This window comes from Nicotiana tomentosiformis, chromosome 12, assembly GCF_000390325.3.
Source record: "Nicotiana tomentosiformis chromosome 12, ASM39032v3, whole genome shotgun sequence".
Lineage (NCBI taxonomy): Eukaryota > Viridiplantae > Streptophyta > Magnoliopsida > Solanales > Solanaceae > Nicotiana > Nicotiana tomentosiformis.
Genome location: NC_090823.1, coordinates 107,120,145 through 107,192,233, shown reverse-complemented (window position 1 = coordinate 107,192,233; position 72,089 = coordinate 107,120,145). Strand labels below are relative to the sequence as shown.

General features: G+C 40.8%; 3 protein-coding genes, 1 long non-coding RNA gene and 1 pseudogene across 4 annotated transcripts; 3 read left to right on the top strand and 2 right to left on the bottom strand.

Moving 5' to 3' along the window:
* Nucleotides 1–8: 8 nt before the first annotated feature.
* On the top strand, nt 9–1,404 carry LOC104092062 (uncharacterized). The gene is made up of 3 exons (XR_011413095.1): nt 9–162; nt 799–911; nt 1,016–1,404. It is a non-coding gene; the product is annotated as an uncharacterized lncRNA (long non-coding RNA).
* A 12,129-nt stretch (nt 1,405–13,533) lies between these two features.
* Nucleotides 13,534–15,565, top strand: LOC104092063 (senescence-specific cysteine protease SAG39-like; annotated as a pseudogene).
* A 27,032-nt stretch (nt 15,566–42,597) lies between these two features.
* On the bottom strand, nt 42,598–43,164 carry LOC138903188 (uncharacterized). Its single transcript, XM_070191118.1, has one exon. The coding sequence runs from the start codon at nt 43,162–43,164 to the stop codon at nt 42,598–42,600; it is 567 nt and encodes a 188-aa protein (XP_070047219.1).
* A 2,084-nt stretch (nt 43,165–45,248) lies between these two features.
* On the bottom strand, nt 45,249–46,975 carry LOC138903187 (uncharacterized). The gene is made up of 4 exons (XM_070191117.1): nt 46,800–46,975; nt 46,486–46,678; nt 46,202–46,330; nt 45,249–45,959 (listed from the first exon to the last, which is right to left on the bottom strand). The coding sequence occupies exons 1-4, from the start codon at nt 46,973–46,975 to the stop codon at nt 45,249–45,251; spliced, it is 1,209 nt and encodes a 402-aa protein (XP_070047218.1).
* Nucleotides 46,976–49,685: 2,710 nt separating this feature from the next.
* On the top strand, nt 49,686–50,126 carry LOC117275745 (uncharacterized). Its single transcript, XM_033655054.1, has one exon. The coding sequence runs from the start codon at nt 49,686–49,688 to the stop codon at nt 50,124–50,126; it is 441 nt and encodes a 146-aa protein (XP_033510945.1).
* Nucleotides 50,127–72,089: the final 21,963 nt, after the last annotated feature.

Genomic DNA, 72,089 nt, shown 5'->3' with positions numbered 1-72,089 from the left:
TTCAAGTCCATAGCGAAAATAGCGCAGAAAATAGCTTAACGACGTTGAACGTTTCCAGTGTCCGCCGTGCAACTACTTCTCAAAAGTTTCACCATATTCAACGAAGAAGAAGATCATTATTGTTGGGACTTCTCCTCTATTCTGATTAATCACTTCATCGCAGTAAGTTGCCCCTTAACCCCTCCTTCTTCTGTTATCTATATGTTACTACTATATATGCATGGAAACATAAGAGCAGGATGTTCATTTGAGGAAATATGAATAGTTGGCATGCAAGTTATTTGCTTCTTTTCAGCGAGGGCGATTTACTTGACGAGTTTAACCTTTAATATTCTTAGCACTAAACTCATTATATTTTTGAAATTATAGGTTTGGGTTTAATAATTGTCAAAATTTTAATAAATTTTCACATACATATCTATAATCCCTGGTTCGGTTGAGCTCAAATTGTGCAAAAACTCCATCAGCCACAGCTTTTCACAACGTTAGTTATGGCTACTTTGTACTCGTTTCTTCATGATGTGTTGTAGATCTTATTAGTACTGTGTTTAATTTGCTAAAGCTGCTTAAAGTTCATTTTTGGTCTTAAATAAATGGTGCAAAATAGATTTATAAAGGATCTATACTATAGTCCCCAATTATACCTAGCCAATGGCGGAGCTAGGATTTTGATAAGGGGATTTTTAGAAAATCTAAAAATGTTAATGGTATTCAAAATTGTATATATGTTTAAAACAAAATTAATTTTACCTTATTAAGCCGTGTAACTTTCTCTTATTGGTGTTTTGGTTATGTTAGCAGTTGTTGGAGTTTGACAATGGCACTGAAGTACATTGTTGGTTCTGTGGTTGCATCATTTGCATTTGCATACGTTTGTGACACTGCTACTTCTGACCATAAGTTGTTTGGAGGCAAGTTTCTATTCCTCTGTTTAGCTTTGGATTGAGACATACACTATAGATATTTTGTTCTTCTTTTCTGCTTAAAGTCACTTGTGGCATTTAATTTAAAACAGGTACTACTCCAAAGACAGTTGCTACCGATGAATGGTGGAAAGAGACGGACAAAAAATTCCAGGCGTGGCCTCGTACAGCTGGTCCTCCGGTGGTTATGAACCCCATCAGACGCCAAAATTATATTGTCAAGTCTTGACTCAGAAATTAAAGTTCATTTAACCTCATGTCTTTGTTCTGCTACATTTGTTTCGAATTGTACCAGTTTTCTAGTCTGAGCCAGGATATGATCTGCTGCCGAATTTCTACTTCTTTGCCGTTTCCCATTAAGATAAAAAATTGTCATCGTTGGATTGTAATAATGTTTCTTCAGTTTGTTTCCCATGGGTACAAACATCATCTGCTGGGCTAATATGAGTAATTGCTTATGTTTTGGCTTTTTCTATTAAAACTTTTTGGCTCTCTGCTCAACTTAGCGTCAGTATATATCTTGATATATTACAATCTTTATTAAAGGTTTTTGTTCGCCTGCTTCCTCAATCATACTCGAGTAGTAGCTTAGTGGTTGAGTTCAAGACAAAACATCCTTCTGACCTATGTGTAGCTATCGATATATATTAGACATTGCTCAAGAGAAAAGAAGTCCAAGCTGAAACTGTTGACTGTTAGATCTTCATCTACCCGAGAGATTAACACATAAAACAAGAATCGACTAGCGATTAAGCAGAACAAATTATGAATCTTTTACAGTTGGAGTAAAATTACTAAACAAACCAGCATCTACGGCAAAAGAACTAGCTAGTCCAAATCACAATATTTGGCACGGCAATCTGAGAAAAACTACTGCTATTTTCATACCAATACATCTGATGGAAGATCATTCAACTTTAGGCAAATGCAAATTCAAGAATCTATATATACAAGTATCTCCAAAGGAATATATACACCATTACCTACAACTTGCAATTATCTTCTTTATAAATGAATGGGCCAAAATCTTTCTTTAGAATATTTAAGCCAAGATAATACTAAGGGAAGAGTTCCCAAGTCGTCGTTTGTCAAGATGGCCCAAGAAGCAGCAAAGTCTGTGATCGAAGAGTCAACGAGAGCCGTAGTCGAGGTGTCAACAAGGGACGGGGTCGAGGTCGAGTACCGTTGACAAAGCTGTAATGACTAGTTTTCAAAATAGGATATTAAAGAAAATATTCTAGTGGATATTTTCTGCACTTGTACTATTAGGGTTTTTTAGGAACATGTCTCATATAAAGAGAAGAAGAGACAATGATAGGGGCATGTGAAACTCATTTGTAAAAGCACATACTTTGACTTGAGAAAGAATATCAGATCTCATTTGTTAAGATACAAACATCAGCTTTTCACTAAGATTCTTGTTTATGCTTTTCCAACCGATCCAAAAATAATTCGAATATTCAAGGAATTGTCTATCACTCTTCTTTGTCAAAAAGAAGATCCACTTATTCCATCCTTTATTGGGTGAATCATCCCTCCTATTTACTTAAATGTCATTTATTGTTGTTCATTATTATTGAATGCTACATTATTGCTCATGATTTCTAGAACATTTATTATATGTTATTGTCACTGTCTATCCAGACCCACACGATATTTATTGCTTCTTTAAAAACCTCATCTAAGGATATTATTGTTATCTAAGATTAACCCTTATTTACATAAATTTAATTATTTGAACCAAGATCTATATTTTTTGGTCAAACAATTTGGCGTCGTTTGTGGGAATTGCTTAGTTAAATTTTTAGTTTCCTCCAGATCTATAAATAACACAGGTCACTAACATAAAAAAAAATCCCAAGATCTCCTTTCTTTGTGTACACAAAATCTTACATGGCAGGTAACCAAGGAGAAAGGACGAGAATAACAAGTGACTTCCCAACTAACCTCATAAATGTCATCAACGAAAGCTGTGAGACAATACGCGAGAATACGACGCTCAGTGTGTCCCCTAGGCAAGAACGGTCAGCGCCTCCACACTGCAGCATAACAAAACCCAGTGGTAAATGGGCCTCCACGTCTACAGAGGAAGGGACACCCTCTGCTGTGAAAAAACTCCTTGAAGCATGGCTAACTGACACTCTAACAAGCGTCCTCAACAAACCCGCTCTAGGCACGACTGCAGAAACCGCAAGGACTTGCACGATGCACCAAACAGACGAGCAGTACAACCAACCCCTCCCTCCAACGACAGTTATAAATTACAATATTACTGATAGTGCAGGTGATAACGCACTCGCTGCTATTCTAAAAAGAATGGAAGAAATGGAGAATGAAAACAAGGCTCTTCGAGACCAGATGAAAGAACACCAAGACCGAATTGATAAGATACCAGGCGCTCCTAAGCTTCTACCAAAAAGGGACGCCGGTAGGTTCAAAGAACAACCGTACAGCGATGGCTCAGCCCTGCACGCCATACCGAAGACCTTCAAAATGCTGCCCTACCTAAAGATATACGAAGGAATGACTGATCCGGAAGATCACATGATTCACTACGTCACCGCCGTGAAAGGCAACGACCTCGCCAAAGAAAAAGTCTCCTCCATTCTGCTGAAGAAGTTTGGCGAAACCCTCACATGAGGGGCATTAACATGGTATTTGCAGCTACCAGCCTACTCCATAGAAACTTTCAAAGAAATGGCCGATAAGTTCGTAACCACCAATGCTAGAGCTAAGAAGGCCGAGGCAAGAGTAAACGACATATTTGCTATCAGGCAATCCTTGGGTGAGGGACTAAGGGACTTCCTCGCCCAGTTCAACTGAGTAAGGATGACTCTGCCAAATATATCCAAAGGGATGGCAGTCGCAGCCTTTTAGAACGGGCTGAGCAGAGATGGTTCAAGAGCAACTAGAAAACTGTTGAGCTGATTGATAAAGTATCCTCCAACTATTTGGGACGAAATCCATAATGCTTATTGCGCCGAGGTCCGAGCAGATAAGGACGAACTCAACGGGCCGACTCACCGACTAACCTCAGTACAAGCTGAATCTAGAAAAGATCAAAGAGACCGCACCAGAAGAGATCATCCAATTCCGTGACCTAATAGGGAACGACATTAACCATATATTAGGACGACCGTTGCACCCTCCCTCTGCTACGAAGAAGGCCCGTCCAGGCCAAGGACGAGAACTCATCAGAACAAAAGAGGTATGCCTCGCTTATTATCTACTCACAATTTTTGTGTGTCACCTACATAGATCGTCTATGCTCTGGAGAAACTCGGACTGAAAGTAAAGTGGCCGCCAAAGATGAGATCAGACCCGAACACTAGGAAGTCTGACGCCCTCTATGAGCTCCACCAGGAACGCGGGCACAAAATCAAAGATTGCATCACCCTTAGACAGGAAGTCATAAACATGTTATGACAAGGGCACCTCAAAGAATTGTTAAGCAAGAAGGGGAGGACCAACTTCGCCAAAGGACGTGAACATCATAGCCCGCCAAAGCCACCATCACCAGATCGTACCATCAATATGATCATCGGCGGCAGCGACGATGCCTCTGTCAATGGCGTGAAGTTCACCACCACTCACAAACTCAAGTGGTCTCACCCGCGAACGGTATTACGGACTCGAAGAGAGTATCATCTTCGACGAGTCAGATGCCGACAGCTTGACTTTCCCTTATAATGATGCCCTTGTTATTACTTTACGCATTTTTGATATCGATGTCAAACGCATCATGGTGGATGATGGAAGTGGTGCATGTATTATCCATCCCCGAGTCCCTACCCAAATAAGGCTCGAGGATAAGATAGTGTCGCATTGCATCATATTAACCGATTTTAGCAATGCAGTTGAGCCAACATCCGGGGAAATTACGCTCCCCGTCTTGGCCAACGACGTAACTCTAGATACAACATTCCACATCATGGACCAGGCCACCGCATACAATGCCATAGTGGGTCTACCACAGATACATCCCATGAGAGTCGTCTCCTCCAGCTTATACCAAGTAATTAAATTCCCAACCCCATGGGTAATATTCAGTATACGCGGAGAACAACGCATATCCCGGGAATGCTACCGCATTGCCTTAGACAACATGGCCACCCAACAAAGAAAAAGAGGAATAGCAATCAGCAGGGTCGAGGCCGGAGCACGATAAGACCAGGGACGACATCAAAGACCCTACATGGTCGAGGCTACAAGATCGACCATAGAAGACCTCGACCCCGTTCAATTGGACCCCAACGACCATAGCAAGAAGGCCTATATCGGTTGCAAACTTCAGGATCCAGGTAAATTCAGTTAATTCTTACTAGCTAACGCAGATTTATTTGCTTTCAGCCATGCAGATATGCCAGGCATCCCAAAGGAAATCGCTACGCACAAATTAAACGTCGATCCACTCTACCCCTAGTCAGACAGGTCAGGCATAAATTTAACTCCACAATTAATAACGCAGTGCGCGAGGAGGTGGAAAAACTGTTAGAGAACGACTCCATCAGGGAGTCTAAGTACCCCAAGTGGATCGCCATTGTAGTAATGGTCAAAAAGCAAAATGGGAAATAGCGGATGTGTGTGGACTTGACAGATCTGAACAAAGCATGTTCGAAGGATTCATTCTCGTTACCTCATATCGACCAACTCATCGACGCAACGACCGGGAACGAATTATTAAGTTTTTTGGATGCTTACTCGGGTCATAACCAGATCCTGATGGAAGAAGAAGATCAGGAAAAGACCACATTCATCACCCACCAAGGAACGTATTGTTAAAGGGTCATGCCGTTTCGGCTAAAGAAAGCGGGGGCTACGTATCAAAGATTGGTAATGAGGATGTTCAAAGACCAGCTCGGCAAAACCATGGAGGTATACATAGACAATGTGCTGGTAAAATCCAAAAGGGAAGAGGATCACATCGATCATTTGAAAGAAACTTTCGACATATTCAAAAGATATGGAATGAAGCTGAACCCAGAGAAATGCGTGTTTGGCGTAGCCTCGGGAAAATTCTTGGGTTTCCTGGTATCGCAGCGAGGGATCGAGGTCAACCCCGACCAAATTAAAGCTATCGAGGGGATACCAGAACTCTTGACCACCAAAGAATAAGCCCAGAGATTGACTGGTCGCATCGCCGCCCCATCAAGGTTCATATCGCGGTCATCGAATATGTGCCATAAATTCTTTGGCGTACTCAAGAAAGACAACGACCTCGAATGGACTTCTGAGTGCATCCAGCCTCTACAAGAACTAAAGGCATACCTTTCATCATTGCCCTTGCTTTCGAAACTCGAACCTGGGGAGCAGCTCCTCGTCTATCTAGCCGTATCCGAAGTAGCAGTAAGCGCATACTTGATCCACGAAAACAAAGGTACGCAATCTCCCATCTATTACACTAGCAAAACACTCATCGATGCCGAGACGAGGTACCCATACCTCGAAAAATTGGCTCTGGCCATGGTCGTAGCTTCACGGAAGCTTAGACCATATTTTCAATGTCACCCCATCTCGGTCGTCACAACCTTCCCCCTAAGGAGCATTTTGCATAAACCCGAGCTGTCAGGAAGGCTGGCCAAATGGGCCATCAAGCTAAGTGAGCATGATATCACGTACCAGCCACGAACAGTGATAAAGTCACAAGTGCTCGCCGACTTCAACGAAAATATAATGCCTGAAATCGAAACGGAAGCCGTCCAAAATTCTCTCCAAACACAAGACCTCTGGGTCCTATACACCGATGGCGCATCCAATACGTTAGGGTCCAGACTAGGACTCGTACTCGAGGTCCCAACAAGTGAAGTGATTCGCCAGTCCATAAGGTGCCTGGATATGACTAACAATGAAACCAAGTATGAGGTCGTAATTGCATGTTTAAGGCTAGCACTCAAATATGGTGCGAAACGGTTGAAACTGTGCTGTGACTCCTAGCTCATAGTCAACCAAGTCACATGGACTTTCCAAATCAAAGAACAAAGATTGCAAAAATACCAGACCGAAATCTGTAAACTACTGCCTGAGTTCGACGAATATCAACTCGATCAAATCGTACGAGCACAGAATGCCGAGGCAGCTACCAAAAGCATCATGACCGGAGACAAAAACGTGGTCCATCTCCTCAACTCATCACTAGATCAAGTCGAGGTAAGAACCATAAAATTAACTTTGGGACAGACGTAATCGTATTGTCGCATACTTGCAGGACGACACACTCCCTGGCGACAAAACAAAGGTAAAGAAACTAAGAATACAAGCGTCTAGGTACAATATCCTCCACAGCGATCTATACAAGAGGACTTACGGCGGCCCTCTGGTGAAGTGCTTGGGCCCGAACCAAACTTAGCGCGTCCTTCAAAAAGTCCATGAAGGCCATTGCAGGGCTCACTCCGGCAACGGGGCACTGGTCAGATGCCTCATAAGGGCAGGATATTACTGGCCCACCATGAAAAAGGATGTCGCAGACTTCGTAAGGAGATGCGAGCAGTGCCAAAAGTACGCCCCAATGATTTACCAAGTAGGCGAACATCTCCACTCGGTCACATCCCTTTGGTCGTTCATCAAATGGGAAATGGACATCGTGGGCCCCCTCCCAGTAGGGCGAGATAATGTACGATTCCTTTTGGTTTTAACTAACTATTTCTCTAAGTGGGTGGAAGTAGGAGCATTCTCCCAAATACCGAAACAAGAGGTAATCACCTTTATATGGAGAAACATCATATGCCGGTTCGGCCTTCCCAAAGAAATCAGTCGTGACAATGGACCCCAGTTCACAGGAAAGAAAACCGCTGAATTCTTTGAGAAACGACATATCAAGAGGATACTCTCGACCCCATATCACCCTGCAGGTAACGGGAAAGAAGATTCCTCCAACAAGTCAATACTAAACATCATGAAGAAGAAGCTCAAAGACGCCAAGGGACTGTGGCCGAAAATACTACTAGAAGTATTATGAGCCTATCGAACAACTCTGAAAATGAGCACAAGAGAGATGGCCTACTCTTTGGTCTACGGGACCGAGTCAATAATACCAGTCGAGGTCGGAGAACCCATCCTAAGGTACTCCTATGAGAGCGGCACAAGTCTCGACGAGAGCAGAAGGTAGGAGCTCGGCGAAGTCGACGAACGAAGAGATATGGCCAACATAAGAATGGTCACCCAAAAACAACAAGCAAAATGCTATTACAACACGAATGCAAAGGTCAAGCCGCTCAACGTCGGGGACTACGTACTGAAAGCTAAAACTCAAGCAAGCAAAGATCATAGGGAAGGCAAGCCGAGAACAAATTGGGATGGTCCGTATAAAATCACAACCGAAGCAAACAAGGGTTCGTTCCAATTAAATACAATGGAAGTAAAGCTACTACCAAATAATTAGAATATCAGCCACCTCAAATACTTCAAATTCTGAGAGAAAAAGTGCCCCAAGCCTTACTCTTTTTTCCCTCCTTTGAGTTTTGTCCCATTTGGGTTTTCTCAAAGAGGTTTTTAATGAGGCGGCGAAGGGAGTGCTTTGAGTCAAAGTATGCGAAGGTAGGGCCGTGGTTACTATTTCATCGCTCGACCTCTCAAATTTCTCTAGATCAACCAATGAAGGGACAAGATAAACTGGGACTGGGACTGGAACGCCAGTCAACACCCAAAAATCTGTAAATTTCTCTAATTATGCAATAATGTCAAAGCAATAAAATTTACACTTATCAACACACCTCTTTCTCTTTAAGGTTATGCTCGATTACGATCAAATAAACACCTACCAGCCCTCAGACGCGATTTAATGAAAGGTTATGTTCGACCCCGCTCGAACAAATAACTACCGGCCCTCGACCGCGATTTAATGAAAGGTTATGTTTGACCCGCTCGAACAAACACCTACCAACCCTTGGCCGTGATTTAATGAAAGATTTGAGACCGCTCAAAAAAACACCTACCGGCCCTCGACCGCGATATAACGAAAGGTTATGTTCGACCCCGCCTGAACAAACACCTACCGGCCCTTGGTCGCAATTCAATGAAAAGTCATGTTTGACCCCGCCCGAACAAACACCTATCGGTCCTCTTGCGCGATTCAATTAAAAGTCATGTTCGACCCTACTCGAACAAACAACTACCGGCCCTCGGCCGCGATTCAATGAAAATTTATGTTTGACCTCGCTCAAACAAGCACTTATCGGCCCTCGACCACGATTCAATGAAAATTCATGTTCGACCCTGCTCGAAAAATACCTACTGTCCCTCGGCCGCGATTCAATGAAAAGTTATGTTCGACCTCGCTCAAACAAACACCTATTGGCTCTCGGCCGTATGCCAACAAAGAAACAAAAATATACACAAGTACATAAAATAAACCGCAGGAAGAAAAGAAGATGCAAGGAACAACTCTAATATTTAATATACTTAAAAACTATTTACAATAGGCTCGTGAAGACGGCGACAAACAAACCATACAAAAAATCAAAAATAAAGAAAACTACTGGCCACCACCATCACGGCCTTCAACATCCCCGCCGACTTGGCCCTCAACAGCACCACCACCTTGACCATCAACACCCTTGCCGTCATCACCTTCGCCCTCAGGATATGCAGTATCATACCGGGCATTCTCCTCGAGCCGGTCCACACCCTCGTCCCCCTCGTCCTCACCGGCCTCAAGCGTAGAGGGATCATACCCACAAGCAACTTGAGCTTCTCGAGCCTTAACACTAGCATCCTTAAGGGCAACCTCAGAAACAGATCCCGGCGCATGTAAGTCCCGAAACACATCTAACTGGGCCTCGGCATGAATCCACTCCTCATACAACTCCTGAGGAACATAAAAAAATATGAAGTACGGGAAGAGGATGGTTTCACCAGTAATCGGGCCTTCTCAGCCTCAAGAGCAGCAACTCGATCGTAGAGGCCAGAAGTCTCTCTCTCCAATTCTCCAATTCTCTCATCGGGCCGCTCTTCTTTAAGCTTTGTCGTTTCTAAGTCATTTGATCACTCAGAACGTAGAGTCAAGATCACCACCTCAAGAGAATCCGCCTTCCTTAAAGCCTCCAACCGAGCGGACTCCGCCTTCTCTAAATTCTCTGCCTTCTCGGCGACCTCGCCACTTAGAGCCTCTGCCCTGAATTGGCACTCCTCAAGCTGGGCACATAGCACAACCACCTGAGCTTGGGGATTGCTACATTAGTCTTCGATCCCCTTGATGAGTTCAAGCTCTTCTTCCTTGCTCCTAAACGTCCCCTCCAGGACGCTGCACTTCCCCACCATCCGCACCAGCTCCTCGTCCCTGGCCTTCAAATCCTCCCTCAATTGGCACAGATTGCCTCCCTCACGAAGCTGACGCCAAAGCTCTTGGTACTTCTCAAGAACTCTAAAGTACTTATCCTTTAACTTCACATAGATGTCTTTATGCCTTTGCTCCCTACGAGCACTCCTAATTTCTAAGACGAACGTCTACAAAATGAATAAAAGAAGTTAGAGACTGTGAAAAAACAAAACCAAAGGAAAAACAACTAACAACGAATGTATTTACCCGAAGGGCATGGCCAGCAATGTTATTTGACAGGTCGCTATCGTTCATATCCTTGAGGGTCATGCCCTCAACTTCAGAACTGAGAGGGACAAGGGAGGGGATAATTTGCTCAGTATTCACAAGAAGATTACGGTCCATCGGGATCGTAATCGTCCTCGAACCCCCCCTCCAACCTTACTTCAAGTTGAGTAAGCCCCTCGTCGATCATCCTCAACTCATATGCATCCATGTCGGAATCAGATCCAACATCCTCCTCAGCAACAATCTTACTTCTATCATCAGTCGAAGAAGGTACATCCACTGCAACGCCGGAAGATGAGGCCTCTTCACGTCTTGGAAGTGTGGGGCCGTCACCTGCCATGCCTTCAACCGCAACCCCCTTAGGTTGTACACTTGTAACCTACAAGCAAATTGTCTCGAGACTAGCCTTTGGGCTCTCCCTGATATGCATTATGGCTGTCTCCTGAAGGACAAATCTACAGTCTCCCACATCGGTGGCCGCTGACCTCTCCCTCATGACGTCTACTGCCCTCCTCATATGAGGCATTAAATCCCCATCACCAGGCAAAGGCTCCTCATCCTCATCGATAAGAGGGAACAACTGAGGAGCCGAGGTTTTCACGGCCAAAGAAGGGACAGACTCAAAAATAGCCGCCGTCGGAGGAGGTACCAGGGCACAAACAGAAGCATCCACCGTCGATGAAAGAACTGGGGCACGAACAGAAGCAACCGTACTTGAAGAAGGGGAGGGAGCCGAGGACGTAGGGGCTTTTCTCTTTCGAAATGCGGGTGCGGGAGCTTTCGACCTCCTCAAAGATCCCCTGGCCGAAGCTAGAAAAAACACAAGGAAAGGGAAAGGTCAACAAAAATAAACCAAAAGAAAAAGAACCAAGACACCGGTAATAAAAGGAACTTACCAGTCGAAGGGAGAGCATGCCCAAACTTCTTGAAGAAACCGGACCACTCACAGATCCCTATAATGTGAGGGAGGAGCCGACCAACCCAGTCAGAAATGTCTTCGACCAAAGGAAAAGGTGAGGTCTTGGTTGCATGAGAAAAAGAAAAGAGGTCAAAGCCCCAAGCAAGGGAGAAAAATTAGATACCTACATACAAGGAAATTAGGTACTTACGAGTACAATTCCAAGCCTCAGAAAAACCATCGACGTTGGCCGCCACGTCCTCGGTTCTAATGAAGAAGAAGTTGAACTAGAATGGGCGGTTAGCTTTGTCATCCATCTTCACTACCAGGCACTTGCCTCCTCGGTGGCGAAGGTTCAACATCGTCCCCCTATAAAAGCTGGGAGCGTACATATGTATTAAATACCTAAGAGTCAGGTCGACCTCGGTTAGCTCGAAAAATTTGGTTAGCATACTTATAATCTTATAAAAGTACGGTGCAAGCTGAGCTTGGCAAACGGGGTAATAACGACAGAACTCCTCTACCAACGAAAGAAGAGGGAGAGTTTCGCTGACTTAGAAGGGATAGGCGTAGAAGGCGCGTAGCCTGGACGGTGGACCTGCACCGTATCCCATCCGGACGAGATCAATTTGACGTGATCGAGAAGGCCGGACTTAGCCTTAGGTTCTCCCAATTCCTTCTCTGTCATCACTGACCGAAAGGCTCCAGTGTCAGCATCGAATAAATTGGAGAAGTCAAACCTAGTATCAGGGTTGCGAGGAACTATCTCCTCCACCAACGGGAAACTTCCATCATCGACGGCGACAAAAATATTTTCCTGGGGGGGGGGAGGGTAGGAACACCATAGCCAAATGGATCGCATCACTTTCCTCACTAGACTCAGAAGGCATGTTAGACATGTTTTGACGAAAGAAAGAGAAGTATCGAACAATGAAGAACTTAGAACGAATGCAAGTCATTGGAATAGAAAGAAGAGGTTTAGAGCAAGGAAAGAGCAAGAGAATAATGTAGGGTTTCGAAATAGAAAACTTGAAACTTCAAAATAATACCCTAACATCCCTATTTATAAGGATCTTGGCTCCAGTACCAAAATCGGTTCATCATTACCTGACACCGGAACCGAAGCGGCAAGTTCAATCAGGGGTCACACGCAAAGCGAAGCAACGCATCGGGAATATGCGTTCATCCTAATTCGTGGACAACATAACTCCAACAAACCAACCGGAAAAATCGAAGCATTTGAAATAAGTGGCCCATGTAGGGCCATGTTGCTATTTCGCCGTAACCACCACGACCTGCATAGCTCACTCGATTGTTTCGACCACAACGAACAAAATTCGCTCATCGAGCCCGCAGGAAGCTGGCCTCAATAAGCGGAGGGACTAACTGTATGGGTCAAAATATGTCTTTAGAATATTTATGCCAAGATAATACTAAGGGAAGAGTTCCCAAGTAGTCGTTTATCAAGATGGCCTAAGAAGCAGCAAAGTCTGTGGTCGAAGAGTCAACGAGAGCCGTAGTCGAGGTGTCAATAAGAGACGAGGTCGAAGTGGAGTACCGTTGACAAAGCTGTAACGGCTAGTTTTCAAGATAGGATATTAAGGAGAATATTCTAGTAGATATTCTCTGCACTTGTACTATTAGGGTTTGTTAGGAACATGTCTCATATAAAGAGAAGAAGAGACAATGACAGGGGCATGTGAAACTCATTTGTAAAAGCACACACTTTGACTTGAGAAAGAATATCAAATCTCATTTGTTAAGATACAAACATTACCTTTTCACTAAGATTCTCATTTATGCTTTTCCACCCGATCCAAGAATAATTCGAATATTCAAGGGATTGTCTATCACTCTTCTTTGTGAGAAAGAAGATCCACTTATTCCATCCTTTATTGCATGAATCATTCCTATTATTTACTTAAATATCAATTATTGGAGTTCATTATTATTGAATGCTACACTATTGCTCCTGATTTCTAGAATATTTGTTACTCCTATATGTTATTGCCACTGTCCGACCAGATCCACACGATATTTATTGCTTCTTTAAAAACCTCGTCTAAGGATATTATTGTTAGCTAAGATTAATCCTTATTTACGTAAATTTAATTATTTGAACCAAGATCTATATTTTTTTGTCAAATAATAAAGAATTTCCTTAATCCTTTCATTAGATATGAAGTTCCTAATTCTTCTTTTGGCAGTTCTTGGAATATGGGCTTCTAAAACTACAACAAGAACACTTGCTGATGAACCCCTGATGCAAAAATATGAGCAATCGATGATTCAATATGGATGTTTATACAAAAATAATGCTGAAAAAGATAGTGGTTTCAAGATATTCAAGGAGAATGCAGGGCAAATTGAAGCTTTTAATGATGAAGCAAACCAGCCTTGCAAGTTAGGAATCAATGCTTTTGTAGATTTAATGAGGAATTTAGAGCAGCTCGAAATGGTTTGAAGATTCCATTTTGCGAACCAAAAATTACCTTATTCAGATACGAAAATGTGACAGCAGTTCAAACAACTATGGATTGGAGAACAAAGGATGCAGTCACACCAGTTAAGGATCAAGGACAATATGGTAAGTCGTCTAGCCTTTGTTTACTGAAAAAATCGGATAACGTTAGATTTTGTGTGTGGTTCTAAGGATATGCGATACAATTCGATATAAATCGTGTAGAGAAATAGAGATACGTATATTCTTGACTATGAGAATACAAATAGTGAGCAATAAGAGTAAATGAGATAAAGTAAAGCAAATATGAAGGGATATCTTTCAATCTGAGAAGTGATTTATTTTTTTGTCTCTGCCCTTTAGCTTACAAGGATTCCCCCTTTTATAGAAGAGGGTTATTACAAAAAAAATAAAATAAAACATATAGTGGAAGGCCCATGATGACTTGTCTCTTCCTTGATTCCCGCCAAGATTCTCTCTCTTGATGCGGTCACAACGGCTCTTGTCTGTGAGCTCGATACTGGCTCGAGCTCGTTATTGGGTTGGACCTTTCGGTCTTGGCTCGAGTCCGACCTTCGAGATGGGCGTTGCGCATTTCCGACCTCGAAGAAGTGCCTTGCGGATCAATTCAGCCATGGGCTCGATAGGGTTATCGAGCCGACTCCTCGATCGACCTTCGGGCTCGAGGCTCGTTAGTACCGACTTCGGAGCTCACTCCCAAAAATCTAATTCCGTCTTTTTAACACTCGAACTCGATCGAACGTAGGAAGGTCAAAATCTATTTCGACCGTATACAACCTTACATTTACAACGAATGATTTAATTTATATATACTGACAATGTAAATAGTTTTTATGCCATCAATATAATCTAACATGTTGTAGCAAGTTTCTTACCTTATTTTCCATATTACTAGTTCCACTTATTATTGAGCAGTATACATGTAATTCTTTTAGGAGACGTGACACTATCAGTCCACATTATCATTAATTTGTGGTCCTCTAACATTTCTATTACAAACAAACAGGGAGCTGTTGGGCATTTACTGCAATAGCAGCAACAGATGGGATTACCAAACTCTCAACAAGAAAGTTGATCTCCCTATCAAAACAAGAATTGGTGGATTGTGACAGAAAGAGTGAGGATCAAGGTTGTGAAGGTGGTTACATGGACGATGCATTCGAATTCATAGTGAAAATCAAAGGCATAACAACTGAAACAACTTACCTATACAAAGCTGCTGATGGAAAATGCAACACAAAAAAAGAATCTTCCCATGTAGCAGATATCAAAGGCTATGAAAAGGTACCCAAAAACAATGAGAATTCACTTCTCAAAGCTGTGGCAAATCAGCTAGTTTCAGTCTCTATTGATGCTGGCGACTTCTCCTTCCAATTCTACACGAGTGGAGTTTTTACAGGCACGTGTGGAACGAAGTTAGATCATGGTGTTACAACAATGGGATATGGAAAAAGCTAAAGATGGTACTAAATATTGGTTGATTAAGAACTCTTGGGGTAGTAGTTGGGGTGAAAATGGATATATAAGGATGAAACGTGACATTAATTGATGCTAAATAAGGGCTATGTGGGATAGCCATGGATGCTTCTTATCCAACTGCTTAAGTATAGAGCTAGATTATGAATAGCCAAATCACAGGCTTTATGTTTATTATTATTTCTGAAGATATTTCCAATGGTGTGTTAAGTTTTACTTGATTATGTAAATGTGCTAAAGAAGCATGTCTTGTGTGTGCATATACTCTATTTGGAAGCTGCTTCAAAGCTTCATAATCTGTACAAAACTTGTGTTAAATCTACATTATGAAGTACATAGTTCTGTTTGTGACAGCACAAATGAACTAGCCCTTTTTTAAACATTAATCCTAAACTACAGTCACCCAAAATCAGGTTAATATCACGTATGGTCGTTGAATTTTACTCAGTGTAACAGAAAAATTACAAAGGGCAGCCCGGTGCACTAAGCTCCCGCTATGCGTGGGGTCCGGAAAAGGACCGAACCACAAGGATCTATTATACGTAGTGTTTCCGTTTAAGTAACTGAATTATGTTTGAATTGCTCAAAAATACAAATAACCGAGAGGTCACCGCCATGTCAGTGCGCTCACTTTGTGAATTCCACGTCAGAAGATAAAAAAATTCATCGTGTAAAAAGGGAGTTTGATTTGTATAAATTTTCTAGAACTGAACTTTTAAAAATATTTTTTTGAAAAATTGTTTGTTTTTTAGAACACGGGCAATCAAAGAAAAAAATTCACAGTTAAAATAATTAGAATATCACATTGAATACTGTAGAAAATATTAGTAGCTGTGACAATTGTATTTAATAGATATAGAGTAGTACTTAGTTGCATAATTAGTTAGCTAAGGACTATGTTAGAAGATAGTTAAGTTAGCTAGTTAGTGAATTGTATAAATAGGCATGTACATACACATTGTAATTAAGATTGAACAAATGAAATTGAGATTTTCTCCCTCCTTCTCTCTGTAACCGACTCAAGCTCTCACTCTCTGACCCAGCTCCATTTTCCCTTTTAACATGGTATCAGAGCCACCGATCGGTGGAATTTTGAGCTGAAGAATGAGCAATCGAGAAAAATCAGTGAGCAGAGAATGATTTTCAGAGCACATCAAACCCTAATTTCTGTCATTGTTATGCTGTTCAAAGCTTCTTTCTTTCTTCACAAGTTTTTTTTTGTGTTTTTTTCTTTTTTGACCCAAAAGTTAGTTCAATTTCTGGAATCATAAGCTCTTTGTAGCTGTAATCGCAAATCGCTTCAAACATTTCTAGTAATTTTGTACAAATGTCGACTGACACTAAAGATTCAGCACCTACAGCTGGAGATCCAGTTGAACGATTCACCGACATTCACATAAGGAATCCTCTGTATCTACATCCATCTGATACTCTAGGTTGTATCCTAATCCCTCAATAGTTAGCTGGTATAGAACATTACACTGCATGGAGTAATTCTATGAAGGTTGCATTGTTAGCAAAAAATAAACTGGGGTTTATTGATGGTAGCTGTCGAAAGGAACATTATAGAGGAGACCTAGTATATGAATGGGATAGGTGCAATGCTTTTGTCTTGTCATGGATCACCAATTCAATATCAAGGGAACTAGGAAATTGATTAATTGATCACGCCCAACTATGCCTTATAAAAAGGACTAAGCGGTCGTTGTAAATATATTTCGGCTAATAAGTCCGGAGTCGAATCTCATAGGGAATTAACCTATCAAATACAGCTACTAGACTCACACGAACTCACGCAATCAATCTTCAGAAATATTTAAGTAATAATTTGGATGTTTACTAACTAAATATTACGTAATGAAAATGCAACAATTAATAACTAACTACTAACGGGTTGTAGACAAGAATTGGAATGATCTAAGGTTGTGATTTTTCCTATTGTCGGAATCTTTTCCGCTACATTTTCTATAAATTTGCCTAAGTTTTCTCTATCGATCATGAGCACTCTAACTGTCGTAATTCTCTCTCGAGTAATTACCATAATTTACTAGACATATTCTCCTGAATTACGCCAGCTGGCATTAAGTACGGCTCACTCGGATCGCACCAAGGTTTCGTTATCCCTAATCCCCCCCTTAAACCCTTCGTATTGATCCCTCATATACATTAGGAGTGATGTTGTTCAACAACTATCTAAATATGTACTCTCTCCCGAGTAATACATATTAAATAGGCACAACCAATTGAGGGCCCTTTAATCAACCACAATAATATTATAATTGAACAAATAGAGAAAATAATATGGCAAATTTATATTAATGTAACAAGAAAATCATCCTGCAATAGGTTCTATCAAAACCTTAGATTAGGAGTTTAGCTACTCATACTCATAGTAACAATATCCAAAAAATTTTGTATAATTAAATTACAAAGTAAGGATAAAAGGATGTAGAAATCGATGAGTCTAGATCCCAACGGTTGTTCCACGAGCTATCCTTGACTCCGGTTGCCAAAAGTCCTAAAAAGTGGCATTTTTAGGTCTATTTATATGTGTAGGAAAAGACCTAAATGTGTAGGCCAAGTCCTAGTCAAACCAGGAGACGAAATAAGTCTTCAAAGCTCAGAATTGTGCATGCCTCAGACCTAGCCTCGCAAGGCATAACACCAGCTTAAGCTCGCCCCAAGCCTGGCGTCGCGAGGTATAACGCCTGCTTGAGCTCGCCCCAGGCCTGGCGTCGCCAGCTCCCACGCGAGCTATAGGGCTCGCCAAGCCTGCTCTAATGCCTGATCTAGGCCTGGCTTTGCCAGCTTTTCATTTGTCGGCTGCTCACTTCTTTCTTTCTTCTTTTCAACTGTTTCACGCTTTAGACTTTAATTATTTCTTTTGTTCTACTTTCATCTCCAATTAACCTACACATAAAATATACTTCATTACGCGCAAATAAAGTATAATTTATCAGTAAAGCATATAAAATGCAAGGCGAATAATGTACTAAACTATGGAATTATAGCCACACATCAATACCCCACACTTGAACATTGCTCGTCCTCTAGCAATCAAACTACACTTATAGACACAACCTTTCTAAACAATTCCCTTAACTCATTACACCAAGAATATTTAAAATAGTCTAAGCCCAAAGGTGTAACATCCTTGCCTCAAGATTTGACTTACAAATACCATGCCTTATTCACAATTCACTTACTTACTCTAACATGGAGGTCAGCGACATTACCTTTCCCTTATGAATCACGTGCCCTCACCTAATCAAAGAGCTTAGTTCCACACACAATGAATTTTAAGAACGTAGGAACTAAGATAGGAAAAATTCACTCGCTCTCAGAAATAACATTCATATGCCACAAATGATGTACCATAGGCTTGTCCGTAGTGTAATACTCTACTAATCGAGTTCATTCAGTCTAAGATCAAGTAGGACTTTCATTGGTTGTAATGTAGGTTGCGGGTCAGGTAGGACACATTTGGATATGAGTGACTACACCTCCCTTAAGCACTTTAATACATATACTTTAATAGAACAACTCATACTTATGTCAAACCTAACATTCCACCTTCACTTCAAATTATATTACCACATACTTCTTTAAGCACGAGTATATCACTAGCCACCATCATCAAGAGTTATTTTTCATACAATATACTATTATTATTTTTCTCTCTATTTTTTTTCTTTCTCTTCAAGTGGCTTTTATTGACATTTTTTTTTTCAAAACAGTGCACCTTTCTCTGTATTTCAATTGTTCTACTCAAAAACCAACCCACCACCCCACACTTTAACTTTTTCATAATTCATCACAATTCAAGTGCTCATGAGAGGTGACAAGGTTCAATTATATGGTCTATTAAAACAAAGGGGGTACGACTTGTAATATGGTTACTGATGTTTGGCATATTTCGATATGTGTTGATGTTACTTTGCCCATGTTTTAACCACTTTTTGATGTTATTTAATCTTTAAAACACCCAACATGGTGTAATTATTGGTTTGATGACTAATTAAGTTATGTGTGACGATTTAAGGTGTTCGGAGTACAAAATATGAAGAAAAGGTGGTTTAGCCAGAGGAAGAAGGGTTGGATGCGTCGCATCCAACCTAGGAAAACATCATCCTGCATGCAACCTTAGCAGTGAAGTTGGGCCATAGCGTCCGCCATCGCGTGCGAAACTGGGAAGTAGAAGAGAAGGCTGGATGCGTCGCGTCCGCCATCGCGTGCAAAGCTGAGAAATAGAGGACAAGGTGGATGCGTCGCATCCACCTTCGCAGAAAAAAATTGAAATGGAGGACAAGGTGGATGCGTCGCATCCACCTTAGCATCAATCCCTGAAGCCGAATTGGACTAGGAATAGGAGAGCTTTGGCCCACGACTTTTGTACGCAATATATAAGCTAAAAACGCCTCTTTTAGGTTATCTAACATATTGGGAAGGGGAAAAAAGCCACGACAAAGCTGTGGAGGCCGGAATTCATCAAGTTTCATCTTTCTCCCACCAAACTTAGTAATTTTTATGTTTCTTTATATGATTTGTTGTTTGGCTACCATGTCTATGTGGAGCTAAACTTCACGTTCTAGGGTTGTGGTTCTTTCATGAATATTGTTATTCGGATATTGATTTTGACTTCTTGATTTATCATATTAGTTTATTTATTCAATCTTGCACTTAATTATTTAATTGCTTGATCACCAATTGAATATTATCTACGAATCTAGAATTGAACTCGAAAGTGGAAATTCTATATTGCATATAGGATTGAGTAGGGCAAGTTCTTGAACTCGGGCATCGGGGAACGGATTCGTGGTTAGGATAGACATATACCTAATTGCCTTGCTTGGTTGATTTACAGGAATTATAAATGCGTTCTTGTTGATTCTCACTCCATAGACATATAGGCGTTAAGTTAGCTAGAATAGGCGAGTAAGAACTCGACAGATTCTTATGAGCAATATTAACCCTGTCAACCAATAAGCTAGATAAATTAGTCGGTCAATTCAATTGAAGAATACAATAGGATTGTTAGATAGCCCATAACCCTAGATCGTTTTCATTACATTGATATCATTAAAATCTGCTCTTTCACTGTTCAAAGTTTATTATTTATATTTTTCTTATTTAATTAGTTGGAATAAAATATTTTTAGATTTAATTCTTGTTTAGATAATTAGGATAGTCTAATTTAGTTAATAGCTAATCATAAGTCCTCGTGGGTTCGACATCCGACTTTTAGTCACTTTATTACTTGACGACCGCGTATACTTGCGTGAGTGTGTTTGGTCGCAACAAGTTTTTGGCGCCGTTGCCGGGGACTTAGAAATTAGCTACGTGACTAAGTTAAGCTTTTATTAGATATTTGTTTTCAAGTTTTAATTTTCAGTTTGCCTGGTTTGTGTCAACGCAGGGTTTTCTCTCGAATGCAGAGGAGTAGAAGTGCAAACAACCTCATTCCTCTTGATCCAGAAATCGAACGAACACTACATAGAGTGAGAAGGGAACACGAAGCTAGAACGAGAATAGAAAGAGATTTGGACATCGCAGTCCAACCACAGCCAATAGATATGGCAGGCAATGAAGAGCGTCCGGTAATTGAAGCCGCAAGGCCCAATCTTGCGAATATGACTCAGGCTATTGTGAAGCCTGATATCACTGGGCATTTTGAACTCAAACAGTACATGGTACAGCTGATTCAGTCCACAGGACAATATGTGGGTCTATCTCATGAGGACCCGCAGAGGCATATTCAGAACTTCTTGGAAATCACGGACACTTACAATTATCCGAACGTCTCCAAGGACTATGTCAGGCTGACACTATTCCCTTTTTCACTGTTGGGGGAAGCTAAAGAATGGTTGCAAAAGGAGCCCGCGAACTCTATCCACACTTGGGATGATCTAGCAAGGAAATTCCTGATCAAGTTTTTCCCAACTAAGAAGACAAAGTCGTTGAGGAGCCAAATTCTTGGGTTCCAACAACGGGATGGCGAGACACTTCGTCAAGCTTGGGAAAGATACAAGAAGCTACTCAGAGACTGCCCGCATCATTGTCAAACTGATGAGGTATTGGGTCACACTTTTGTTGATGGGTTAGATGAAGCATCAAAGATGAATCTTGACTCAGCTTGTGGGGGTAGTTGCATGGCAAGACCGTATAGTGAAATACAACTCTTGCTAAATAATTTCACTGCTAATGACCATAATTGGCAAGGAGAGGGGGATTCACGAAGGGGAATTAAACAGAAGGCTGCCGGTTTGATTGAGCTTGATGACTTTTCCGCCATGAGAGCCGATATAGCAAAATTGGCAAATCAGATGAATAGAATGACAACACAACAAATGCAACATGTACAGCAGATGTCTATTTGTTGCGAACTATGCGGAGACAGTCATATGATTGACATGTGCCCCACGAATCCTGAATCTATATACTATGTGGGGCAACAAAACAGAGGTCCTATGAATCAACATGCGCAATATGGGAACACTTACAACCCAAACTGGAGGAATCATCCTAACTTCTCATGGGGCGGAAGTCAACAGAATCAGTATAGGCCTCAAGGGAATTTTACTCAACCTCAGAAGCCACCCCAACAAATGGAAGAAAGTACGAATGACTTGCTGAAAAAGTTGTTACTAGACAATCAACAGCTCAGGACCGATTTCAGAAATCTTGAGAGGCAAATGGGGCAGTTAGCAGCAAACCAAAATACTAGACCTACAGGCTCACTTCCCAGTGATACAGAGAAGAACCCTCAAATTAATGCAGTTACACTTAGAAACGGGAGGGAACTAGAGGAAGTGCCAAGGAAGATAAAAGAAAAACCTATACCTGGGGGGGAGTTGACACCTAAGGCAACACAAGATTCAAAGGAAGATGATGCAAGTTCAGAGCGAATGGAGGTTACAAGGCCACCACCACCTTTCCCCCAAAGATTGCAGAAAAGGAATGACGATCGCATGTTCAACAAATTTCTCTCCATGTTGAGTCAGGTTCAATTAAATATTCCATTAGTGGATGTACTTCGTGAAATTCCAAAGTACGCTAAGTACATAAAAGACATAGTGGCTCATAAGAGGAAATTGACTGAGTTCGAGACGGTTGCACTTACTGAGGAGTGCACATCAAGGGTCCAAAACAAGCTTCCCAAAAGCTTAAGGACCCTGGCAGCTTCACCATTCCAGTACAAATCGGTAATATTAACGTGGGACGTGCTCTGTGTGATTTGGGTGCAAGCATAAATCTGATGCCGTTATCCTTGTTTAAGCAATTAGGTCTGGGAGCTCCGAGACCAACCACCGTGATGTTGCAATTAGCTGATAGGTCCATAGCCTACCCCGAAGGAGTGATTGAAGATGTGCTGCTGCAAATTGGAAAATTCATCTTCCCAGCTGACTTCATTATTCTAGACTTCGAGGCTGATGAACAAGTTCCAATCATATTGGGATGACCTCTCTTGGCTACTGGCGATGCAATAATTAAAGTGAGAGAAGGGAAAATGATTATGAGAGTGGACAACGAGGAGGCAGTCTTCAATGTCTACAAAGCAATCCAACTCCCCCGCCACTATGAGGAGCTCTCTATGATATCTGTGGTGGAGGTGGATGAGAAACTTCTTGACACGAGTGTATATCTAGGCGACTGTTTAGAAAAAGCAATCATGATGTTTGATAGCTTGGAGATGGATGATGAGGTTGAGGAGATGAAGGGAATCCTAGATACATCATGTGGTTACATGCAAGGAATAATCCCGTTTGAGCCCCTGAATAGGCCAAGTGGCCCCCCACCAAAGCCGTCAATTGAAAAAGCTCCAAATTTGGAACTTAAACCCCTACCCCCTCACCTTCAATATGCTTATTTGGGAAGTTCTGACACTTTACCTGTTATTATTTCTGCTCACTTGTCTAAATTACAGGAAGAAAAGCTATTAAGGGTGCTACGTGAGCACAAGCGAGCAATTGGGTGGACAATGTCTGACATTAAAGGCATTAGTCCAGCTTTCTGCATGCACAAAATCCTCATGGAGGACGGACACAAGCCAAGTGTAGAACACCAACGCCGACTAAATCCAATCATGAAAGAAGTGGTAAGGAAAGAAGTGATTAAGTGGCTTGATGCAGGTATTGTATTTCCAATCTCTGATAGTAAATGGGTAAGCCCCGTTCAATGTGTGCCGAAGAAAGGGGGGATAACCGTAGTAGTTAATGAAAATAATGACTTAATTCCTACAAGAACTGTAACTGGATGGAGAATTTGCATAGATTACAGAAAACTGAACAATGCCACCCGGAAAGACCATTTTCCCCTTCCTTTTATTGACCAAATGCTTGATAGATTAGCTGGCCAGGAATACTACTGTTTCCTGGACGGTTATTCGGGGTATAATCAGATTGCTATAGCCCCAGAAGACCAAGAGAAAACTACATTTACATGTCCTTATGGCACGTATGCGTTCAAGAGAATGCCCTTCGGTCTTTGTAATGCACCTGCGACTTTTCAAAGGTGTATGATGGCTATTTTCACTGACATGGTTGAAAGATATGTAGAAGTATTCATGGACGATTTTTCTGTGTTTGGATGTTCTTTTGATAGTTGTTTGATGAACCTTGATAAAGTGCTAGCTAGGTGTGAAGAGACGAACTTGGTGCTAAACTGGGAAAAGTGCCATTTCATGGTACGTGAAGGTATAGTTTTGGGGCACAAGGTTTCAAAAGATGGTCTACAGGTGGATAAAGCAAAGGTGGAGACGATCGAAAAATTGCCCCCGCCGACATCCATCAAAGGCATTCGCAGTTTCTTGGGTCATGCAGGTTTTTATCGTCGTTTCATTAAAGATTTTTCGAAAATTTCTTCCCCTTTGTGCAGGCTTCTAGAGAAAGACGTTACCTTCAAGTTTGATAATGCATGTCTGAAAGCATTTGAGGAGCTGAAGGGAAGATTGGTGACTGCACCAATTATCATTGGCCCCGATTGGGCACAACCATTTGAGTTGATGTGCGATGCAAGTGACATAGCAATTGGAGCGGTGTTGGGGCAAAGGAGGGATAAAATCTTTCACTCCATTTATTATGCAAGCAAAACTATGAATCCAGCTCAGATGAATTATACAGTGACTGAAAAGGAGTTGCTTGCAGTGGTGTGGGCGTTTGACAAGTTCAGATCCTATCTAGTGGGAACCAAAGTCATCGTCTACACAGATCATTCAGCTATCAGATACCTATTTAAAAAGAAAGACGCCAAGCCGAGGCTGATTCGTTGGGTCCTCCTCTTGCAAGAATTTGACTTAGAGATCCGAGATCGAAAAGGGACAGAAAATCAAGTGGCCGATCATTTGTCCAAATTAAAGAGCCGGAACCATGTAGCTGAAGGAGGGTCAATTAAAGAAACATTTCCGGATGAGCAAATATTAGCAATCACCTCAGGTGAAGCCCCATGGTATGCAGATTATGTGAATTTTATCGCAAGTGGGGTAACGCCACTAGAATGGACAGCTGACAATAGAAGAAGATTCCTACATGATGTAAGGTTCTACGTGTGGGATGAGCCATTCCTATATAGGCAGTGTGCAGATCAGTTGGTGAGAAGGTGTGTTCCTGAGGAAGAGATGAAGGCTATACTACATGACTGCCATGCGTCACCATATGGAGGTCATCACGGCGGGGATAGAACCGCCCAAAAAGTGCTACAATCAGGTTTTTATTGGCCAAAATTGTTTAAGGATGCACATGCCTTCGTTAAAAATTGTGATAGATGCCAAAGAACTGGAACTATCATGAGGAAGCACGAGATGCCCTTGCAAAATATACTGGCGGTAGAACTTTTTGATGTTTGGGGGATTGATTTTATGGGACCATTCCCATATTCTAACGGACACAGATACATCTTGGTGGCGGTCGACTATGTTTCTAAGTGGGTAGAGGCCATAGCTCTTCCTACTAACGACGCAAAGGTTGTGGTAGGCTTTGTAAAGAAGCACATCTTCACACGTTTTGGGACCCCAAGAGTGTTGATAAGCGACGGGGGAACTCACTTTTGTAACAAACTGCTGAATAATATTCTTGCAAAATACGGAGTCAAGCACAAAGTTTCCACTGCCTATCATCCCCAAACGAGTGGTCAAGTAGAAGTTTCCAACAGAGAGGTCAAGCAGATTTTGGAAAAGACAGTAAGTATGAATAGAAAGGACTGGGCCGGGAAGCTGGATGACGCATTATGGGCATATCGCACTGCGTACAAGACCCCAATAGGCACTTCTCCGTACAGGTTGGTTTATGGGAAGGCCTGCCATCTGCCCGTCGAGCTTGAACACAAAGCATATTGGGCGATTAAAAAGCTAAATATGGAGATGGACTTGGCCGGTGAGAAGAGATTGCTACAACTCAACGAGCTTGATGAGTTTCGATTGCATGCGTATGAAAATGCCAAATTGTATAAAGAGAAGACCAAAAGATGGCATGATAAGCATATCCAACATCGTGAGTTTGAACCAGGTCAAGAAATTCTACTGTTTAATTCAAGGCTAAAGCTTTTTCCAGGAAAGCTTAAATCTCGATGGTCGGGTCCGTTTGAAGTGGTTAGTGTGAAACCTCATGGTGCGATAGAATTGTGTGATAAGGGGTCCAATACGACATTCTTGGTAAATGGCCAAAGAGTAAAACACTATTGGGGTGGTGACATTGCACGTCACAAGACCACAATGGATTTAGTGGAGGCATGAAGAACATGTTGCGTCGTGCCGCGACGTTAAATCAGGCGCTTCTTGGGAGGCCACCCAAGTTAGTTAGTTTATTTTTATTTTATCTTTAAATTTTTTTTTTCTTTCTTTTCGTAGGACATAGATCTTATTCAAAAAAAATAAAAAAATAAAATAAAACTAAAAAGTTCCCCAGATATGAGAAAACGAGGCGGATGCGTCGCGTCCCCCTCAGCAAAAAAAAAAAAAAATTTTGACGGGCCAATTGCTCAAGGCAGTGAAGTCTGCCTATCGCGCCCGTATCGTGTCCGAAAATTTTTGAAGGAAGACAAGGGGATGCGTCGCGTCAAAGCTCGCACGCACAGGTAAGTAATATATATTTTAACACATCTTAAGATAACCTATTCGAAAAAAAAATGTTTCTTGCGACGCATCCACTCGTCTCTTTTTGGCGACGCCTACGAACGCAGAACAGAATTCTCTCATCGAAATTGTAACGCAATAAGCTCAAACGTGACAGGTACGCATCATCCTCTTCGTTCTTCCGTTGGCTTCTCTCCTAATTCGTCTCTCCTCCCTCCTTCAATGGTAGCAACAAGTAGGTTTTGCAATTTCAAGATTTTTAGGGCTGTCGTTCTTGGTAGTTGTAATGGTTGCGAGATGATAAACTATAATTCCCTTCATCTCGTCCAACTTTGGGAGGGTAGTTGCATTGCTCAACTGATAGAATGAACTAGGCACACTTGTTGCATACCACATGTTCGACGAATTGTCCCTGAGGAAAATTTAGGCGTCGGTGAAGTCTGAGTAACCGAGCAACATTGGTGTATGCTTGAGAATAAGTGTGGGGTCGAGTGAGGGGCTATGTGAAATTGAATTTTTGAAGAGAGTTATCACATACTTGCTGAAAGTCATGAGCTACAATTCCATGAAGAGTGAATGGCATGACTTTACGAATAAATTGAAGTCTGCAAGCTGTTGCAATTGCTTTCAAGCTGAACTTCGTTGTTTCATCTGCTAATTGTTGAATTCTTTGCATTGCAGGTACTTAGATTCGTAAAATGACAGCAGCGAGTAAACCATCCAAGCAACAAGACAAAGATGGTAACAAGCAACCGCCCAAAAAGCCTACCGGAAGGGCAACGGGCGGTCCAAATCCACAGAAAAAAAGGAAGCGGACGGAGAAGGAAATGGAACTGCTGCCTAGGCAGTTAAGTGATGATTCAGAGCAAGAGGAGGAGGAAACATTGGTCAGGAGGATAGTGAAGAAGGGTATTACACCAAGCAAAGGAATAAAGATACGAGAGCCTGTGACATACCAAAGAAAAGCTTCGAGAATGAGTGCTCCAACTGATAAAGGGAAGGAGAAGATTACTACAGAATCTGAATCCGATTCCGATTCGGACAATGACCACCTACAGGTCAACATGAGTGATGAAGACGAGGGTGAACCCATAGACCGAGTTGATTGGGAGAAATACTTTGTTAATGAGAAGGCATTCCGAGCCTATAAGAAGATACTGGTTTCAAAGAAGTATATTCCGGAAAAGCCGATAAACATCGGACCACTTAAGACAAAGTACTCAGAGTTTCTCAAGTCAATTCGAGAGGTGCAAAAATGGGGACCCATTCTGAAAGGTCATGGCAAAGCCAACCTCACCATTGTTAGAGAGCTCTACGCCAATTGGCGTCACGCAAGGGGAAACATTGTGCGAGTAAGAGGGGTAGATATTAATGTGTCAGCTGAAGCTCTGAATAACTTCTTAAGGGTGCCACACACACTCACAGACAGGTTTGACGCCATATGCAAAACACCAGATTATGCACACATTAAGTCTGTCCTATGCCCTACCAGGAAGGATGCAGAATGGAAGCATGGGAGTATGGAGTACCACTCTATAGCAAAGGAATTCATGAGTGCGTTAGCACGTGTGGCTCTAAATTTCATTTGTAACCGACTGCTGCCATGCCAACATAAAACTGATGTCCCTCGTTACCGCGCACTCGTATTATATGCTTTATTAGAGGGGATACCACTCAACTTCGGAGCCATCATGCATGATCAAATGCAGCGAACCAGGATGAATTACAAGTGGAGGCTGTTCTTTGCTAATACCCTAACGGCTTTTTTAACAGAGAGGGGAGTACTATGGGACAAGGAGAATGACGACATTGAGGCTAAAGCTCCAGGACCATATGATGTCACTCATGTTCTAGAGCTGAACAAGGGAAGGTCTTCTAAGCTCACCATCCAACAATTATTTGAGCATATGCAAGCAGATATGCAAGAGAACAGGGCTGAGCTGATAGCGACTCGTGTCGAGTTGAGTGCCACCAGGGATGAGTTGAGACAGACTCGTGCAGATCTAAGCCGAGTTCAGACCGAGCAGGCCACGATGATGAAGGAGATATCATTACTCCTCAGAGCTCTGGTTCAATGTGCAGGTACAGACATCTCCCAGCTGATTGCATCATCCACTGCCGGACCATCCACTCCTGTTCCTCCCATAGTCACCGAGGCTCCACTCAACAGGCCTATTGAGGTCGCTGTAACACCTGATACAGAATCCGCACCAGTTGTTGATGATAGGAATGCTATGGATGCAGATGCTCCTCCACAGACTGCGGATGAGCCCTCCACCTTGACTTGAGGGAGTTCTTCTCACCCTACTTTACCTTGTTTGTGTGCGTTGGGGACAACGCACAGTCCTAAGTGTGGGGTGGGGGTGATTTATGTTTGATGTATGGATGAATGTACTAATATATTCACTGGATTAATGGCATAAAATAGCAGTAAATTCATCTATATGGAGTAACTATCAGTTTATCTATCAGATTATCATTATGAAATATATATATATATATATATATATATATATATATATATATATATATATATATATATAGTATCTTTGTAGATAGTAATAATCCCCTGTGGTTTTTCTTTGTGCCTCGGTTCTTTTCCATGGGATGTAGTTTGAACCGGGTAATTTTGTTTTCTTTTTAGAGTAGAGTAGGAATGTAGGGAATAAAAGGAGGAAGAATGATGAACCTAGGTGACCTTGACTTGGTTGATACTGGCATATTTAAGCTTTTACATATGTAATATCTTCCCTTCTCACTCTGAAATTATTGATGATGCCTTGTTAAAACGGATAGCATGTTTTGTGGCGCCTATTTCTCATTTTCTTGACTTGTGTTCACTTTGCGCTTAATGCTTAATATCTCGTTGCTCCGTGAATACTTGCATTGTTTGAGAGTCGGAATGTGACCGTCCTTAGCGAGTCATGTGCCATGTGTGGTGAGGTTTTTGTGTAGTCCATGTAGTGTACTTGTGTCTAGAACTTGCCCGGTATGTGAGTTGAAGCGAAATTTTAGGTGATGCTCGGTTTGAAAAATGATTTTAGGCTTTCTTTGATCTTTTTGAGCTTATTGCTTATCACAAATAAAATCTATCCCTAGTTAAACCTTTTGAGCCTGTAGACCTTTTATTTGGTACCCACATTACAAGCCTACACCCTTTTTATTCTTAATTGACATTGTTTTGATCCTTTTACCTCTTAAAGCACTTTAAGTGTTAGATGAGCGCTAAAAGAAGTAAGAAGGGACTAAGTGTGGGGTGACTTTTGAGTGGAACCAATGAAAGAAAGAAGGGTGCACTTATTTTGTAAAATAATACACCACTAGCGGAAATTGAAAGAAAGAAAAATATAAATGAATAAATTGTTGTCTTGTTCTTGCTAGTGGGTATGAATTAAAGTAGTGCTTAAAGAAAGAGGAAATATTGTTGGGGTGATATTATTTGTGAAATTGAAGTGGTGTTGAAGAATTTGCGCTTAAGTTATTTGATGATGTGTTAAAGTGCTTAGGAGGTTGAGTCACTATTCCTAAAATATATCCTACCCGTCCCTTAGCCCACATTACAACCATGAAAAAGTCCTAATTGATTTTAGATCGAGCGAGCTTACATTAGTAGAGATTTACATTAAGGGCAAGCCTATGGTACCAACTACATGCATGTGACTTCTTTTGTGAGAGTGAGCGATTTTCTTTGTGAGCATGAGATTCGAATGTGTGGATTGATTCTACTCTCTCTGCTTTTGTTGTGAGGGCACATGGTTTCACGAGGGATAGGTAACGTTATTAGACTTCTCTATGATGTTGGTTGTTCAAGCCATGAGTGCATAGTGACATTGAGTCGGTTTTTGAGGTTAGGATTGTTGTGAGCATGTTGTCTTTGTTCGAATATTTTTAAAGAATGGCTTAAGTAAAGGGAAGGGTATGTGATGCATAGCCTAGAGCCTAATTGTTGCAAATAACCACGGTCAGAGGTGCAGTGTGCTTTGAATGATAAGAGCTTAATTTTGTTTCGTCTACTATAGGATGGTTTGTTCGAGGACGAACAAAGGTTTAAGTGTGGGGTAGTGATGTTTGGCATATTTCGATATGTGTTGATGTTACTTTGCCCATGTTTTAACCACTTTTTGATGTTATTTAATCTTTAAAACACCCAACATGGTGTAATTATTGGTTTGATGACTAATTAAGTTATGTGTGACGATTTAAGGTGTTCGGAGTGCAAAATATGAAGAAAAGGTGGTTTAGCCAGAGGAAGAAGGGTTGGATGCGTCGCATCCAACCTAGGAAAACATCATCCTGCATGCAACCTTAGCAGTGAAGTTGGGCCATAGCGTCCGCCATCGCGTGCGAAACTGGGAAGTAGAAGAGAAGGCTGGATGCGTCGCGTCCGCCATCGCGTGCAAAGCTGAGAAATAGAGGACAAGGTGGATGCGTAGCATCCACCTTCGCAGAAAAAAATTGAAATGGAGGACAAGGTGGATGCGTCGCATCCACCTTAGCATCAATCCCTGAAGCCGAATTGGACTAGGAATAGGAGAGCTTTGGCCCACGACTTTTGTACGCAATATATAAGCTAAAAACGCCTCTTTTAGGTTATCTAACATATTGGGAAGGGGAAAAAAGCCACGACAAAGCTGTGGAGGCCGGAATTCATCAAGTTTCATCTTTCTCCCACCAAACTTAGTAATTTTTATGTTTCTTTATATGATTTGTTGTTTGGCTACCATGTCTATGTGGAGCTAAACTTCACGTTCTAGGGTTGTGGTTCTTTCATGAATATTGTTATTCGGATATTGATTTTGACTTCTTGATTTATCATATTAGTTTATTTATTCAATCTTGCACTTAATTATTTAATTGCTTGATCACCAATTGAATATTATCTACGAATCTAGAATTGAACTCGAAAGTGGGAATTCTATATTGCATATAGGATTGAGTAGGGCAAGTTCTTGAACTCGGGCATCGGGGAACGGATTTGTGGTTAGGATAGACATATACCTAATTGCCTTGCTTGGTTGATTTACAGGAATTATAAATGCGTTCTTGTTGATTCTCACTCCATAGACATATAGGCGTTAAGTTAGCTAGAATAGGCGAGTAAGAACTCGACAGATTCTTATGAGCAATATTAACCCTGTCAACCAATAAGCTAGATAAATTAGTCGGTCAATTCAATTGAAGAATACAATAGGATTGTTAGATAGCCCATAACCCTAGATCGTTTTCATTACATTGATATCATTAAAATCTGCTCTTTCACTGTTCAAAGTTTATTATTTATATTTTTCTTATTTAATTAGTTGGAATAAAATATTTTTAGATTTAATTCTTGTTTAGATAATTAGGATAGTCTAATTTAGTTAATAGCTAATCATAAGTCTTCGTGGGTTCGACATCCGACTTTTAGTCACTTTACCAAAGAAACAAGATTATAGGCTTAAAGGGGTTAACTACGATACATGACATTTAGGTGGGTAAACTATATATATTTGGCTTAACAAAGAAACGCCTATATCACTTCCTAGACTGAACAAGACTACTTTTTCGCTTTGCACACACACGGGGTAAGTTCTAGACATCAAATGCAATGCACAGAATACATACAAAACCACACATAGACATAGCACATAACTCACTCAGGATTCGTTTCATCACGACACTCCAGTCCAAGCAGTTAAGCAAAATTAAGAATCTATGATCTAAGGTACTTATACTAGAGTCAAAAATCGAGCCTAAGCGTCACAACCATAGTACTAACTATTCTCAAGGCATAACAAAGCTAAAAGATATTGCTGCAATTAAATGCATATCCCGTAGTTCCTACTTCTAAAAATTAAAACTAACTATACCCGGTTCAACTAAAAGCCCTTGGAAAAGAACCGCATCCTAAAGAAAAATCAAGGGGGAATTACTAACTACCAACAAGAAAATCTTTTTGGTTTGTTTTTCTTTAGACTTACTTCCCTCAAGAAACTGTCTAGGAGATCCATCATTGGGAAGAGTCCAAATTTTTCTATTTTTTTTTCTTTCTATATATTGTTTTTTTCCTTCTAACTAACAACAAATAACTAAAAATAAATAACTAAAACAATTAACTAAACTAATAACTAAAAAAATTAACTAAACTAATAACTAAAACAATCAACTAAAACAAAGACGAAACTTACTAAAAAAACAAATAACTAAGCAAAACTAATATTTACAAGTCCCCACCCCACACTTAGATCATACATTGTCCTCAGTGTATGTACAAAATGACAAAACAAGAAAAATGAGTAGGGTGTAAGGAAATACTCCCTGGTCATGTTGCATTGTCGCCCTCATCCTTTGAGGCTGCCCACTCTTCCTCCTCCTCATCATCATCGTCCTCATCGTCTGACTGGTCCAGCTCAGCCTCGGACTGCTCAGGTGTGTTAATGTCCTCGTCATCCGGAAGTCTGTATCCATCACCTAGCCCAACCAGCTACTGAGCATGAGCGTTGAGCGGGAACCACTCATCCAATAAGGTCCTCTCCGTAGTCGTGGCCGGCCGACCCCCTATCCTTAACTGCATATCCATCATCCCATAGAAATGGGCCATAAAACTATCATCACGAGTATTGCGCTCGGCACCTATCAATGATGGCATGACAGTCTCTTCTTTCACCCAAACACTAGTGATGTCTGTCTGTCGTATGGGCTGATCAATGATTGGTCAAACTCTGTCTCCTCCTCAACCTCCTCGTGTCTTAAGAACTGAGTCAAAAAATTGGCAAATGGCATTCGATCGACCTTCTTACTCATTCTTACCAAAGACATTTGGTAGCGGATCAGATGACCCACATTCACCCTTTGACCCGTCATGAGGAAGTAGAGCACACAAGTCCTCTCTCGGATAATGAGCGTGTCATGATTGCATGGTAGGAGCCGTGCATTAATCAGTTTCAACCAAACTTGAGCCTACATCCTCATCTTCTTTTTGGGGAACTTCCTGTGCTGATTGGTTTTCTTATCACGGATCCACGCTGCCGTAGAATGGACACTACATAACGTGTGTCTCAGCTCTCTATATGTAGGACGGCGAATGAAGTGTCCAATGGATCCATAAGAACATTTGGAGTACCTAAAAAGTTACATATGGCTATGGCTGAAAAGTTTATCAACCGTCCATGAATCGGCACCAGTTTTTCGGTATCCTATGGATCAAACACTGCATAGAATTCCCGCGCTAGATTGAGATATCGGCGCTCATGGATAGCGGCTTCCGGATGTACATATTTAGACCTACAATGCCTGTACCAATCCTTAGTATGCGGGGGTATACTTCTGATGCCAAACTCCTGCTGGCCTTAGGGTTGTGGACGCATGGCTGCTACAGCTGGCACAACTTGTGCTCCTTTACCTTGAATGGAGGTAGCTTCTCCCCCTTTTCTCTTCTTTGGGGGAGGTGCGGAGGTCGCCTTTGCTTTAGCCGGAGCAGTGGAAGTAGCCTTTCCTTTGCCGGTGTCTTTTCTTGGAGGCATATTCGTTCCTGGCGATGCGTGAAACTTACCTCGCCCTAGCCCTCATGACGCGAGCTCAAACGCAATCCTGGGGGCTTGCTGCGCGAGGTATGTCGCTTGGTCCATCAGTCCTTATTGTCACGACCCAAACCGATGGACCGCGACGGGCACCCGGTACCTTACTCAATCGAGTACCAACATAACGTATCTTTTCGTATCATACTATCGTATATAACTGAGCCGGAGAGGTTGCCGTGAGATAAGTAGAATATAACATGTAATACCAACTTATACATAAGACATACGGGCCTATAAGACCAAAATAACCACTCGTACATTGAACATAGGCCGACAAGGCCATACAATCTTCTACGTACATGACATATGTTTACAAGCCTCTAAGAATACATAATTGTCATAAAGGTCGAGATAGAGCCCTGCCATACCGAACAATACACGTCTAAATCATACTGACCAAACAAGCAACTACGGAGCAAATAGAGCATACCAACACCTTCTGCTGAGCAGCTAGCCTACTTGGAGTACTCTCAACCTGTCTATCGGGACTTGCGGGCATGAAACGCAGCGTTCCCAGGCAAAAGGGACGTCAGTACAAAATAATGTACCGAGTATGTAAGGCAATATACTGAAAGCTGAAACTGAACTGATAATATAATAACTGAAAGTAACTGGGAGTCAAAGATAATCTGTAGATATACTTACCTGCTGATACTGACTTAACTCTCTCAATATAGTAAGTAAAATAACTGTCCGGCCCTATAAGGCTCGATATATATATAACTGCTCTGTCGTAGTAGGCTCGCTCATAGGCGCTCGGCCATACTAGGCTCTGTATCTCAGCCAACTGGGCTCGCTCATAGGCACTCGACCATAGTAGGCTTGGTATATAACTTACCATCTGATCAGAGGTTGCCCAATATGGGCATGCCCATCGATTATAGCTCGATGGTAATGAAAATACTGTAATACTGTATATATATAGGCTCTCTGCTCTCTTTACTAGAAGAAGACAATACTCAATTAAATATGAAGTCCCGATAAGGAGAATACTGTAATTTATGAGACTAGGATAATGTATATAAATTCGGAAGTATGAACTTCTCTTTATGCCTCGTTATCAAACACATGTAATTACGAGATCAGGCCAAAATGAAGGAAGGGCTTACCCTTAACATACCTGAGCTGACTCTCGTGACAATCCCTCTAACACACGTCAATTGCGACAACACATAACGGCAGATCGATGTAGGGGAAAATTCGTACGATATTATTGAAAAGAATTGCACCGTACTCCCTTAGAATTGCAAAATCCCGTTGCTACATTTTAATATGAATTTGTTGAGCATTCATCCGTTACTTTTTTGTAGTGTAGCATGAACTTGATGAAGTAATTCACATTACTATTGAAAAATCTGATCATTGCAAGTGTGACCCTTCTTTATTTGGTGATTTTAGAGAAGATTTTGTATTAGTGGGTGTGGGTCCCACTTGTGGCTTAGTTGGCCAAAGACATCTCCAAGCTTTGCCACCTTTTATTTGAATTCAAGAGTCATGTTTATGTAAGGTATTTGGCTACCACGTTAATCTCCATTAGGCTTATCCAAAATATTTTAATTAATTACCAATCCCTTAATTAACTAGTTAATTCCCACTAATCTAATAATTATTCAATTATCCACATAATTAAGAATTATCTCAAATTACATAAAATACTACTCACTTTTAACACACCTTGTACATCTTACTATTATGGTCATGTGGTACCTTGTAGGGCACTAGTCCATAAATACCGGATATTATAGCTCGGACCGTATTTTATCTCAAATTATAAAATTTCAACGAAATGCATTTTCTTCGATTTGCTTACCCTCTCACCTTCACGAATTTACTTATCCCTTGTTTGAAATAGCATAATACTTATAATCCCAAAATAATCTCATTCCTGAGCTTACGTCGATTAACTTATGACGAAATTTTAACGTATAAAAATGCGAGATGTAACATATCATTTTCGAGCTTTCATCAATTTATTTATGGCGTACTTTCACGTAAAAAAAAAATATGGTGTGTAATATTATTCCCCCCTTTGGAACATTCGTCCTCGAATGTTGACTGATACACTTATCATTCTCATAACCCATAGCTTTTGTGAATACTTTAATATTCTCCTTGCTATTTAGGCAATTGTTCTTTGAATAAATCCAAAGGCTAGGACATTCCCCCCTTTAGTCTTCTTTCTCATACCATGACTTTCCTCCAACTCTTAGCCAATCTCTAGGCCTCACTTTGTGAACATATACAAAATTATGTCAAGCTGTCCCTCTGGGCGTCATTAGCTTTACTACATCTAAGTAGGACATACTATACCATAACTCTTACTTCGATTTATTGTTACTGAGGTCTGCGACCAAACTCTAGGTTACTCTCGTTGCTTATCCTATATGCATAAAGCTAAGTCTTTTAATGCTTCTTCATTACTGTTCATCTTAAGACTGATGGCCTAATCTCATCTCGTACTTTGCAGCTTTTACCCATCCATTATTGATTTACCTCAATGTTGATCTATAATCTTCCATTTATAACTTGAAACTTCTTACGTAATATATTGCCACTAGGGCTTACGCTGCATCGTGGAACATTTGAAGTGATCTTCCTGATCTACCTGGGGCCGATACTATACTTTCATAACCATATTTCATAGCATCCCAATATGATTTTCCTCACGTGAGTATTTTAATCCTATACAATTCATGAAATCATTACTCAATCGAAGGCCCAAACATCATCCTTCATCTATCAATTAAACCCTCATTCTACTACCAGGACAACATTCCATTTCTTCTAAATGCTACAAGTCTTAGACTCCTTTGAGTTCATTCAGGCTATACTGAGCTTTCTATAACTTAGAGAAACTATCGGCTCTCTTGTTTTCATGGGCTTAATCCCGAGGACTTATCCATTCTCGTCACCTTCTCACTCGCCCTTTCTTATCTTTATTCATGTCTTCCTAAAACCTTGTCGTTTTACCATACTTTAGCTTGCGACTTACACATATCTATTTATTCTACTCGCAACCTTTCTTCAACTTGCTTGCACCATATATTTCCTTATGTCATTCCGGAATATCACATCGTCTCTAATTCTTCTTTACTTTCTTGGCTAGATCTCTCGGTACCTAGAAACCATAGGCTAGAAGATATGCCACTGACGACGCCGCTATCATTCCTTGATACTGAATCCCAACGCTTCTAGTCCTTCATCTTGAAGTTATAGATTATTCACAACCTTCTGCACCTGAGTATCTCGTAAGTTGTTCACCTTTACCTTACTTTCCTTAAAATCTCGCATCACATCTTCTATTTCCTTCATGACCTCCCTCCCATATAGGTATGATTTACATCCACAACTTGAAGCTCTATTATAATACTTGCACCTCTGGCGTATACACAATTCGATGGGAGCTTCATACTGACTTCTTATGAGGCTAGTACTCTTCTAACTGGCTTTCTAGTAGAGCCGTTATAGAATATGGTTGTTGTACTATCTCTCTTGTACCTTTGATATTAAGAGTGATTCTGTAATGTTCTCAATCATGATTTCTGTAATTTTCTAAGTCCAATAATCAGACTCCTGATTCACTTAGTTGATATAACTCTTTAGTTTCCTCTTCCTTCTGATCAGCCTTTATGTAGGCTTAAGCTATCTTCCAATCTGCGGCTCCTGGTATTAGTTATTACGTTAGTCTTTCATAGCCGCTATGGAATACCCGTGATACCATCATTTAACAATTTAATCCCTTGTCTATGACCTGGACTCAATTCTTTCTTTTAACTTATACCAGAGTCTTCTACAGCTATATGATTGTCAACATATATGCTGCATGGATAATACTCCGAAATCTTAAGTGCATTCATAACGTAACTCACTCTGGATCACTGATCGAATAATTCCTTTTGTTGCCCCTCAACTTTCTTTAAATGTAAGCATTTACTTTTCCTGGTCGTTTTGCCAATTGTTGCATGCATACTTAGCTTATCTTAGTTCTCACGAATGACGAAATTTTTGTGCAACTCATATGATCTCAATTGTTTACATGACCATTTCCTCTTTAGGTCACTATGCTTAGGTTGGAGCCTTCTTCCTTATTTCCTCAGCTAGTCCTTCGTTGTAGTACTTAGGGAAGACCTTCTGACTCTTGTAAAGCTTCGAGCTTATTACATCGAATACTTGACAGAATTTTTGATATTCTTCCTCGCCTATAATTATCCGTAGTTACTTATTTCCATGTCCTTGTGCTTGTAGGGTTGCTGCTGAATTGAAGTTTTGACTGTCTTCCCAGTGAGACTATCTTTTATTTCCATAACATTCATACGGTACCTTTAACTACCATAACTCTTATCTGAATATTTCTCAAGGATCACGATGTCATATCTGCGAGATTGAATTCCCCATATTGGGGTTCACTATGTTCATCTTGCACAATCTGTTGATTTGTTTGTGTCCTCTTGTTTAGCCATAACTAGGCTCTTCCTGGATCAACTACTAGCTACTCGTTGGCCCATTCTCATATCAATATTCTGCATAATCTTTCTTGGGTTATTTCCTTTATCTTAACTTACGTCTCGCACTGCTTCCCTATCTATCAATAACATCTCTGGTAGGAACCCTTACTTCATTCCTTGACGCCGTGCTTGCATAATATTCTGGAATCATAGCATATCTGTAGGACTTGAATGAGTGCAATCTCATCCCTTTCTCATTTTTTATCGCATTCTTCCTTTACCATTCCATAGTCACTAGAATCACTTAATTCTGACTTAATGCCACATCACTCCATATTCCCCCCTTTAGGGGAGTACTAAGATTTAGAGCCATGACGATCTACCTATAGATATTTTGCCTCTTCCTCTTTGGCATCTTTTCACATCATCGATGACATTTTCCTACCTTGCGGTAATCCTTCTATACTAAGGATAATAAAATTCTTTATCCACGAGGGTGACACTTAGTGTAACTGGCACACATAGTCCCTTAAGCTTAACTTTTCTCGCATTGCTTGCTTTAGGGAAGCGTCTTCCTAAATGACCTTTAAGGGTTATTCTTCTGCCGTCCATTCTATTATTGCCAAAACGCAATCCCTGAATCTCCCATGATGCCGACTATTATCAAATCACTCAGTCCCCAATTCATATTTAGTTTATCTTGTTCACCAGCACATACTGATTTCTATTACTCTGGGGTCTAACTTTTCCTTTTGGTAATCACGTTAGAGTCACGAACTTATGATTTATGGCCTATACTCTATTATTGTCTCAAGGCCTGTCACCTCTCGTCTTTTCCTTCACTTAACTATAGACACTCTAATACAGTCATCTTTTTGATCTACCGTTGTCATACATGTATCACATCTTACTTGTAATGCTTTATTAACTCTCTTCTTATTTCCCGCTAACATTTATGTCTATCACTTTATTCTAAAAACTTGACAAAGACATTTTTTTGCTTTTATCTCCCCTTGATCCATCTACTGGATCTTCGGGTTGCCTAACATTCTTTCCCTAATAGGGATGGGAGCCACACTAAGGTAATATTTATCCCTTCAAGGCTTCCAGTGCCTATCCTTGTAGTACTCATATCTAGCTGTACTATTTTAGAGTGCACTATCTAGGTGTCTCACAATGAGATCTATTACCACATTTGCAATATCCTTCGAAAATGTCAACTAACACAAACAATCCATTCACCATTTTGGGTTACTCTAACCCCAGCCGGATCCTAATATCCCGTCCTTCTCTTAAACTACACCTGTCAGCCCCCATAGGGCATAACTGAAATGGGTGTGATCAATTGTATATATCTTTGTTACTGTTGAAAGTATCTCAGAATGCTTATATTTCTCTGCTTGAATTGTAATTAGTGTTAACCTTCATTAACTGGGTACCTCGTACCCTTTTTCATCTTGCTTCTTTTACTTGTTTAAACTTGTGTCTACCTTCCGATTCTCTTATTCTTTTTTTTACCGTAAGAGTGGATAGACATTCTTGCCTTAAGGCTCATTATCAAGAAGCTTACATGTCTTAATATACACAAGATCTGATGAAGACTTCACATTTACTCATCATAAGTATGATGCAAAATTGAGTTCCTCTAACTCAACTCTTCCACAGCCACATTCAATCCCTTACCAACCGTCTTTCTAAATGTAGGCATCGTTGTATTACGAATAAAATAGAATTTAGGAATGTGAATTCTTATAAGTGAGCTCTACCACACGATCTAGAGCAAAAAGAAAAAGTGACAGTCCTAAATGCCCTGTAGCCTCCTGCTTATAAGTGTGGTGCACGACACACCCATAAACAAGATTCTACTAGACACGGCTTGTAGACTCCCTAGGACAGAACTCCTCTGATACCACTTTTATCACGACCCAAACCGATGGGCTGCGACGGGCACCTGGTACCTTACTCAACCGAGTACCAACATAACGTATCTTTTCGTATCATACTATCATAGATAACTCAGCCAGAGAGGCTGCCGTGAGATAAGTAGAATACAACATGTAATACCAACTTATACATAAGACATACGGGCCTATAAGACCAAAATAACCACTCGTACATTGAACATAGGCTGACAAGGCCATACAATCTTCTACGTACATGACATCTGTCTACAAGCCTCTAAGAATACATAATTGTCATAAAGGTCGGGATAGAGCCTCGCCATACCAAACAATACACGTCTAAATCATACTGACCAAACAAGAAACTACGGAGAAAATGGAGCGCACCAACACCTTCTGCTGAGCTGATAGCCTTCTTGGAGGACTCTCGACCTGTCTATTGGGACCTGCAGGCATGAAACGCAGCGCCCCCAGGCAAAAGGGATGTCAGTACAAAATAATGTACCGAGTATGTAAGGCAATATACTGAAAGCTAAAACTGAACTGATAATATAATAACTGAAAGTAACTGGGAGTCAAAGATGATCTGGATATATACTTACCTGCTGATACTGACTAAGCTCTCTCAATATAGTAAGTAAAATAACTGTTCGGCCCTATAAGGCTCAGTATATATACAACTGCTCTGCCGTAGTAGGCTCGCTCATAGGCGCTAGGCCATACTAGGCTCTGTATCTTGGCCAGCTGGGCTCACTTATAGGCGCTCGGCGATAGTAGGCTCGGTATATAACTTACTATCTAATCAGAGGTTGCCCAATAAGGGCTTGCCCATCGATTATAGCCCGATGGTAATGAAAATACTGTAATACTATATATATAGGCTCTCTGCTCTCTTGACTAGAAGAAGACATTACTCAATTAAATATGAAGCTCCGATAAGGAGAACACTGTAATATATGAGACTAGGATAATGTATATAAATTCGGGAGTATGAACTTCTCTTTATGCCTCGTTATCAAACATGTGTAATTACGAGATCATGCCAAAATGAAGGAATGACTTAGCCTTAGCATACCTGAGCCGACTCTCTTGATAATCCCTCTAATACACGTCAATTGCGACAACACATAACGGCAGATCGATGTAGGAAAACATCCGTACGATATTCTTGAGAAGGATTGTACTGTACTCCCTTAGAATTGCAAAATCCCTTTGGTACATTTTCATATGAATTTGTTGAGCATTCATCCGGTACTTTTTTGTAGTGTAGTATGAACTTGAAGTAATTCACATTACCATTGAAATATCTGATCATTACAAGTATGACCCTTCTTTATTTGGTGATTTTAGAGAAGATTTTGTATTAGTGGGTGTGGGCCCCACTTGTGGCTTAGTTGGCCAAAGATATCTCCAAGCTTTGCCACCTTATATTTGAATTCAAGAGTCATGTTTATGTAAGGTATTTGGCTGCCATGTTAATCTCCATTAGGCTTATCCAAATTATTTTAATTAATTACTAATCCGTTAATTAACTAGTTAATTCCCCACTAATCCAATAATTACTCAATCATCCACATAATTAAGAATTATCTCAAATTACATAAAATACTACTCACTTTTAACACACTTTATACACCTTACTATTATGGTCATGTGGTACCTTGTAGGGCACTAGTCCATAAATATCGGGTATTATAGCTCGGACCATATTTTATCCCAAATTGTCAAATTTCAACGAAACTCATTTACTTACTCTCTCACCTTCACGAATTTACTTATCCCTTGTTTGAAATAACATAATACTTATAATCCCAAAATAATCTCATTCCCGAGCTTATATCGATTAACTTACGACGAAACTTTAACATACAAAATGCGGGATGTAACATGTCATTTTCGAGCTTTCATCAATTTATTTATGGCGTACTTTCACGTACAAAAATATGGTGTGTAACACTTATCCCTTGCGATGCCAGATGTAATACGAGCTACAGCTCGCCCAAACCCATGCGAAGCGAGCTATTTCTGTAGCTACACCTTGCCTCAACCCTCGCGAGGCGAGCTCCCCTGACAGGTTTCCTTCAGGCGACAATTAATGTCTTGTTCGACTTGCCCAAAATCACCTGCAACTTGTTAGTACCTAAAAATGAAGAGAAATTCTAACTACACTAAAAATCAACTACGAATTGGGTTGCCTCCCAACGAGAGCCTTAGTTAACGTCGCGGCACGATGAATACAACATTATAATGGGTTGCCTCCCATGAAGCGCCTGATTTAACATCGTGGCACGACGCAAGTAATTGTACTTAAGGCTCATTCAACCTTGGTGGCTCGAGCAGATGAGTCACCGACACTACTTTCGCATCATCCCTGCCCAAATAATGTTTTAACCTATGCCCATTGACTCTAAACGTGCGAGAGTCATTTTTCGCAGCAATCTCTACGGCACTAGTGGGGTGAATCTCTACCACACGAAATGGTCCTGACCTTCTTGAATTTAATTTGCCCAGAAATAACCTTAATCTTGAATTGTATAGCAATACCATATCTCCGGGTTTAAAACTCCGCTCAAGAATATTTTTATCATGCATCATCTTCATTCTCTCCTTGTATAGTCTTGTGCTCTCAAAAGCGTGGTAGCGAAACTCATCAAGCTCGTGCAACTCTGTGACTCTACTTGTACCCGCAACTTCTATATCGAGATTCAGCTGCCTCAATGCCCATAAAGCTCTATGCTCCAACTCCACTGGTAAGTGACACGCCTTCCCAAACACCAATTTATACGGTGACATGCCAATCAGAGTTTTGAAAGCGGTACAATAGGCCCAAAGTGCATCATCTAACTTTCTCGCCTCAATCCGTTCTTGTAGCATTCACAGTCTTTGTCAAAATGCTCTTATCTCTCTGTTCGAAACTTCCACTTGCCCACTCGTTTGTGGATGATATGGGGTGGCAACCTTGTGGTGTACATCATATTTTTCTAACAACTTTGCGAAGGCTCGATTATAGAAGTGAGTGCCTCCGTCACTGATTATTGCCCTTGGAGTGCCAAATCGGGTGAATATATTCTTTCTCAAAAAACCAATTACCCCCTTTGCATCATTTGTAGGGAGCACTGCAGCCTCCACCCATTTTGACACGTAGTCCACAACTACGAGTATGTACTTGTTGCCATATGAGCTGACGAAAGGCCCCATGAAATCGATTCCCCATACATCAAACACTTCTACCTCCTGAATTGGGTTCATAGGCATCTCATGTCGGCGGAAAATATTCCCGGTTCGTTAGCATTTGTCATAACCCTTCACCCATAAGTGTGCATCTTTGAACAATATCGGCCAGTAGAAGCCCGACTCCAGCACTTTTGCAGCTGTCCTTTCTCCCCCAAAATGGCCACCATATGATGATGCGTGACAAGCTTGCAAAATAGAATATTGGTATATCTCGGGGATACATCTCCGGATTATGTTATCAACACAAATCCTGAACAGATAAGGCTCATCCCAATAATACATGCGACAGTCACGCAAGAACATTTTCTTTTGAACAGAGGAAAGGTCATAGCGAACAATACCGCTTGCTAGGTAGTTTGCAATATCTACATACCATGGCGCTACCTCAATACTCGTGGCTAGTAGTTGTTCATCCCAGAAAGTTTCCATAATCTCTTCTACCTCAACCTTCTTTTCAGCTCCTTCCAACCTAGACAAATGATCAGCCACTTGGTTCTCCGTTCCCTTTCGGTCACGGATTTCCAAGTCAATTTCTTGCAGCAGTAGCACCCATCGAATTAGGTGCGGATTTGACTCCTTCTTATCAATTAGGTGCCTGAGAGCAGCATGGTCAGTATAAACAATTACATTTGAGCCTATCAGGTATGACCTAAATATGTCAAATACGAACACCACTGCTAGCATCTCCTTCTCGGTCACTGTGTAATTTAGTTGGGCACCACTCAAAGTTCTACTTGCATAATATATTGGATGCATGACTTTGTCTTTGCATTGCCCAAGCATTGCTCCCACAGCATAGTCGCTTGCCACATCAGCTCAAATGGTTGCTCCCAGTCAGGTGCAACTATGATAGGTGCTGTCACCAGCCTCTTCTTCAATTCCTCAAAAGCTACTATGCAGTTATCAGAAAACACAAAAAGGTGATCTTTTTCAAGCGATTTACACAAGGGTTTAGCAATTTTGGAAAAATATTTTATAAACCGTCTATAGAACCTGGCGTGGCCAAGGAAACTTCTTATTGCTTTGACGGAAGTGGGTGTGGAAGATTTTTAATCACATCAATCTTTGCACGATCTACCTCAATGCCCTTACTCGACACTAGGTGACCCAAGACTATACCTTCCTGTACCATAAAATGGCACTTTTCCCAATTGAGTACCAGATTAGTCTCGACACATCTTTTCAGCACTCTTTTCAAATTCCTTAGGCAATCATCGAATGAGTCTCCCACCACCGAGAAATCATCCATAAAGACCTCCATGATGTCCTCTACCATATCAGTGAAGATGGCCATCATGCACCTTTGAAATGTGGCGGGTGCATTGCATAGGCCGAACGGCATCCTTCGGAAGGCGTAGATGCCATATGGACAGGTGAATGATGTTTTCTCTCTATCTTTCGGGGCAATGGAGATTTTATTATACCCTGAGTATCCATCCAGAAAGCAAAAGTGGGACTTCCTAGCCAATCTATCTAGCATTTGATCAATGAACGACAAGGGAAAATGGTCTTTTCGGGTGGCCTTGTTCAATCTTCTGTAGTCCTTACAAATTTGCCATCACGTGACTGTTCTTGTTGATATCAACTCATTGTTCTCATTTTGCACTACAATCATCCTACCTTTCTTAGGCACACGTTGGACTGGGCTGATCCAGTTGCTGTCGGAGATGGGGAAAATGATCCCCACATCTAACCACTTTATCACCTCCTTTTTCACAACTTCCTTAATTGTTAGGGTTCAACCTTCTTTGATGTTCTCTGGAAGGTTTGTGGCCATCTTCCAGTAGAATCTTATCCATACAGAAGGCTGGGCTGCTACCCTTAATGTCTGCAATGGTCCAACCAATTGCAGTTTTGCACTCACTCAATACCTGCAAAAGCTGTTCTTTTTGCATATCTAACAAACCAGATGAGATAATAACAGGTAAAGTTGAGTTAGGTCCCAAGAAATAATATCTGAGGTGAGGTGGTAGCGGCTTCAGTTCCAACTTTGGTGGCTCTTCTATCGATGGCTTAGCTGAAGGAATTTTTCTTTCTTCTAAGTGCAAAGGCTCAAATTCGAGCTCTCTTTTCCATAACCCTTGGCCTTCAAGAGCCAGCACCCACTCCACCAAATCCACTCCATTTACTTCATCTAAGTTCATGAGACATGCTGCTAGAGGGTCTTTAGCATTCAAGGTCTCATCTTCCTCCTCCAAAATTACATACACGGCTTCTATTAGAGAGCAGTTAGCAAATTCACTTGGTCGCCACATAGATTTCTGCACATTGAATGTTATTTCTTCATCATTTATTCTCATTTTGAGCTCTCCAGTTTCACAGTCAATAAAAGCTCTCCCAGTAGCCAAGAATGGTCTTCCCAAAATTATGGGAATCTCCTCGTCAACCCAGCAGTCTAGAATGACAAAATCTGCTGGGAACACAAACTTCCCAACCTATACTAATACATCATCAAGGATACCAGAGAGCCTCTTCACTGTCGGGTCGGCTAGCTGTAGTAACATGAACGTGGGTCTAGCTCTTCCAATGCCTAACCTTTTGTAGATAGCCAAGGGCATCAAGTTTATGCTTTCCCCCAAATCACACATTGCTTTAGTAAAAGCATAGCTGCCTATTGTGCATGGGATTGTGAAACTCCCTGGGTCTGATAACTTCTCAGCTATGGGTCTCGCATTACTGTACTACAGGTCTGTGTCAATGTAACAATGGACAGGTCTTGGAAGTCGAATTTGTGAGACATTAAATCTTTCATCATTTTGTCATACCCAGGCATTTCCCGCAACACATCAATCAGTGGAATGTTCACCTGTATTTGTTTCAACATCTCCATGAATTTCTTATATTGCTCGTCCTTCTGATATTTAGTCAATCTCTGTGGGAATGGTGCCGGAGGTCGCTTCTTTTCTGTGATTTGAGTTTATCTTGCTTAGGTACTGCTTCTACTATCATTTCTTATGCTACCTCAATCTCCTTCACAACCTCTTTTTCTTTGCTTGTGCTCTCTTGTGCATGTTGTACCGTCACCTCAGTTAACCTTGTTGAATCATCTATCTCAATGGGTACTGGCACAAGTGTTTCAGTAGGTCGGATTTCTCGAGCAATCACTTGATCCAGATCTAGGTCTCCACCTGATCTTTTGGATTGACTTATGTGTCTGCAGGTAACGTCCCTTGGGACGATTGTTTAGAGCCATAGAAATCTGTCCTAATTGAATCTCAATACCCTTTATCGCTGATTCATATGAGTCCACTCTCTCTTATATTTTTCTGGTGGACCCAACCAGTTGTTGCAGCATTCTGTTATTGCTGTCCAACATTTCCTTAAGTTCAGCAAACCCATCATCTTGTCTCACAATCTGTTGTTGTTGAGGTTGTTGATAAACCAACTGCTGATTTTGCTGGTTGTAACCCTGTTGCCTTTGGTAGGGCACTATTTGACCCCGTAGTCGCATAGCTCCAGGATTGTTGCTGTTATTGTACTATTGCTGTGCTGGTCTATATTGTTGATTCTGTTGTCCCCAATTCTAACCACCTTGCATCTGTCCCCCATAGTTGGCTACATAGTTCATATCTTTCTGATAGTGTTGGTTGTCACCTTCCACGCTCCACGAGCATACATAAGGTTGGTTAATGCATGGTGTACATAAGCCCCCATTAGTTGCGTGAACTATGTGTACCTGTTGCTTCTGGCCTGATTCATCGATCCTTTTGGTAAGGATACTCATTTGTGTCATTAGAGTGGCCATATTTTCAGCTATTGAGTTATTTGGGTCCAAAGCCACTGAGTGAACTACATGAGTGATCGTAGAGTCTCTTGTCATCTATCCTGAGTTTGGGCCATCTTATCAAGTAGGATCTTGCATTCTCTGAATGTTTTGCTCAAAAATGCTCCACCTGCTTAGGCATCAACATTAGCCTTTAAGCCGTCTACCAGTCCCATATAGAATCTCTGCCCCAACATATGATCTGGAATGCCATGATGTGGACACTTAACAAGTATACCCTTGAACCTCTCTCACATTTCTTGTAGTGATTTTGTCGGTCTCTGCCTGAAGCTCCATATATCATTAATTTGTTTGGCATCTTTATTGGGTGAGTAGAACTTGTTCAAAAATTGCTTGACTAATTCCTCCCAACTAATGATGGAATTTATGGGGAGTGAATTAAGCCAAGTCTGAGCTTCTTCTATCACCGAGAATGGAAACAACAACAACTTTATTTCTTCCGGTGTCATATTAGGTTGCCTTTGCATGACACATATCGACAGGAAATTCTTCACATGCTGCTGAGGATCTTCAATGTATGACCCTAAGAACAGTCCATTGTTCTACAATAAATGTAGCATGTTGTTTGTGATTTGAAATAATTCCGCTTGTATCTGAGGGAGTGCAATTGTGGTTGCCAGATTGTCGGCGGTGGGTTGGGCCTAATCATATAATACTGCTTCTGGTACAAGAAGCACCACACCCTGGTTGTTTGGTTCATTTGCATTGTTTCTGTTGTTGATTGGATTTTCTATTCCGTCATCCATGTCTGGTTCGATTTGGTCTATCGAGTTTTGTTATTGTTTGCCTTTCTTGTTTGCACGATTTAGTGCCTTGAAAACTTTCTCAGGATCTGATAATGCTTCGAGCAATTCACCAGTTCTCGAGGAGTTCCTAGGCATGCACCCGTAACACCCAAGACTACAAACGTTACAATTTCAATGTATTTGGTTTAAAATGAAGAAAATTGACTACACTAAGAATTCTAGCACTTCTTTTAGCTGCAATTAATAACACCGTTAAGTCCCCGGCAACGGCACTAAAATTTGACCACGCCCAACTATGCCTTATAAAAAGGACTAAGCGATCGTTGCAAATATATTCCGGCTAATAAGTCTAGAGTCGAATCCCACAGGGAATTAACCTATCAAACACAGTTACTAGACTCGCACGAACTCACGCAATCAATCTTCATAAATATTTAGTAACAATTTGGATGTTTACTAACTAAATATTACGTAATGAAAATACAACAATTAATAACTAACTACTAACAGGTTGTAGACAATAATTGGAATGATCTAAGGTTGTGATTTCCCCTATTGTCGGAATCTTTTTCGCTACGTTTTCTATAAATTTGCCTAAGTCTTCTCTATCGATCATGAGCACTCTGAATATCGTAACTCTCTCTCGAGTAATTACCACAATTTACTAGACATATGCTCCCGAATTACGCTAGCTAGCATTAAGTACGGCTCACTCGGATCGCACCAAGGTTTCGTTATCCCTAATCCCACCTTTAAACACTTTGTATTGATCCCTCATATATGTTAGGAGTGATGTTGTTCAACAACTACCTAAATATGCACTCTCTCCTGAGTAATACATACTAAATAGGCACAACCAATTGAAGGGCCTTCAATCAACCACAATAATATTATAGTTGAACAAACAGAGAAAATACTACGACAAATCTATATTAACATAACAAGAAAATCATCCTTCAATAGGTTGCATCAAAACCTTAGATTAGGAGTTTACTACTCATACTCATAGTAACAATATCCAAAATATTTTGCATAATTAAATTACAAAGTAAGGATAAAGGAATGTAGAAATCGACGAGTCTAGCTCCCAACGGTTGTTCTACGAGCTATCCTTACCTCTGGTAGCCAAAAGTCCTCAAAAGTGGCATTTTTAGGTCTATTCATATGTATAGGAAAGACCTAAATGCGTAGGCCAAGTCCTAGTCAAACCAGGAGACGAAATAAGTCTTCAAATCTCGGAATGTGCATGCCTCAGACTTGGTCTCGCGAGGCATAACGCCAGCTTAAGCTCGCCCAGGCCTTGCGTCACGAGGTATAATGCCTGCTTGAGCTCGCCCCAAGCCTGGAGTTGCCATCTCACACGCGAGCTAAAGGGCTTGCCCAGCCTGCTCTAACGCCTGGCTTCGCCAACTTTTCATTTGTCGGCTGCTCACTTCTTTCTTTCTTCTTTTCAACTATTTTTGATCACGCTTTAGACTTTAATTATTTATTTTGCTCTACTTTTATCTCCAATTCACCTACACATAAAATAGACTCCATTACGTACAAATAAAGTATAATATATCATTAAAGCATATAAAATGCAAGGCGAATAATGTGCTAAACTATAGAATTATAGCCACACATCATTGATGTATTCATCTAATGCTCATAAGATTTGGATGGACTTGAAAGACCGTTTTGATAAAAGAAATCTTACACGAGTTTATCAGCTACATAGGGAAATCTACACAATGACACGTGGGACTTCTACTATATCTGAGTACTTCTCTAAGTTGCGTAACGTTTGGGATGAATACCTTTCATTAGTTCCACTGCCTGGGAGTGACAAGGCTTATGCAAATTATATGGAACAACAGAAGTTAATGCAATTTTTAATGGGCTTAAATGAGACTTATGCACAGTTACGCAACCAGATTTTGATGACAGTTCCAAGTCCATCACTGAACCAAGCCTACAATATGCTCATGCAAGATGAAAGCCAACGAATGCAGTCAAATATGATAACACAATGTGCTCAGCCATTACAAAACCTGGATTTGAATGATCCTACAACTCTTGCTACTATATAGAATAACAAGTTTAAGAAACCAAACAGATTATACTATGATTATTGCAATATGAAAGGACATAAAAGGGAGAATTACTACAAATTGGTTGGGTATCCACCCAATTTTAAGGCTAACAGGAAGAAAGGTTTTGAGAGGCCAATTACTTGGGGCACTTAGATGCATCAGGCTCCAATATTCCTGCTCATCCATCTACTCAGTACATGCCAATGACTACTTTTACTCCTGAACAGTATCAACAGATCCTACAGCTGATCAATAAGACAGTACCCTTGCAGGAAGCAGTTGCTAATATGGCAGGTATATCTAATTTCTCTAATGTTAGTTTATTTGAAGGTATTGAATCCATTCCATGGGTGGTTGACACATATGCAACAAATAATATGGTTTCTAGATTGAATATGTTGCTAAATCCTGAACTAATTAGACCTAATGCCAACAAAATTCATTTACCAAATGGTCATGTGACCTCTGTTACACAAGTTGGTTCAGTTTCACTGTTTAATGATGAACTAACAAATGTCCTCTATGTTCCTCTTTTCAAATATAATATTTTGTCTATCTCAAAACTAACCAAACAACTGCAATGTTGTGTGGGTTTTTATCCTGATTTCAGCATCTTCCAGGACCTTTGCACTGGCAAGGTGAAGGGAATTGGTAAGGAGAAGGATGGTCTATACTTACTTCAACCTACCAAGAAGTTATCACCTGTTAAAGCACATGTTCTCAGCACTTCAGTCTTCCCTATATCTTCACAACATTGTTTATCTTCTGCTCAATCTCATCAATTCTCAGTGTGGCACCAGAGATTTGGTCATGCATCAGCTGATGTTCTTCAGAAACCTCCTTTCTTACAAATTCATTTGTTCAATAAAGTGTCTTTGTCTTGTACAATTTGTCCTTTGGCAAGACAAACTAGGTTTCCATTTCCTACTAGTACTTCTAAAACTATCTCTCTTTTTGAACTTGTACATATGGATGTGTGGGGTCCATATAGATAATGTACTTACAATGGTTATAGATATTTTCTTACTATTGTTGATGACTATTCTAAAATGACTTGGGTTTATTTGATGAGAATTAAAAGTGATGTCATTGTTTTACTCAGAAATTTCTTTGCCTTGATTAAAACTCAGTTTTCTGCTTCTATCAAAACTATTAGATCAGTCAATGGACTTGAATTTTTCAATTCTCAATGTAACACTCTTTTTATTTCTCTTGGAGTGGTGCATCAAAGTTCATGTGTTCATACCGCTCAACAGAATGGGGTAGCTGAGAGGAAACACAAGCACTTGCTTGAGATGGCAAGGGCACTCAGGTTTCAAGTTATGCACCTCTAAAGTTCTGGAGTTAATGTATTCTTACTGTTGTGTTCCTAATAAACAGACTGCCTTCCTCAATCCTTTCTGGCAAGTCTCCTTATGAGGTTTTTCATAGTACACCTCCTTCAATTCAACATCTCAAGGTGTTTGGTTGTTTATGTTATACAACCAAACCCAACTTTACTGACAAATTCTCTTCCAAAGTAATCCCAGCTGTGTTTATGGGATATTCAGACACTCAAAAAGGATACAAACTATACAATATTGCTACTGGATCCTTCTTTGTTAGCAGAGATATGTCCTTTAGAGAGTCAGTGTCCCCTTTTAGATTTCCTAAGTCCACCTTCCTTGAACCTTCTACCTCATTTTTTAATTCTCCATCATTCACAGATGATTCCTTTCCAAACTGTCCAGTCTCTCAACCTCCTAAGCAAAGCATCACTGATTCCTTACCATCTATGGACTCATTTGTTCCTCAATCACCTACCTCTCAACCTGTATCTCCTGACTTATCATCAACCTCCAGTTCTCACTCATCTCCTTTACCACTACCACCTTTGAGAAAGTCCATTAGGACCTCCAAACCTCCCATATGGCTCACAGATTATGTCCACTCTTCTGTCACACCTACCCAATCTCTGCCTGCTTATCTTATTCTTTCCTTTCTTCTTCCTATCAAGCATACCTGGAAGCTCTTTCCTCTATCGCTGAACCTGCATCTTTTAAGCAAGCTGCCAAGGATAGCAATTGGATTCAGGCTATGAAGCTTGAGATTGAGGCACTTACTAACAATCATACATGGGAAGTGGTGGATTTGCCTGTAGGTAAAACACCTATTGGATGTAAGTGGGTGTATGAGGTAAATTATAAGGCGGATAGTAGTGTTGAAAGCTATAAGGCCAAATTAGTGGCCAAAGACTTTACTCAACAGGAGGGTCTTGATTACCATGACACCTTCTCTCCTATATTGAAGATGGTGATTGTCAGATGTATTGTGTCTTTAGCTGCTCAGCACAATTGGCCACTCTACCAGATGGATATCTACAATGCCTTCCTTCAGGGAGACTTGTTTGAGGAAGTCTACATGTCCTTGCCATAGGGATTTGGTAGCCAGGGGGAGAATAAGGTTTGTAGACTCCTCAAATCACTATATGGCCTCAAACAAGCAAGTAGGCAATGGAATTTGAAGCTTAACACTATTCTTATCAATTCAGGTTTTATTCAAAGCAAGTTAGATTATTCCCTGTTTACTAAAAGGCAAGATACACACATTGTCATAATATTAGTGTATGTTGATGATTTGCTTATTACTGGTAGTGACATCAAGCTGATACAAGAGGCTAAGCACATGCTTAATAACAACTTCAAAATGAAAGACTTGGGTGAGTTGAAGTATTTCCTGGGAATAGAGTTTGCCAGGTCATTCAAAGGCATACTCATGAACCAGAGAAAATATGCTCTAGAGTTGATATCAGAATGTAGCTTAGGGGGAGGAAAGCCAGTTATAACCCCTTTGGAGCAGAATCAGAAGCTCACTTGTTGGAGTATGACAAATTATTTGAACTTGACACTGATAAAGAGATGGAAGATAGAAGACCTTATCAGAGGTTGATGGGAAGACTCCTCTACCTAGTAATCACATGACCAGACATATCCTTTGCAGTCCAAACATTGAGTCAGTTTATGCATGCTCTAAAAGATTCACACTATGAAGATGCATTAAGGGTGGTTAAATATGTTAAAAGCCAGCTAGGCCTAGGACTTCTGATGAGCAGCAACAAGTCCAGGAAGATCACTGCCTTTTGTGATGCTAATTGAGCATCTTGTATGGTGTCTAGAAAGTCTATCACTGGGTTTTGTATAAAACTGGGAGAATCACTAATTTTATGGAGGTCCAAGAAGCAGAGTAAAGTATCAAGAAACTCAGCTGATGCTGAGTATAGGAGTATGGCAACCACAGTAGCAGAGCTGGTTTGGTTGCATGGGTTGTTAGAGGAATTGGGAATGGAGGTTGATCTACCAATGGAGTTATTTTGTGATAACAAGGTAGCTCTTCAAATAGCATCGAATCCCATGTACCACGAGCGTACCAAACACATAAAGATAGACTATTATTTCATCCGGAAAAAACTGCAGCAGGGGTTAATCAAGACAAAATATTTTGCCACCAAAGAGCAAGTTGCAGACATTCTAACTAAGGCTCTGGGGAAACAACTGTACAATGAAATATTATGCAAGTTGGGGATGATCAATGTATTTAATCACCCAACTTGAGGGGGAGTGTAGAAAATATTAGTAGCTGTGATAGTTATACTTAATGGATATAGAGTAGTACTTTGTTAGTTGCATAATTAGTTAGCTAAGGACTATGTTAGGAGATAGTTAAGTTAGCTAGTTAGTGAGTTGTATAAATAGGCATGTACATACACATTGTAATTATGATTGAAGAAATGAAATTGAGATTTTCTCTCTCCTTCTCTCTGTAACCGACTCAAGCTCTCACTCTCTGACCCAACTCTATTTCCTCTTTTAACAAATACCCCTATAGGATAACCAATTACGGAAATATATTTCAGAATCGACCACCTAACCCTAGCTTGTACAACAAAAATCATATCCACAAATATTAATTATATTAATATCTTCATTAGGGGAGGGGGCTTAAATATATAATTTTAAAATATAAGGGATGTGTCTGTAATCAAGTAAATTAAATAAACTGAAGTCACACATTCAAAATGAAGTAAATTAAATATTAAAAATTCATACATATTAAATTCTATAAAGCTTATAAAAGAGAAATAAACGTAAAAGCTTTTTTAGTATTTTTGTTTTCATTATATATGTGATTTTAGTGTGTGTGTGTGTATATATATATATATATATATATATATGATTTAATTTTTGGCGGTAAGTGCATTTTCTATATCCAACCATGGAGGTTTGGAAGTTGGTTGGAATTTATTAGTGCTTTATAACAAGAACTTACAGTGAATGTTCGTTCTGTGGTAAGGCTCCAAACGATGCAGTCTGGGGCTATTGAATTAAAAGGTAAATAGATATTATTAATCATGTTTTATTAGGGCTTGAGAAAATTCGAAGGAGATGACTGGGAATATGTTTTGGCCCTTATTGAGGACCTCTTGGATGGTGAGTTCATCCTCTTTGTTTTGTAGAGGTCCTTCAATTAGGGTACAAATAGGCATATTAGGTGCCAACCAATTTTTTGTCCAGAACTTGACGTGTGTGCCTTGTGTGACATGCCACACTAGATCTTTTGGCATGCTTGCCATCCCTTAGTGATGTGTTTTCAAAGAGTGGATGTTTTTGTTAATGGCTTCTTATTACTGTGGAAATAATTGGATAGGAGTATGGATGCCCAAAGTGATTGGTGGTTATGGAATAATCTCCATGATGTACTGGCAAGTAAGGCTGTATTTTTTTCTTTAAGTTTTTGTATTCCCAAACCTCTTTGGTCTTTTGGTTTAGTAACATTATCCCATTTTATTAGATGGAGACATTTCTTTTGGGCTGTTGTGCCCCAAAGAAAATTCTTTTGAAAGGATTCTAGTCGAGTGATGATGTAATTTGGAAGAGCTCTGAATTGCATTATATGGTTTGGCAATGAGTTAAGAGTTGCTTTGATCAGGGTTGTACGCCCTGCTAGTGATAGATGATTTATTTTCCAACCTGCTAGTCTATTCTTTAAATTGTCAATAAAAAATTGAAAATCCTGTTTTCTAGGTTTGTCTCTAAATATTGGGAATCCTAGATATTTCCCAAACGACCTGCCTTCTATCATGTTAAAGGAATTTAGTACTAAATATTCTTCTTCTTGCTTTGTATATTTTGAAAAGAAAACTTTTGACTTTTCAAAATTGATTTTTTGGCCCGAAAGAAAAGTGAATTATTCAAGTTGGTCGATAATAGTATTGCAACTTTTTGTATTAATTTTTGAGGCTAAAATAATGTCATTAGCAAAAAATAAGTGGGATATGCGGGAGGACTTAGGTTTGATGGAGACTGGTTGCCATTGATTGTAATCAATAGCTCTGTTAATATTACGTGATAGTATTTCCATGCACATTATGAATAGATAAGGGGGAGTGGGTCTCCCTGTCAGATACCCCTGGTCGGAGTAAAGAAATGTGTTGGTATACCGTTGATAATAATTGAGGTAGTTTGTCTGGTTACACAGGACTTGATAATTGTGATTACATGGTCAAGGAAGTTGAAGTATGTTAGGGTTTGTAAGATAAACGTCCATTCTAATCGATCAAAAGTTTTTTCTAGGTTAATTTTTAAGAGCATGTTAGAGCACTTTGATTTCGACCTGCGAAAGTGATTAAGCAACTCCTGCACAATTATTGCATTATCTGCAGCTCGACAGTTTGTTTGAAAAGCAGATTGAGTTGGGTGAATAATATGATCGAGTAAAGACTTGATAAGATTAATTAGAATTTTTATAATAATCTTGTAGATAGTATTACATAAACTAATAGGTCTAAAATGTGAAGTGTTGGAGGGCCTTTTAATCTTGGAAATTAAACAAATATAAGTCTTGTTTACTTTTTCATGGATGTGGCCCTTTTGAAAAATGTCTTTGCAGAAAGGAATTATTGAGTGCTTAAGTTGATTCCAATATTTTTGGAAAAGATTGGGTATAATCCGTCTGGTCCTGATGATTTTAAAGTCTTGAATGAAAACATGGCTTCAGTAATTTCTTTATCAGTAACCGGATTTTGTAAGGAATTAGCTTGTTCCTGTGTAATCATGTTAAACGTGGCTATTGTGTACTTATAATTAGAGTGGGTGTGAGAAGTTGTGTATAGTGCTTGGTAATAGTCTGTGATTAGTGTTTTTAAGCTTTCATGATTTGTGATCCAGTTTCCCATGTTTTCTTTTAGAGCATTAATATAATTACGTCTCCGTCTTTTTAAAGTAGATAAAAGGAAGAATCTAGTATTTGCATCTCCATCATTCAACCAGTTTACTCTAGATTTTAATTTCCAAAGAACTTCTTCAAGTTTTAAAATGCGGTTGAATTGTGTTTGAAGGTCCTGCTCTTATTTTTGTAAAAAGTGACTCGTTGGGTAGTTATTAGATTTTTGTATGCCCGCTAAACGAGCTTGAATATGCTTTTTTTTGGTGAAAAATATTTCCAAAAGTGTCTTTGTTCCAAGTTTGCACAAGATTAGTGAACTTCTCAATAGCTTGTAGTAAGGGAATATTTTATGCCATACATGGTTGACTAGTTGAGAAAAATCTTGATGTGATAACCACATTGTTTCTAATCTAAACATACTAGTCCTTGGAGGAGGACTGCTATTTAGAGTTAAAAGTAGCGGACTATGAGCGAATGAATTCTGGGTAGATGGTACACTTGTGCTTCCAAAAAAATATTAAGCTATTCATAATTAGCTACTATTCGATCTAATTTTTCCAGAATTAAAGATCATCTACGACGTTTATTAGTCCACGTAAATTTACTGCCTCTAAAGCCTAAATCTATTAGTTGGCAATAATTTAAACAATTTAACATTAAATCTGCCCTAGGATTGTTGATAGGGCATCCACCAAATTTTTTATTTGAGTATAGTATTTCATTAAATTCTCCCCCACTAACCAAGGGCCCTTATAGGAATCTGCTATATACATAAGATTTTACCAAAGTAATTTACGATTAGTTAATAAATTGCTAGCATATATAGCTGATAACATGAAAGAGTGTCCTTGAGGACTTACCTGCACCATGTAGTGGATTTCCTAATTTGTGAGTGCTATTTCAGTGACATGCACAATATTATTGTCCCACAATATCACTATACCTCCTGCTTGTCCCTCCGCTGGAGCTTGCAAATAACTAGTAAAATCAAAGTCATCCCTTAATGTGGCATGATCAGTAAAGTGTGTTTCTAAGAGTACTAACAGTGGTGGCTTGTAGTAATTGAGCATAGATCTAAAGTTTCTCCTAAAATTTGGAGACTATGCTCTACGACAATTCCAAATGATGAAATTCATGGAGTTAGTTCATGTGGGTAGATCTAGGGGGGCTGTATGAGGCTTCTCTAGAGTTTGTGTCTCCTCCATATGTGGTGGGGTCATTTCCCTTAGTAATGGAGTGATCACTACAGCAAACTTCCCCGTCTCCGGGCTTACTGTTGGGCGTAGCTTGATCAAATATTTGGTCACTTCTGGGGGCAGCTGAGCACTATTGTTTTGGCGTATTGCTCCTTTAGGACGATAATATGGCAAGCCCCTAGCCATACTGGTTCCGTTCTTGTTTCCCTCATCTCTTCCATGACTGCTGCGAGTTCCTGAGGTGAAAGAATTTCTTGGTCATTTAGAATGGTGGTTGTGGGCTCATGGAGCTTGGTGAAGGAGTAAGTGGTTCGAATGGGCTCATTGGGGATAGTGGCATCATTGGTGGTTGTATATAAGTATGATCGTGTATCCGTGGAATGGAAGACTATGTTAGTGGGTAGAAGGGAAGCTCCTCGTAGTTGTTTAGGTGGTATGGATGAGGAATGTTCCATACATAAGGGTATAGCTGGGGTTGATGATGTATCCCCCATATGTGTGGAGGATTTTTTTTAATGTGTTAGGCCCATCGGTACTGGCCATAAAGATTCATGGCAGCCGTCATGCCTCCCGTTACTATTTGTGCTAGGTCTTGGGGAGTTTGGAGATGAATGATCACTTCTTGATTGTTCACTATCATTGAGAAAGTCAATGCATGGTTTTGTAACCCCATCTCGAGCCAAGATTAGGGAGGATTGAAGGGGTTTGGAGTTTGGGAGGTATAAATTATCGGGTAATTTTATAGAGGTGGAGTTTGGTTGGCCATTGTTGGTAGAGAGAGGAAATAAAGATTTAATGGCATGTATGGGAGTTGGGAGGGACGTTGGTAATTAGTTCTGAGAGGGAAGGATGGTGCATTGTGGCGTTGCATGTAGGAGAGGCAGGGGAAGGCAGTGGATTAAGTATTTCTTGTGGATTGGGATATTCACGTGGGCTTGTATTGGGCAGAATTATTTGCATAAGGGCAGAGTTGTATAGTTGGAGTATGGTGTTAGGCTTTAAGTCTAACATGTGTAGGTCATCATTGCCTACTAGGAAGGGTTGTGGGCTTGTGTGTTCCGGTTTAGTGTCATTTGGTAGAAGCATATGATTGGTGTTGCATGGAGGTGTAGCTGACATGGCATGTTGTAGAGTTTGCATAGTGTCTATTGGATCATTGTTCAATTTGTTAACGTGTGTAGTAGCATGTGCATGGGAATGGATTTGGTTGGGTGGGAGATATAACCTAGGTGATTCATTGGGCCAGTTAGAGTTTGGGTGGGCTACTTCATCTTGGGCTTGTAATTCAGTAGTTGGGTTTGGCAGATGTTCGTTATTAGGTTCCTCTAGTTCGTTAGTAAGATTGTTTAAAATATTAAAAACGTTGTTAACCAATAAGCCTGGTTGTTTAATTAATTGATTAGTAGGGGATGGGGAAGTGGGTATTGGTGAGGGCAGAGTATGAGACATACTTGGTATTAGCTTTGTTGCCATTTCTGGCTTTGAAGAGGTTGTTGTATTTCCCTTCATTGTTATCTTTGGTGGTGAGGTGCTCACATTTGCCTCGTCTTTGTGTATTTTTTTGTGTCGCCCTAGTTGGGTAATGAGTCTTCGAGGAAAGGTTACAGTTTTCCATTCGGAGTCGGTTATTTGATTGTCACCTGCATTTTTTGTAGAGTTGGAAGAAGTGGATGGATAGGGTGGTAGTAACGTATTTAGGGTGGTGTTAACTGAGTTATGGGAACAAGTGGTTCGCGTGTGACCCTGTCTGCCAAACTAGTACAAAGCATGTTTAGACCCTCATATAGTATTTGTTGACAGTGTGTCCCAACGAAGACATGGGATTTTAATGGTTGCTCCAGTGGTACTTCTATGCAAATTCTTGCATACCGGCCACGAGAAGTTGCCGAGGTGCATGTGTCAATTTTTAGTAGTTTGCCTATTTTATTTTCTACTTTTTGAAGTATTTCAAGATCGTAGAACTCTGTTGGAAGCTCGGGGAGTCGAGTCCAAATTGCTGTATATGTGAGTTTTGTTGTTGATGCTAGGAATTTTGGCTCCCATCTTCTTATGGAAAGGAAGTGGTTTAATACAAATCATGGTCCATTGTGCAATGCTTTGTTCATGTTTTCCTCTTTTTGGTATTTGATTAAGAAGAATTCATTTCCTAGGTCAACGAGGGATAGGGATTCAGTAGGTTTTCATATAGTTTGCAATTTTTTCTTGAGAGATAAGTGGCCCACTTTTCGTCCGTAAACTTAAACTATAATAGAGTATTGCCATGGCTGATAGAGTCTGGATTTGTCTGAACTTGAGATGGGTATAAAGTTATCTGTTGTTAGTTCTTGCAACACTTCATCGGACATGTCAATATGTGATTGGGTATTAGAAATAGGTGGTAATGACATAGAATGGTTATTTAATAGCGTTTGCTTAAAAGAAGGGGGATTGGTATTGGTGGAAAATTTATCTATATTCATGAGGCTCAGATCTGAGGGTTCAGGATTGGTTATTGGAGGAGGGTCTGACATGTTGTTGTCGAAGAAGAAAGACGCTCTTGAAAGAGATTCAGGGATACAAGAGAAATAAAAGCAGTATATAATTTTAAAATATAAGGAACATCACATTTATAAATAAGTAATACTATAGGGGTGCTTCTTACAAATGTCTATAACTGTGGAATTGGAACTTTAATTTCCTAATTCTTCCTAAAGTTGGCTTTCTGTTGCTTCCCGCCTATAGTGCAACCCTACCTATATAAGTAGTACCAATAGGCTACTACTTTATTACTCCACATTAAACCCTCAGCAGTCCCTTTGTTCTGTACCATTCTTGAAAATATTTTGTGTTGTTTTCAGGTTAATTTATTTTCACTGAAAAACAAATGACGAGCAGTGAAACAAGCCATAATTATGCTCCATATCCAATATCGGGAATCAAGTTTCGATCCACTGATGAAGAGCTTATTCGCTATCTACTTAAACTCGTTTAATGCAAGAATTTCTCTTGTGATCATATTCGAGTTGAGGATCTTTACGGAAATAAGAAGTCATGATATATATTTGAAAACAATTTTCTAGGAGAGGATACAAAGGTAAACTATTTCTTTACTAAGTTAAAGAGAACAAAAACGAGTGGTTTAAGGTTCAATCGAGGACTGATCGGAGGAGGCAGTTGGAAAGGGATTGACAAACGCAAACCAGTTTTTAAAGGGTCAAAGTTGGTTGGTGTATACGGTTAAAATCGGGCACTGTTTGACCGAGACCAGGAGTTTGCATCGAAAGACGACTCCGAAGTAGATAGGATCAAGGCACGAAGACAGGGTACCAGGATCAGGATTCGAGGCACTTGCCAAGATCGAGGCCGACAGCAATCGAGACCGAATGAGACAAGTATCGATCAATATCGAAGATTGTGTAATAACGGAAAAGCGAGATATCCACGACCGGTCGAAGATCATGACGGAAATCTCGGAATGGATCAAATCAAGAACGGTTTTTTAGTTAATCATGGGATTTTCTTTTGTAATTAGAATTGTACCATATATAGAATTCCTCTACTATATAAAGGGGAGTTCTAACCATTTGTAGGGAGGACGGATAACAAAGCAATATAATTTTCTTCCTCGCTCACACTCTTATTCTTCAGCTTATTGTGTTTTTATTATCCTTGCGTCAATCAGTTCGAGGATACTTTAACTCAAGAGTCGAGTGCTACTCTAATACTGGTTTGATTTACTTTATTGTATAATTTTATCTTTAATCTTCATATTTATCAACCGGTATTAAGTAAAATCACGTGTCCTTAAATCCACATTATAAGTTTAATTGTTATCCAATTTTGAGGGTAAATACTTTGGCGCCCACCATGGGGCTAAGATAACAGTGATTGCTTAACACTAATTCCGATAGCACACACTACTTTACGCTTGTTCTTACAAGTATTTTTGTTTTCAGGAAAAAGCATGTCAAACTTACAAACAACACCCACACACGGTAATAACGGTTTCAGATTTTACGGGGAAAACGACAATATAGTCACCCCAGAAATCGAGATGCCTCAGGCTGATCTCGAGGGAGTACCAATTGCAAACCCCATCGACGTCAGTTCACATATTGCCCTAAATACAAATTTGGGCGCTGATCCCGATGGTAGCGTATGCAGGGAAGGTCGATATGGTGGTCGAAGTACGCAAGGCAGAGGAGATGGTGGAGTTAGCCTCCAATTGATATTTAAAATGTTACAGGATCAACAAGCCTCTATAGCACAATTGCAAAATCAACATCGAGCGCCGAGTGGGGTAGAACCTGAAGTCGTTCACAAGACCGAGCCAGTGCCAGAAAGGTCAAATGCCAATGAATCGGGGACTGACCCCGTCATTATGAAAATGTTCGAGGAGCTCACTAAACAAATTGAAACTAGAGAAAAGAAAATTGAGGAAAATGACAAGAAAGTAGAGACATATAACTCCCGGGTTGATCAAATATCGGGGGCACCGCCAATTTTGAAAGGTATGGACTTGAAAAAGTTCGTGCAGAAGCCGTTCCCCCCGAGTGCGGCTCCAAAGCCCATTCCAAAGAAATTCCACATGCTGGAAATCCCCAAGTACAATGGGACCATCGATCCAAATGAGCATGTCACCTCCTATACATGTGCGACAAAAGGAAATGATTTAGAAGATGATGAGATCAATTCGGTTCTACTAAAGTAGTTTGGAGAAACTCTATCGAAGGGGGAAATGATATGTTATCACAATATGCCACTTAATTCCATCGATTCCTTTGCCATGTTTGCAGACTCTTTTATAAAGGCACATGCAGGAGCAATAAAGGTTGCGACTAGGAAGTCGGACCTCTTCAAGGTAAAACAGAAAGATAATGAAATGTTAAGGGAGTTCGTATCTCGGTTTCAGATGGAACGTATGGAACTATCACCAGTCACAGACGATTGGGTTGTTCAAGCTTTTACTCAAGGTTTGAACGATCGAAGTTCGGTGGCCTCACGACAGCTAAAGAAGAATTTAATTGAATACCTGGCGGTAACCTGGGTCGATGTATATAATCGATACCAGTCGAAGATCAGGGTAGAGGATTATCAATTAAGGACTCCGTCCGGTTCCGCTTATTCGATCAGGCCCATTGGAAGAACTCAGAGAGATATCGATAGAGAACCTCGGTTGAACAGAGACCGATATCAGCTATACAATGCAGATCATAGAAACAGCAGCCCGTGATGCAATCCCATCCGAAATGATCGAAGGAACGATCAAGGACAGATCTCTCGAGGGCTCATGAGCAAAAATGGTTTCGATAAACGTGTCGATCCCACAAAGGCACCACGTTTATTAGAATACAACTTCAGCATCGACGCGTCAGGTATTGTGTCAGCTATTGGGAGAATCAAAGATACTAGATGGCCTAGGCCCCTACAGACCGATCCATCCCAAAGGAACCCCAATCAAATATGTAAATACCATGGTACGCATGGTCACAGAACCGAAGACTGCTGATAACTAAGGGAGGAGGTGGCATGTCTATTCAACGAGGGTCACCTTCGAGAGTTCTTGAGCGACCGAGCTAAAACCTCATTTTAGAGACAGGGATGCAGACAGAAAAAACGAGCAGGAAGAACCACAACACGTGATTCACATGATCGTTGGTGGGATCGATATTCCACAAGGGCCTATTTTCAAACGCACTAAGGTATCAATCACCAGGGAAAAACGAACTCGAGACTATACACCAGAAGGCACTTTATCATTCAACGATGAGGAAGTAGAAGGAATCTCACAACCCCACAATGATGCATTTGTAATCTCTATCCTTGTGAATAAAATTAAGGTTAAACGTGTTTTAATTAATCCAAGAAGCTCGGCCAATATTATTCGATCGAGGGTTGTGGAGCAGCTCAGCTTACAAGACCAGATCATGCCCGCAGCTCGAGTTCTCAATGGTTTCAACATGGCAAGCGAGACGACTAAAGGAGAAATTATTTTACCAGTAAATATAGCTGGGACTATTCAAGAAACCAAGTTCCACGTGATCGAAGGCGACATGAGATACAACGCCATGTTCAAAAAACCCTGGATTCACAATATGAGGGCAGTTCCTTCAACACTTCACCAAATGTTGAAGTTCCCAACACCGGATGGAGTAAAAATGGTATACGGGGAACAACACGCTGCCAAAAATATGTTCGCGGTCGACGAAGTGATATCGATATCGGCACTTTCGTCAACAAAAAGATCGAAATCCAAAGAAAAACAGGAAGCTAAATAGCAACCACAGCTACCAGCCTTGACTCAATCGAAGGAGCAGGGAACGGACGAGGACAATGACTATTGGATCCCTCGATCCTTCGTTATCCCTGAGGATTCCGACGCCACCAAATCGACGGTTGAGGAACTAGAGCAGGTCATACTGATCGGGCATCTACCCGATCGAAAGGTATACCTGGGAACGGAGTTAACCCCCGAGCTCAGGGAAAAACTCATTTAATTTCTTATCAATAATATGGATTGTTTTGATTGGTCCCATTTAAATATGACAGGGATCCCGTCGGAAATCGCTACACATCGACTGAGCTTGGACCCGAATGGTTAGAAAACGTATTCGTAGTCCCTAAAAAGGGAAATAAACTTAGGATGTGTATAGATTATAAAGATTTGAACAAAGCATGTCCTAAAGACTCTTTTCCTCTGCCGAATATTGATCGCATGATCGAAGCCACGATCGGCCACGAGATCCTTAGTTTTCTCGATGCCTACTCCGGGTACAATCAAATACAAATGAACCCGGAGGATCAGGAAAAGACTTTGTTCATCACTAAGCATGGAACCTATTGTTATAATGTAATGCCGTTTGGACTAAAAAATGCTGGTGCCACTTATCAACGCCTAGTAAATCGAATATTCGATGAACAAATAGGTAAGTAAATGGAAGTTTATATTGAAGATATACTAGTTAAGTCCCTGCGAGCAGAGGACCATTTGACACATTTGCAGGAGACCTTCTTTATACTAAGGAAATACAACATGAAGCGCAACCCGGAGAAGTGTGCATTTGAGGTCGGCTCGGGCAGGTTCCTCGGCTTTATGGTATCAAATCGGGGTATCGAAATCAACCCCGATAAGATCAAGGCGATCAAAGACATCATAGTCGTGGATAATGTTAAGGCCGTACAAATATTAACAGGGCGCATAGCCGCTCTAGGCCGATTCATCTCAAAGTCTTCAGATAGAAGTCACAAGTTCTTCTCGCTGCTCAAAAAGAAGAACAATTTTGTATGGACCCCGGAATGCCAACAAGCATTAAAAGAATTAAAGCGGTACCTCTCGAGCCTGCCGCTCTTCATACTCCAAAAGCAGACGAGCAACTCTACTTGTACTTAGCAGTCTCAGAAATCGCGGTAAGTGGAGTCCTTGTTCGAGAAGAGCAAGGTACACAATTTCCTATTTACTATGTTAGTCGAACTCTAGGCGAGGCCGAGACCCGGTATCCACACTTAGAAAAGTTGGCGCTTGCCTTAATAAGCGCCTCTAGGAAATTAAAACCTTATTTTCAATGTCACCCAATTTGTGTAGTGACCACTTATCCTCTTCGCAATATTTTGCATAAGCCCGAACTCTCAGGCTGATTGGCCAAATGGGCCGTCAAAATCATTGGGTACGATATCGAGTATCAACCCCTAACGGCCATCAAGTCTCAAATCTTAGCAGACTTCGTGGCTGACGTTACGCCAGCCCTCGTACCTGAGGTCGAAAAAGAACTATTATTAAAATCGTGTACAACGTTGGGGGTGTGGACCCTATTCATAGATGGCACTTTGAACGTGAAGGGTTCCGAGCTAGGCATCGTTTTGAAGCCGCCCACTGGTAATACAATTAGACAGTCTATCAAAACTTCCAAGTTAACTAACAATAAGACCGAGTATGATGCCATGATTGTAGGTCTCGAGCTAGCTAAGAGTTTGGGAGCAGAGGTCATCAAAACCAAATGTGACTCCTTACTTGTGGTAAACCAAGTCAACGGAACCTTCGAGGTTCGGGATAATCGAATGCAGAGATACCTGGATAAATTACAGGTGACATTACATCGGTTTCAAGAATGGACCCTACGGCATGTACCTCGAGAGAAAAAAAGCGAAGCCGATGCCCTCACAAATTTGGGCTCATCGGTTGAAGACGACGAAATTAGCGCGGGAACTATCTTGCAACTTTCAAGGTTAGTGATCGAAGAAGGCAACGCCGAAATAAACTCCACAAGTCTGACCTAGGATTGGAGGAATAAATATATCGAGTACCAAAAGAGCGGAAAGCTTCCGTCAGATCCTAAGGAATCAAGGACTCTACATATGAAAGCCGCACAATTCACATTGACCGAAGGTGGAACACTATATAGAAGGATGTTTGATGGACCATTGGTGATAATGTTTGGGTCCCGGAGACACCGACTACGTCTTATGGGAAATTCACGAGGGGACTTGTGGAAATCATTTCGTTGCCGAATCATTGGTTCACAAAGTTATCAGAGCAGGATACTACTAGGCCAATATGGAAAAAGATACGAAGGAATTTGTTCGAAAGTGCGAAAAGTGTCAAAGATATGCGCCGATGATCCACCAACCTGAGGAGTAACTCCATTCGGTCCTATCCCTATGGCCGTTCATGAAATGGGGAATGAATATTGTCGGCCCTCTACCATCGGCCCCAGGTAAAGCAAAATTCATTTTATTTATGACTGACTATTTCTTTAAATGGGTTGAAGCACATGCGTTCGAAAAGGTCAGGGAAAAAGAAGTTATCGATTTCATCTAGGACCACATTATATGCCGATTTGGAATGCCTGACGAGATCGTATGCAACAATTGAAAGCCATTCATCGGCAGCAAAGTAACAAAGTTTCTTGAAGACCACAAAATCAAAAGGATCTTGTCAACGCCATATCACCTCAGCGGGAACGGACAGGCAGAGTCAACGAGCAAAACCATCATTCAAAATCTAAAGAAAAGGTTGAATGACGCAAAGAGAAAATGGAGAGAAATATTGCCCGAGGTCCTTTGGGCGTATCGAACAACGTCAAAATCTAGTACGGGATCAACACCATTCTCTTTATTACATGGCGTCGAAGATCTGATCCCGATCGAAGTTGGGGAACCTAGCGTCAGGTTTCGATATGCAACGGAAGAGTCGAATCACGAGGCTATGAATACGAGTCTCGATTTGCTAGATAAAAAATGGGAAATCACCCTCGTTCGGATGGCCGCACAGAAGCAACGGATCGAAAGGTACTACCACCGAAGAGCCAATTTTCGACATTTTAGAACAGCGAACTTAGTATTGAGAAAAGTCACCCTCAATACTCGAGACCCAAATGAAGGAAAACTCGGCCCAAATTGGGAGGGGCCGTATCAGATCCTCGATATCGTCGGAAAAGGATCTTACAAACTCGACACGATGAATGGCGGACATTTGTCAAATAATTGGAACGTGTAACTCCTCAAACGATATTACTACTAAGGTACAACCTTCTCTATTTTCATTTGTATTTATACTAACCGTTTGTAGGTGTTTAATCGAAGACATCAAAGGATCCTTCAAACGCAGTCCTTAGGTATGAAAGTATGCATTGCACTCTTTTCCCTTAGACCGGTTTTTATCCCAAATGGGTTTTTCTGGCGAGGTTTTTAACGAGGCAACCATTGTTCGTGCTAACTTATAGCAATTCAACAGTATTTTAGGCTCCTTTACAATCAACCTCGAATACTGGGGGGCATCACCCTTGGATAGTTACAAGGAAAATACTTCGTGTCGACAGGGTCTCGATAGGTAAATTTTGTAGAGGACCAAACGGTCAAATAAACCGTGTCTGTGTAGATTACTCGAGCCCTAATGGAAAAACATGTACGCATGTATAATTTATTGGAAGAAGTATTTTTCCTTACTAGATACCCCATGTTTTAAAATTTATACTTTGAAATCTCATACTTATGATCTATGGTGGAAATTGCTTAAGGACCGATCACAACTGAAGTTCAAACAATTTATCCGATCCTCGGGGACTGCCGTCCAAAAAACCAACTTGATCGAATTACTAAACCTCGAGATCGTAAGACCTTAAAAAGGCAATCCTCGATTTTATATGCCATGGCCACCCCACTCAGGGACTGATACTTCGAACAAGTTCGAAGTATAACAGGGGAACAAGCCGAAAAGGCGAATCCCAAGTTAAAGGCTATGGCCAAATCAACACAGGTCGGAGACGTCTGATTTCCGTTATTAAATAGGCCTTCGAATATTTTCATAAATAGGTTAAAAAAGGAAACCCTCGGCTAAATTTCTAAGGGTCTCGATAATTTCGACCCTCGAAAACCCTAATGGATACAAAGGCTTTCGAAGTCTGGAATAAATTCTTTATTTTATGCTAAGGCACTGCGCAACAAAGGGTCTCGATAAGATCGACCCTTGAAATTCCTAATGGGTACGGAACCGTTCGAACTCTCGAACAAATCCTTTATTTTGTGTTAAGGCACAACAAAATTTATATGATTAAACGATAAACTTATCAAGCTGAAAAGGGGGAGAAATCCATTCTTTTTGCTATGGCCGTATCGACCTAATTTAAGAGCCTAAAAGGCCAGTTTATTTTTGAGTTCAAAGAAATCATCCTCACTCAATTAAAACCTAAGGGTCACCCTATTCCGAGTTCGAGCAAGTACTCACTCGATTATAAAAACTACACTAGTCCGGTTTCGATCAAAATGTCTAAGCCTCGAACTTATGAACAAAACTTTCACAAGGCATAAAAGAAATAAAGACAAGTCGGAAAGGAAAGAGCATTATATATATGAATATTTACAAGGTCCAATCGGGATCCTATACAAAAAAGATCAAAAGTGAAAAATCCTAAGGTTCCTGATCTCCTCCGGGGGAAGCTTCTTCTACATCGAGGTCCTCCCCATTCTCAGACCCTCTCTTACTGCCATCATCATCATCGTCATTGAAAGTGGTCAGCGCTCCGGCTTCGGCTTTATGCTCTCTAGCCTTTGCTATCTCATTGGTAAGATCAAAACCCCGAGCGTGAATTTCCTCGAGGGTTTCCCTCTGAGATTGGCATTTTGCGAGTTCAACAATCCAATATGCTCGAGTGTGAGCAGCCTCAGATGACTCTATCTCCTGAACTTGAGCGACTTCAGTATCGGCCCGTTAGGCGGCCACGATTGTATCCGCCTCGGCCTTTGCTTTTTCGGCTTCAGATTTGGCCTTGGCAAGTTCAGAAGCGAACCGAGCCTCAAGCTCCTCTATTTTCCGTGCTTGAGTCGAGCTCCTCTCTTTCATGCCTTGAAGTTGACTTTTGACCAATGATAATTGGATTTGAGCAGTCTCTTTTTCTGTAGCAAAGTGGTCCATGCCTTCCTTCCACCCTAAGGACTGCGCCTTTATTTTGTCGACCTCTTCACAGAACTGCTCGATCCTCTCAATTTTCTGCTGTAGCTGTGAGATTAAAATATTAGCTATCGTTCCCGAATCGAGCCCATGAGCTTTTAATATTTTCATTATCCGCTCGATCAGATCTGTCTGATCTTGGTGAGCCTTGGCCAAATCGGCTCAAAGATCTCCGATCTCTTCCTCTTTCTGCCCACTAAGAAGTTTGAGGGCATTTCTCTCCTCCAAAAGCCCTCGGAAGTCATCCTCACATCGGCTCAGCTCCACCCGAAACTTGGAAAACGCCTCCTGATGTAGAGCTAAAGCCTATATGAAAAGAGAAAAAGTTATGCATAAAATGGAAGAATATGATATCAACAAATGGAATCGAGACTTACCCGATTCAGGGCTCGTTGAGCCTAAAAGAAAATACATGATGTGTCACTCGGGCCGGCAGCATCCTCGATACTTGTAAACAAATCACGGAAGGGGTACTCTCCCTCATGAGCTCCGTCTACCTCAGGGTCCCCAAAGCTCGGGCTTCCCGAATCGCCCCTTCGAAAAAAGCAGGGAGAGTGGGTGAGTCTCTGATTACTATTGCCCCAAGGGAGTCACTTGGGAAATTCTCCTCAGTTCGAAGAGCTTCAGGGCCGGTCCCTTCAGATATACCCATCGTTTGTTCATTTTGGTGGGAGACATCCTCGATCTCCAACGACTCGGGGACTTTGCCCAAGTCCTTCTTTGATATCCCCTCAGTTCGAGGCGGAGCCTCATCAACCACCATCGATCCAGTTGCCTTTGGGGCATCGATGGTTTTCTTTACTCGGGCTAGCAGTATGGAGCCGTCATCATTTTCTTCTTTGTCTTCATCCCTCAGACGCCAAACAGATTCTTCGGTCAGAGGGATGGTGTTTTTCCTCAGCTTACGAGCCATCCTTGTCTTAAGTTCTAGATCCTCGAAAGCCGAGGACCTTTTTCTCTTGTTGTCTTTCACCGGTTTCAAAACCGGGGCCGAGGTCTCTTCCTCGCTAGACGGGGGCCTCATGACCGCATCTTTTCCTAGGCCTACATACAGGAAAATTGGTTAAGTATAACAAAGAAATTTTGATCGAATCATTAAGGACATAAGAAAGGGGCTTACCATGAGTTTTGGCCACCTATCGGCCCTTTGATAAATTGCGCCATGAGCGCTCAGCGTACGAAGAAGTCTAGGACAGGTCCTGAACCCACCTCTTGAGGTTAGGAATTGCACCGAGCATCCAAGCAACCGCTACATCACGGAAAAGGATATCGATGAGAAGAAGAAAAGGGCCAAAACAATAAATAAGAATTAATAGTGAAACTATACTTACGCTTCATATTCTATTTCTCAAGAAATGACATCTTCTCGGTCGGGATTAGGTCGGAAGTCCTCACTCGAATGAACGGGCCCATCCAGCCTCGGTCTTTGTCCTTGTCTATGCTCGAGAACAGCACTTTGGTGGCCCAATGTTGGAGTTTGATCAACCCGCCTTGATAGAGGCGGGGGCTGTATAACCTGATGAGCTGGTCGAGGATAAAAGGAGCAGAATAACAATTCGCCAAAAAGGGGGTGGATTTAGCCTAGGGTTATATGGTACTAACGATAAAAATCGATGACGACGGGGTCGAGGGGGCCCAGCGTGAAAGGGTAAGTGTAAACACTTAAAATTCCTTCCACATGAGTGGTAATGTCTTCTTCCGGGGTCAGTATCACCACTTCTTTGCCTTTCCAGTTGTAGTCTTTCCTTACCTGCTTAAGGTACCCTTCAGTTATCGAGCATATGTACCTCGACACTGGCTCACATCGACCAGGAATCGACGAGGCTTTATCGATTTTGAAGTCAGAAGTAATAACACACACCCCCCGAGAACACACTCTTCAGGTCGTGGCTCCACCGGCGTTTTGTCACCGACCGGCCTCGATGAAGAAGCGTTTTCTTTTTTAGGAACAGTCTTTGATGTTTTTTCCATTTTTGTATGGATTTAAAGTTGAAAATAGATGCATATGATAATTTGGTGTTTTGAGGGTATGGTAGCAGTGAAAATCGTAGATGTGCAGATGAAGAGGTTAGAAGATACAAAAAGTTTTGAAGATTAAGAATCTGAAAGTAAAAGTTCGAAATAGTAGAGAGAGGGGCTACTTATAAATTTCAGAACGGCGGTTCAATATTGGCAGTGGCCGACCATTGACTGACGCAAATTTAATGTCTAGCAAACTGTATAGACGAGACGTTTCAGTCACTTCCGTCGCTTACGTCACAAGGATGATGTCATGACAGGTCGAGGTAGAAAATTGAAGGCTCAATTTGTTTCTTGTCATTACACTCCAAAATAATGAGGGGACTATCTGTATACGGTTAAAATCGGGCCCGCCCGATTTTACTGTTAGATCGAGACTGGGAGTTTACATTGAAGGACGACTCCGAAGTAGATCGGATCGAGGCACAAAGACAAGGTACCGAGATCGGGATTCGAGGCACCAGCCAAGATCGAGGCCGACAACAATCGAGACCAAACGAGATAGGTATAGAGCAATACCGAAGATTACGTAATAATGGAAAAACGAGATATCCGCGATCGGTCGGAGATCATGGCGAAAATCTCAGAACAGATTGAATCAAGAACGGTTGTTTAGTTAATCATGGGATTTCCTTCTGCCAAATTACAGGGTCAAAGTTGGTTGGGTTCAAGAAAAGTTTTCGATATCAAGAAGAAGATAGCTGTACAGAGAAAAGTGGCGATCAAGGAATTAAAAATATTGTTTGGAATATGAAAGAGTATAGTCTTAATAACGACATCCTAAAGGTGCTAAGACAACGAAATTCAATTCAGTATGAGGACTTTGTTTTGTGTTGCATTAAGCGTAAATTTGTACATGTTAATGACCATAAGGTATTAGGAAATATGATGCCTATGGAAATAGCGGCCAGTGGAAACGACGTTGTTAATATTATGAATGACATGCTTTCGACAGCTCCAGAACATGATCTTGATTATGTTACAAGTTCTTCAGAGGATCAAGGGACAGATTCGCGTCCTTCATATCAGTTCACATCATCCGAACATAATAATGCAGTTGATCAGTTGGAATAAGACCAAAACATTGAACAATTAGTGAATGTACAAGCGCAGAATATTGAA

What these genes read in the sequence shown, in the direction of transcription:
- LOC138903188 (XM_070191118.1), bottom strand. Translation starts at nt 43,164, where the DNA reads ATGCTACAAGAACGGATTGAGGCGAGAAAGTTAGATGATGCACTTTGG.
- LOC138903187 (XM_070191117.1), bottom strand. Translation starts at nt 46,975, where the DNA reads ATGCGACTACGGGGTCAAATAGTGCCCTACCAAAGGCAACAGGGTTAC. An exon ending in ATGCTGCAACAACTGGTTGG is followed by an intron (nt 46,679 to 46,799) that starts GTCCACCAGAAA and finishes CGTTACCTGCAG; the next exon opens with ACACATAAGTCAATCCAAAA. An exon ending in TGACACAGACCTGTAGTACA is followed by an intron (nt 45,960 to 46,201) that starts GTAATGCGAGAC and finishes GTATTAGTATAG; the next exon opens with GTTGGGAAGTTTGTGTTCCC.
- LOC117275745 (XM_033655054.1), top strand. Translation starts at nt 49,686, where the DNA reads ATGTATTCATCTAATGCTCATAAGATTTGGATGGACTTGAAAGACCGT.